The following is a 72,089-nucleotide window of genomic DNA, read 5'->3' on the forward strand; positions in this document are numbered from 1 at the left end:
CTGGTCTTCCAGGGAACGATCAAAGCGTAGACTGTTTGAGACATTAGTTCCATTGAGGAAAGTGCGGATGGTGACTGTTGCATTCAATCCCGATGCAATATCTGTGTTTCATCAACACTCTGATAGTCCACAGATTACAGAATGCCTCCTGATGTGTATCGGAAACTACTACTGATATTCCAGGGAGCGATCAAATCGTAGACTGTTTGAGACATTACTCCCATGGAGGAAAGTGCGCATGGTGACTGTTGTATTCAATCCCGATGCAAATCTGTGTTTCATCAACACTCTGATAGTCCACAGATTACAGAATGCCTCCAGATGTGAATTGGAAACTAACACTGGTCTTCCAGGGAACGATCAAAGCGTAGACTGTTTGAGACATTACTAACATGGAGGAAAGTGCGCATGGTGAATGTTGTATTCAATCCCGATGCAATTTCTGTGTTTCATCAACACTCTGATAGTGCACAGATTACAGAATGACACTAGATGTGCATCGGAAACTACTACTGGTCTTCCAGGGAACGATCAAAGCGTAAACTCTTTGAGACATTACTCCCATGGAGGAAGGTGCGCATGGTGACTGTTGTATTCAATCCCGATGCAATTTCTGTGTTTCATCAACACTCTGATACTCCACAGATTACAGAATGGCTCCAGATGTGCATCGGAAACTAGTACCGGTCTTCCTGGGAACGATCCAAGCGTAGACAGTTAGAGACATTACTGCCATGGAGGAATGGGCGTATAGTGACTGTTGTATTCAATCCCAATGCAATTTCTGTGTTTCATCAACAATCAGTTAGTCCACAGATTTCAGAATGCCTCCAGATGTGCATCGGAAACTACTACTGGTCTTCCAGGGAACGATCAAAGCGTAGACTGTTAGGGACATTACTCATATGGAGGAAAGTGCGCATGGTGACTGTTGTATTCAATCCCGATGCAATATCTGTGTTTCATCAACGCTTTGAAGGTCCACAGATTACAGAATGCCTCCAGATGTGCATCGGAAACTACTACTGTTTTTCCAGGTAACGATCAAAGCGTAGACTGTTTGAGACATTACTCGTGTGGAGGAAAGTGCGCATGGTGACTGTTGCATTCAATCCCGATGCAATATCTGTGTTTCATCAACACTCTGATAGTCCACAAATTACACAATGCCACCAGATGTACATCCGGAACTACTACTGGTCTTCCAGGGAACGATCAAAGCGTAGACTGTTTGAGACATTACTCCCGTGGAGGAAAGTGCGCATGGTGACTGTTGTATTCAATCCCGATGCAATTTCTCTGATTCATGAACACTCTGATAGTCCACAGATTACAGAATGCCACCAGATGTGCATCGGAAACTACTACTGGTCTTCCAGGGAACGATTAAAGCGTAGACTGTTTGAGACATTACTCCCATGGAGGAAAGTGAGGATGGTGACTGTTGTATTCACTCCCGATGCAATTTTTGTGTTTCATCAACACTCTGATAGTCCACAGATTACAGATGTGCATCGGAAACTACTACTGGTCTTTCAGGGAACGATCAAAGCGTAGACTGTTTGAGACATTACTCCCATGTAGGAAAGTGCGCATGGTGACTGTTGTATTCAATCCCGATGCAATTTCTGTAATTCATGAACACTCTGATAGTCCACAGATTACAGAATGCCTCCAGATGTGTATCGGAAGCTACTACTGATATTTCAGGGAGCGATCAAATCGTAGACTGTTTGAGACATTACTCCCATGGAGGAAAGTGCGCATGGTGACTGTTGTATTCAATCCCGATGCAAATCTGTGTTTCATCAACACTCTGATAGTCCACAGATTACAGAATGCCTCCAGATGTGAATTGGAAACTACCACTGGTCTTCCAGGGAACGATCAAAGCGTAGACTGTTTGAGACATTACTAACATGGAGAAAGTGCGCATGGTGACTGTTGTATTCAATCCCGATGCAATTTCTGTGTTTCATCAACACTCTGGGAGTGCACAGATTACAGAATCACACTAGATGTGCATCGGAAACTACTACTGGTCTTCCAGGGAACGATCAAAGCGTAAACTCTTTGACACATTACTCCCATGGAGGAAGGTGCGCATGGTAACTGTTGTATTCAATCCCGATGCAATTTCTGTGTTTCATCAACACTCTGATACTCCACAGATTACAGAATGGCTCCAGATGTGCATCGGAAACTAGTACTGGTCTTCCTGGGAACGATCCAAGCGTAGACATTTAGAGACATTACTCCCATGGAGGAATGGGCGAATAGTGACTGTTGTATTCAATCCCAATGCAATTTCTGTGTTTCATCAACAATCAGTTAGTCCACAGATTTCAGAATGCCTCCAGATGTGCATAGGAAACTACTACTGGTCTTCCAGGGAACGATCAAAGCGTAGACTGTTAGGGACATTACTCATATGGAGGAAAGTGCGCATGGTGACTGTTGTATTCAATCCCGATGCAATATCTGTGTTTCATCAACACTTTGAAGGTCCACAGATTACAGAATGCCTCCAGATGTGCATCTGAAACTACTACTGTTTTTCCAGGGAACGATCAAAGCGTAGACTGTTTGAGACATTACTCATGTGGAGGAAAGTGCGCATGGTGACTGTTGTATTCAATCCCGATGCAATTTCTGTGTTTCATCAACACTCTGATAGCCCACAGATTACAGAATGCCACCAGATGTGCATCGGAAACTGCTACTGGTCTTCCAGGAAACGATCAAAGCGTAGACTGTTTGAGACATTACTCCCATGGAGGAAAGTGTGCATGGTGACTGTTGTATTCAATCCTGATGCTATTTCTGTGTTTCATCAACTCTCTGATAGCCCACAGATTACAGAATGCCACCAGATGTGCATCGGAAACTACTACTGGTTTTCCAGGGAACGATAAAATTGTAGACTGTTTCAGACATTACTCCGATGTAGGAAAATGCGGATTGTGACTGTTGTATTCACTGCAAGTGCAATTTCTGTGTTTCATCAACACATTGAAGGTCCACAGATAACAGAATGCCACCAGATTTTCATCGGAAACTACTACTGGTCTTCCAGGGAACGATCAAAGCGTAGACTGTTTGAGACATTTCCTCCATGGAGGAAAGTGCGGATGGTGACTGTTGCATTCAATCCGTATGCAATATCTGTGTTTCATCAACACTCTGATAGTCCACAAATTACACAATGCCACCAGATGTACATCCGGAACTACTACTGGTCTTCCAGGGAACGATCAAAGCGTAGACTGTTTGAGACATTATTCCCATGGAGGAAAGTTAGGATGGTGACAGTTGTATTCACTCCCGATGCAATTTTTGTGTTCATCAACACTCTGATTGTCCACAGATTACAGATGTGCATCGGAAACTACTACTGGTCTTCCAGGGAACGATCAAATCGTAGACTGTTTGAGACATTACTCCCATGGAGGAAAGTGCGCATGGTGACTGTTGTATTCAATCCCGACGCAATTTCTGTGTTTCATCAACACTCTGATAGTCCACAGATTACAGAATGCCTCCAGATGTGCATCGGAAACTAGTACTGGTCTTCCAGGGTACGATCAGAGCGTAGACTGTTAGGGACATTACTCCCATGGATGAATGTGAGCATCGTGACTGTTGTATTCAATCCCGATGCAATTTCTGTGTTTCGTCAACACTCTGATAGTCCACAGACTACAGAATGCCTCCAGATGTGCATCGGAAACTACTACTGGTTTTCCAGGGAACGATCAAAGCGTATACTGTTTGAGACATTACTCATGTGGAGGAAAGTGCGCATGGTGACTGTTGTATTCAATCCCGATGCAATTTCTGTGTTTCATCAACACTCTGATAGCCCACAGATTACAGAATGCCACCAGATGTGCATCGGAAACTGCTACTGGTCTTCCAGGGAACGATCAAAGCGTAGACTGTTTGAGACATTACTCCCATGGAGGAAAGTGTGCATGGTGACTGTTGTATTCAATACCGATGCAATTTCTGTGATTCATGAACACTCTGATAGTCCACAGGTTACAGAATGGCACCAGATGTGCATCGGAAACTACTACTGGTATTCCAGGGAACGATCAAAGCGTAGACTGTTTGAGACATTACTCCCATGGAGGAAAGTGAGGATGGTGTCTGTTGTATTCACTCCCGATGCAATTTTTGTGTTTCATCAACACTCTGATAGTCCACAGATTACAGATGTGCATCGGAAACTACTACTCGCCTTCCAGGGAACGATCAAAGCGTAGACTGTTTGAGACATTACTAACATGGATTAAAGTGCGCATGGTGACTGTTGTATTCAATCCCGATGCAATTTCTGTGTTTCATCAACACTCTGATACTGCACAGATTACAGAATGACTCTAGATGTGCATACGAAACTACTACTGGTCTTCCAGGGAACGACCAAAGCGTAGACTGTTTGAGACATTACTCCCATGGAGGAAGGTGCGCATGGTGACTGTTGTATTCAATCCCGATGCAATTTCTGTGTTTCATAAACACTCTGATACTCCACAGATTACAGAATGGCTCCAGATGTTCATCGGAAACTACTACTGGTCTTCCTGGGAACGATCCAAGCGTAGACTGTTAGAGACATTACTCGCATGTAGGAAAGTGCGCATGGTGACTGTTGTAATCAATCCCAATGCATTTTCTGTGTTTCATCAACAATCAGTTAGTCCACAGATTTCAGAATGCCTCCAGATGTTCATCGGAAACTATACTGGTCTTCCAGGGAACAATCAAAGCGTAGACTGTTTGAAACATTACTCCCATGGAGGAAAGTGAGGATGGTGACTGTTGTATTCACTATCAATGCAATTTTTGTGTTCATCAACACTCTGATAGTCCACAGATTACAGATGTGCATCGGAAACTACTACTGGTCTTCCAGGGAACGATCAAATCGTAGACTGTTTGAGACATTACTCCCATGGAGGAAAGTGCGCATGGTGACTGTTGTATTCAATCCCGACGCAATTTCAGTGTTTCATCAACACTCTGATAGTCCACAGATTACAGAATGCCTCCAGATGTGCATCGGAAACTACTACTGGTCTTCCAGGGTACGATCAGAGCGTAGACTGTTAGGGACATTACTCCCATGGATGAAAGTGAGCATCGTGACTGTTGTATTCAATCCCGATGCAATTTCTGTGTTTCGTCAACACTCTGATAGTCCACAGACTACAGAATGCCTCCAGATGTGCATCGGAAACTACTACTGGTCTTCCAGGGAACTATCAAAGCGTAGACTGTTAGGGACATTACTCATATGGAGGAAAGTGCGCTTGGTGACTGTTGTAAACAATCCCGATGCAATATCTGTGTTTCATCAACACTTTGAAGGTCCACAGATTAGAGAATGCCTCCAGATGTGCATCGGAAACTACTACTGGTTTTCCAGGGAACGATCAAAGCGTATACTGTTTGAGACATTACTCATGTGGAGGAAAGTGCGCATGGTGACTGTTGTATTCAATCCCGATGCAATTTCTGTGTTTCATCAACACTCTGATAGCCCACAGATTACAGAATGCCACCAGATGTGCATCGGAAACTGCTACTGGTCTTCCAGGGAACGATCAAAGCGTAGACTGTTTGAGACATTACTCCCATGGAGGAAAGTGTGCATGGTGACTGTTGTATTCAATACCGATGCAATTTCTGTGATTCATGAACACTCTGATAGTCCACAGGTTACAGAATGGCACCAGATGTGCACCGGAAACTACTACTGGTATTCCAGGGAACGATCAAAGCGTAGACTGTTTGAGACATTTCTCCCATTGAGGAAAGTGAGGATGGTGACTGTTGTATTCACTCCCGATGCAATTTTTGTTTTTCATCAACACTCTGATAGTCCACAGATTACAGATGTGCATCGGAAACTACTACTGGTCTTCCAGGGAACGATCAAAGCGTAGACTGTTTGAGACGTTACTAACATGTATTAAAGTGCGCATGGTGACTGTTGTATTCAATCCCGATGCAATTTCTGTGTTTCATCAACACTCTGATACTGCACAGATTACAGAATGACTCTAGATGTGCATACGAAACTACTACTGGTCTTCCAGGGAACGACCAAAGCGTAGACTGTTTGAGACATTACTCCCATGGAGGAAGGTGCGCATGGTGACTGTTGTATTCAATCCCGATGCAATTTCTGTGTTTCATAAACACTCTGATACTCCACAGATTACAGAATGGCTCCAGATGTTCATCGGAAACTACTACTGGTCTTCCTGGGAACGATCCAAGCGTAGACTGTTAGAGACATTACTCCCATGTAGGAAAGTGCGCATGGTGACTGTTGTAATCAATCCCAATGCATTTTCTGTGTTTCATCAACAATCAGTTAGTCCACAGATTTCAGAATGCCTCCAGATGTTCATCGGAAACTATACTGGTCTTCCAGGGAACAATCAAAGCGTTGACTGTTTGAAACATTACTCCCATGGAGGAAAGTGAGGATGGTGACTGTTGTATTCACTATAAATGCAATTTTTGTGTTTCATCAACACTCTGATAGTCCACAGATTACAGATGTGCATCGGAAACTACTACTGGTCTTCATGGGAACGATCAAATCGTAGACTGTTTGAGACATTACTCCCATGGATGAAAGTGAGCATGGTGACTGTTGTATTCAATCCCGATGCAATTGCTGTGTTTCGTCAGCACTCTGATAGTCCACAGGTTACAGAATGCCACCAGTTGTGAATCGGAAACCACTACTGGTCTTCCAGGGAACGATCAAATTGTAGACTGTTTCAGACATTACTGCCAAGTAGGAAAGTGCGGATTGTGACTGTTGTGTTCACTCCCGAGGCAATTTCTGTGTTTCATCTACACTTTGAAGGTCCACAGATTACAGAATGCCTACAGATGTGTATCGGAAACTACTACTGATATTCCAGGGAACGATCAAAGCGTAGACTGTTTGAAACATTACTCCCATGGAGAAAAGTGCGCATGGTGACTGTTGCATTCAATCCCGATGCAATGTCTGTGTTTCATCAACTCTCTGATAGCCCACAGATTACAGAATGCCACCAGATGTACATCCGGAACTACTACTGGTCTTCCAGGGAACGACAAAAGCGTAGACTGTTTGAGACATTACTCCCGTGGAGGAAAGTGCGCATGGTGAATGTTGTATTCAATCCCGATGCAATTTCTGTGATTCATGAACACTCTGATAGTCCACAGATTACAGAATGGCACCAGATGTGCATCGGAAACTACTACTGGTATTCCAGGTAACAATCAAAGCGTAGACTGTTTGAGACATTACTCCCATGGAGGAAAGTGAGGATGGTGACTGTTGTATTCACTCCCGATGCAATTTTTGTGTTTCATCAACACTCTGATAGTCCACAGATTACAGTTGTGCATCGGAAACTACTACTGGTCTTCATGGGAACGATCAAAGCGTAGACTGTTTGAGACATTACTCCCATCGATGAAAGTGAGCATCGTGACTGTTGTATTCAATCCCGATGCAATTGCTGTGTTTCGTCAACACTCTGATAGTCCACAGATTACAGAATGCCACCAGTTGTGAATCGGAAACCACTACTGGTCTTACAGGGAACGATCAAATTGTAGGCTGTTTCAGACATTACTGCCAAGTAGGAAAGTGCGGATTGTGACTGTTGTGTTCACTCCCGAGGCAATTTCTGTGTTTCATCTACACTTTGAAGGTCCACAGATTACAGAATTTCTACAGATGTGTATCGGAAACTACTACTGATATTCCAGGGAACGATCAAATCGTAGACTGTTTGAGACATTCCTCCCATGGAGGAAAGTGCGCATTGTGACTGTTGTATTCAATCCTGATGCAATTTCTGTGTTTTTTCAACATTCTGATAGTCCACAGATTACAGAATGCAACAAGATGTGCATCGGAAACTACTACTGGTCTTCCAGGGAACGATCAAAGCGTGGACTGTTTCAGACATTACTCTCCTGGAGGAAAGTGCGCATGGTGACCGTTGTATACAATCACGATGTAATTTCTGTGTTTCATCAACACTCTGATAGTCCACAGATTACAGAATGCCACCAGATGTGCATCGTAAACTACTACTGGTCTTCCAGGGAACGATCAAAGCGTAGACAGTTTGAGACATACCTCCCGTGGAAGAAAGTGCGCATGGTGACTGTTGTGTTCAATCCCGATGCAATTTCTGTGTTTCATCAACTCTCTGATAGTCCACAGATTACAGAATGCCACCAGATGTGCATCGGAAACAACTACTTGTGTTCCAGGGAACGATCAAAGCGTAGACTGTTTGAGACATTACTTCTGTGGTGGAAAGTGTGCATGGTGACTGTTGTATTCAATCCCGATGCAATTTCTGTGTTTCATCAACACTCTGAGAGTCCACAGATTACAGAATGCCACCAGATGTGCATCGCAAACTACTACTGGTTTTCAGGGAACGATCAAAGCGTGGACTGTTTCAGACATTACTCCCATGGAGGAAAGTGCGTATTGTGACTGTTGTATTCAATCCCGACGCAATTTCTGTGTTTCATCAACACTCTGATAGTCCACAGATTACAGAATGCCACCAGATGTGCATCGGAAACTACTACTGGTCTTCCAGAGAACGGTCGAACCGTAAACTCTTTGAGACATTACCCCCATGGAGGTAGGTGAGCATGGTGACTGTTGTATTCAATCCCGATGCAATTTCTGTGTTTCATGACACTCTGATACTCCACAGATTACAGAATGGCTAAAGATGTGCATCGGAAACTACTACTGGTCTTCCTGGGAAAGATCCAAGCGTAGACTGTTAGAGACATTACTCCCATGGAGGAAAGTGCGCATGGTGACTGTTGTAATCAATCCCAATGCAATTTCTGTGTTTCATCAACAATCAGTTAGCCCACAGATTTCAGAATGCCTCCAGATTTGAATCGGTTACTACTACTGGTCTTCCAGGGAACAATCAAAGCGTAGACTGTTTGAGACACTAGTTCCGCGGAGAAAGTGCGCATGGTGACTGTTGTATTCAATCCCGATGCAATTTCTGTGTTTCATCAACACTCTGATAGTCCACAGATTACAGAATGCTTTCAGATGTGCTTCGGAAACTACTACTGGTCTTCCAGGAAACGATGAAAGCGTAGACTGTTAGGGACATTACTCAAATGGAGGAAAGTGCTCATGGTGACTGTTGTATTCAATCCCGATGCAATATCTGTGTTTCATTTACACTTTAAAGGTCCACAGATTACAGAATGCCTCCAGATGTGCATCGAAAACTGCTACTGGTCTTCCAGGGAACGATCAAAGCGTAGACAGTTTGAGACATACCTCCCGTGGAGGAAAGTGCGCATGGTGACTGTCGTATTCAATCCCGATGCAATTTCTGTGTTTCATCAACACTCTGATAGGTCACGGATTACAGAATGCCACCAGAATTGCATCAGAAACTACTACTGGTCTTCCAAAGAACGATCAAAGCGTGGACTGTTTGAGACATTACTTCCAAGGAGGAAAGTGCGGATGGTGACTGTGGTATTCAATCCCGATGCAATTTCTGTGTTTCATCAACACTCTGATAGTCCACAAATTACACAATGCCACCAGATGTACATCCGGAACCACTACTGGTCTTCCAGGAAACGATCAAAGCGTAGACTGTTTGAGACATTACTCCCATGGAGGAAAGTGCGCATGGTGACTGTTGTATTCAATCCCGATGCAATTTCTGTGATTCATGAACACTCTGATAGTCCACAGATTACAGAATGCCACCAGATGTGCATCGGAAACTTCTACTGGTCTTCCAGGGAACGATCGAACCGTAAACTCTTTGACACATTACCCCCATGGAGGTAGGTGAGCATGATGACTGTTGTATTCAATCCCGATGCAATTTCTGTGTTTCATCAACACTCTGATACTCCACAGATTACAGAATGCCTCCAGATGTGCAACGGAAACAACTACTGGTTTTCCTGGGAACGATCCAAGTGTAGACTGTTAGAGACCTTACTCCCATAGAGGAAAGTGCGCATGGTGACTGTTGTATTCAATCCCGATGTAATCTCTGTGTTTCATCAACACTCTGATAGCCCACAGATTACAGAATGCCACCAGATGTGCATCGGAAACTGCTACTGGTCTTCCAGGGAACGATCAAAGCGTAGACTGTTTGAGACATTACTCCCATGGAGGAAAGTGTGCATGGTGACTGTTGTATTCAATCCCGATGCAATTTCTGTTTTCATCAACTCTCTGATAGCCCACAGATTACAGAATGCCACCAGATGTGCATCGGAAACTACTACTGGTCCTCCAGGGAACGATCAAAGTGTGGACTGTTTCAGACATGACTCCCATGTAGGAAAATGCGGATTGTGACTGTTGTATTCACTGCCGGTGCAATTTCTGTGTTTCATCAACACATTGAAAGTCCACAGATTACAGAATGCCACCAGATTCTCATCGGAAACTACTACTGGTCTTCCAGGGAACGATCAAAGCGTAGACTGTTTGAGACGTTACTAACATGTATTAAAGTGCGCATGGTGACTGTTGTATTCAATCCCGATGCAATTTCTGTGTTTCATCAACACTCTGATACTGCACAGATTACAGAATGACTCTAGATGTGCATACGAAACTACTACTGGTCTTCCAGGGAACGACCAAAGCGTAGACTGTTTGAGACATTACTCCCATGGATTAAGGTGCGCATGGTGACTGTTGTATTCAATCCCGATGCAATTTCTGTGTTTCATAAACACTCTGATACTCCACAGATTACAGAATGGCTCCAGATGTTCATCGGAAACTACTACTGGTCTTCCTGGGAACGATCCAAGCGTAGACTGTTAGAGACATTACTCCCATGTAGGAAAGTGCGCATGGTGACTGTTGTAATCAATCCCAATGCATTTTCTGTGTTTCATCAACAATCAGTTAGTCCACAGATTTCAGAATGCCTCCAGATGTTCATCGGAAACTATACTGGTCTTCCAGGGAACAATCAAAGCGTTGACTGTTTGAAACATTACTCCCATGGAGGAAAGTGAGGATGGTGACTGTTGTATTCACTATAAATGCAATTTTTGTGTTTCATCAACACTCTGATAGTCCACAGATTACAGATGTGCATCGGAAACTACTACTGGTCTTCATGGGAACGATCAAATCGTAGACTGTTTGAGACATTACTCCCATGGATGAAAGTGAGCATGGTGACTGTTGTATTCAATCCCGATGCAATTGCTGTGTTTCGTCAGCACTCTGATAGTCCACAGGTTACAGAATGCCACCAGTTGTGAATCGGAAACCACTACTGGTCTTCCAGGGAACGATCAAATTGTAGACTGTTTCAGACATTACTGCCAAGTAGGAAAGTGCGGATTGTGACTGTTGTGTTCACTCCCGAGGCAATTTCTGTGTTTCATCTACACTTTGAAGGTCCACAGATTACAGAATGCCTACAGATGTGTATCGGAAACTACTACTGATATTCCAGGGAACGATCAAAGCGTAGACTGTTTGAAACATTACTCCCATGGAGAAAAGTGCGCATGGTGACTGTTGCATTCAATCCCGATGCAATGTCTGTGTTTCATCAACTCTCTGATAGCCCACAGATTACAGAATGCCACCAGATGTACATCCGGAACTACTACTGGTCTTCCAGGGAACGACAAAAGCGTAGACTGTTTGAGACATTACTCCCGTGGAGGAAAGTGCGCATGGTGAATGTTGTATTCAATCCCGATGCAATTTCTGTGATTCATGAACACTCTGATAGTCCACAGATTACAGAATGGCACCAGATGTGCATCGGAAACTACTACTGGTATTCCAGGTAACAATCAAAGCGTAGACTGTTTGAGACATTACTCCCATGGAGGAAAGTGAGGATGGTGACTGTTGTATTCACTCCCGATGCAATTTTTGTGTTTCATCAACACTCTGATAGTCCACAGATTACAGTTGTGCATCGGAAACTACTACTGGTCTTCATGGGAACGATCAAAGCGTAGACTGTTTGAGACATTACTCCCATCGATGAAAGTGAGCATCGTGACTGTTGTATTCAATCCCGATGCAATTGCTGTGTTTCGTCAACACTCTGATAGTCCACAGATTACAGAATGCCACCAGTTGTGAATCGGAAACCACTACTGGTCTTACAGGGAACGATCAAATTGTAGGCTGTTTCAGACATTACTGCCAAGTAGGAAAGTGCGGATTGTGACTGTTGTGTTCACTCCCGAGGCAATTTCTGTGTTTCATCTACACTTTGAAGGTCCACAGATTACAGAATTTCTACAGATGTGTATCGGAAACTACTACTGATATTCCAGGGAACGATCAAATCGTAGACTGTTTGAGACATTCCTCCCATGGAGGAAAGTGCGCATTGTGACTGTTGTATTCAATCCTGATGCAATTTCTGTGTTTTTTCAACATTCTGATAGTCCACAGATTACAGAATGCAACAAGATGTGCATCGGAAACTACTACTGGTCTTCCAGGGAACGATCAAAGCGTGGACTGTTTCAGACATTACTCTCCTGGAGGAAAGTGCGCATGGTGACCGTTGTATACAATCACGATGTAATTTCTGTGTTTCATCAACACTCTGATAGTCCACAGATTACAGAATGCCACCAGATGTGCATCGTAAACTACTACTGGTCTTCCAGGGAACGATCAAAGCGTAGACAGTTTGAGACATACCTCCCGTGGAAGAAAGTGCGCATGGTGACTGTTGTGTTCAATCCCGATGCAATTTCTGTGTTTCATCAACTCTCTGATAGTCCACAGATTACAGAATGCCACCAGATGTGCATCGGAAACAACTACTTGTGTTCCAGGGAACGATCAAAGCGTAGACTGTTTGAGACATTACTTCTGTGGTGGAAAGTGTGCATGGTGACTGTTGTATTCAATCCCGATGCAATTTCTGTGTTTCATCAACACTCTGAGAGTCCACAGATTACAGAATGCCACCAGATGTGCATCGCAAACTACTACTGGTTTTCAGGGAACGATCAAAGCGTGGACTGTTTCAGACATTACTCCCATGGAGGAAAGTGCGTATTGTGACTGTTGTATTCAATCCCGACGCAATTTCTGTGTTTCATCAACACTCTGATAGTCCACAGATTACAGAATGCCACCAGATGTGCATCGGAAACTACTACTGGTCTTCCAGAGAACGATCGAACCGTAAACTCTTTGAGACATTACCCCCATGGAGGTAGGTGAGCATGGTGACTGTTGTATTCAATCCCGATGCAATTTCTGTGTTTCATGACACTCTGATACTCCACAGATTACAGAATGGCTAAAGATGTGCATCGGAAACTACTACTGGTCTTCCTGGGAAAGATCCAAGCGTAGACTGTTAGAGACATTACTCCCATGGAGGAAAGTGCGCATGGTGACTGTTGTAATCAATCCCAATGCAATTTCTGTGTTTCATCAACAATCAGTTAGTCCACAGATTTCAGAATGCCTCCAGATTTGAATCGGTTACTACTACTGGTCTTCCAGGGAACAATCAAAGCGTAGACTGTTTGAGACACTAGTTCCGCGGAGAAAGTGCGCATGGTGACTGTTGTTTTCAATCCCGATGCAATTTCTGTGTTTCATCAACACTCTGATAGTCCACAGATTACAGAATGCTTTCAGATGTGCTTCGGAAACTACTACTGGTCTTCCAGGAAACGATGAAAGCGTAGACTGTTAGGGACATTACTCAAATGGAGGAAAGTGCTCATGGTGACTGTTGTATTCAATCCCGATGCAATATCTGTGTTTTATTTACACTTTGAAGGTCCACAGATTACAGAATGCCTCCAGATGTGCATCGAAAACTGCTACTGGTCTTCCAGGGAACGATCAAAGCGTAGACAGTTTGAGACATACCTCCCGTGGAGGAAAGTGCGCATGGTGACTGTCGTATTCAATCCCGATGCAATTTCTGTGTTTCATCAACACTCTGATAGGTCACGGATTACAGAATGCCACCAGAATTGCATCAGAAACTACTACTGGTCTTCCAAAGAACGATCAAAGCGTGGACTGTTTGAGACATTACTTCCAAGGAGGAAAGTGCGGATGGTGACTGTGGTATTCAATCCCGATGCAATTTCTGTGTTTCATCAACACTCTGATAGTCCACAAATTACACAATGAGACCAGATGTACATCCGGAACCACTACTGGTCTTCCAGGAAACGATCAAAGCGTAGACTGTTTGAGACATTACTCCCATGGAGGAAAGTGCGCATGGTGACTGTTGTATTCAATCCCGATGCAATTTCTGTGATTCATGAACACTCTGATAGTCCACAGATTACAGAATGCCACCAGATGTGCATCGGAAACTTCTACTGGTCTTCCAGGGAACGATCGAACCGTAAACTCTTTGACACATTACCCCCATGGAGGTAGGTGAGCATGATGACTGTTGTATTCAATCCCGATGCAATTTCTGTGTTTCATCAACACTCTGATACTCCACAGATTACAGAATGCCTCCAGATGTGCAACGGAAACAACTACTGGTTTTCCTGGGAACGATCCAAGTGTAGACTGTTAGAGACCTTACTCCCATAGAGGAAAGTGCGCATGGTGACTGTTGTATTCAATCCCGATGTAATCTCTGTGTTTCATCAACACTCTGATAGCCCACAGATTACAGAATGCCACCAGATGTGCATCGGAAACTGCTACTGGTCTTCCAGGGAACGATCAAAGCGTAGACTGTTTGAGACATTACTCCCATGGAGGAAAGTGTGCATGGTGACTGTTGTATTCAATCCCGATGCAATTTCTGTTTTCATCAACTCTCTGATAGCCCACTGATTACAGAATGCCACCAGATGTGCATCGGAAACTACTACTGGTCCTCCAGGGAACGATCGAAGTGTGGACTGTTTCAGACATGACTCCCATGTAGGAAAATGCGGATTGTGACTGTTGTATTCACTGCCGGTGCAATTTCTGTGTTTCATCAACACATTGAAAGTCCACAGATTACAGAATGCCACCAGATTCTCATCGGAAACTACTACTGGTCTTCCAGGGAACGATCAAATCGTAGACTGTTTGAGACATTACTTCCATGGAGGAAAGTGCGCATGGTGACTGTTGTAATCAATCCCAATGCAATTTCTGTGTTTCATCAACATTCAGTTAGTCCACAGATTTCAGAATGCCTCCAGATTTGCATCGGTTACTACTACTGGTCTTCCAGGGAACAATCAAAGCGTAGACTGTTTGAGACACTAGTTCCGTGGAGAAAGTGCGCATGGTGACTGTTGTATTCAATTCCGATGCAATTTCTGTGTTTCATCAACACTCTGATAGTCCACAGATTACAGAATGCCACCAGATGTGCTTCGGAAACAACTACTGGTCTTCCAGGGAACGATGAAAGCGTAGACTGTTAGGGACATTACTTCCATGGAGGAATGTGCGGATGGTGACTGTTGCATTCAATCCCGATGCAATATCTGTGTTTCATCAACACTCTGATAGTCCACAAATTACACAATGCCACCAGATGTACATCCGGGACTACTACTGGTCTTCCAGGGAACGACAAAAGCGTAGACTGTTTGAGACATTACTTCCGTGGAGGAAAGTGCGCATGGTGAATGTTGTATTCAATCCCGATGCAATTTCTGTGATTCATGAACACTCTGATAGTCCACAGATTACAGAATGGCACCAGATGTGCATCGGAAACTACTACTGGTATTCCAGGTAACGATCAAAGCGTAGACTGTTTGAGACATTACTCCCACGGAGGAAAGTGAGGATGGTGACTGTTGTATTCACTCCCGATGCAATTTTTGTGTTTCATCAACACTCTGATAGTCCACAGATTACAGTTGTGCATCGGAAACTACTACTGGTCTTCATGGGAACGATCAAAGCGTAGACTGTTTGAGACATTACTCCCATGGATGAAAGTGAGCATCGTGACTGTTGTATTCAATCCCGATGCAATTGCTGTGTTTCGTCAACACTCTGATAGTCCACAGATTACAGAATGCCACCAGTTGTGAATCGGAAACCACTACTGGTCTTACAGGGAACGATCAAATTCTAGACTGTTTCAGACATTACTGCCAAGTAGGAAAGTGCGGATTGTGACTGTTGTGTTCACTCCCGAGGCAATTTCTGTGTTTCATCTACACTTTGAAGGTCCACAGATTACAGAATGCCTACAGATGTGTATCGGAAACTACTACTGATATTCCAGGGAACGATCAAATCGTAGACTGTTTGAGACATTCCTCCCATGGAGGAAAGTGCGCATGGTGACTGTTGTATTCAATCCGGATGCAATTTCTGTGTTTTTTCAACACTCTGATAGTCCACAGATTACAGAATGCAACAAGATGTGCATCGGAAACTACTACTGGTCTTCCAGGGAACGATCAAAGCGTGGACTGTTTCAGACATTACTCTCCTCGAGGAAAGTGCGCATGGTGACTGTTGTATACAATCCCGATGTAATTTCTGTGTTTCATCAACACTCTGATAGTCCACAGATTACAGAATGCCACCAGATGTGCAACGGAAACTACTACTGGTCTTCCAGAGAACGATCGAACCGTAAACTCTTTGAGACATTACCCCCATGGAGGTAGGTGAGCATGGTGACTGTTGTATTCAATCCCGATGCAATTTCTGTGTTTCATGACACTCTGATACTCCACAGATTACAGAATGGCTAAAGATGTGCATCGAAAACTACTACTGGTCTTCCTGGGAAAGATCCAAGCGTAGACTGTTAGAGACATTACTCCCATGGAGGAAAGTACGCATGGTGACTGTTGTAATCAATCCCAATGCAATTTCTGTGTTTCATCAACAATCAGTTAGTCCACAGATTTCAGAATGCCTCCAGATTTGCATCGGTTACTACTACTGGTCTTCCAGGGAACAATCAAAGCGTAGACTGTTTGAGACACTAGTTCCGTGGAGAAAGTGCGCATGGTGACTGTTGTAATCACTCCCGATGCAATTTTTGTGTTTCATCAACACTCTGACAGTCCACAGATTACAGTTGTGCATCGGAAACTACTACTGGTCTTCATGGGAACGATCAAAGCGTAGACTGTTTGAGACATTACTCCCATGGATGAAAGTGAGCATCGTGACTGTTGTATTCAATCCCGATGCAATTGCTGTGTTTCGTCAACACTCTGATAGTCCACAGATTACAGAATGCCACCAGTTGTGAATCGGAAACCACTACTGGTCTTACAGGGAACGATCAAATTCTAGACTGTTTCAGACATTACTGCCAAGTAGGAAAGTGCGGATTGTGACTGTTGTGTTCACTCCCGAGGCAATTTCTGTGTTTCATCTACACTTTGAAGGTCCACAGATTACAGAATGCCTACAGATGTGTATCGGAAACTACTACTGATATTCCAGGGAACGATCAAATCGTAGACTGTTTGAGACATTCCTCCCATGGAGGAAAGTGCGCATGGTGACTGTTGTAATCAATCCGGATGCAATTTCTGTGTTTTTTCAACACTCTGATAGTCCACAGATTACAGAATGCAACAAGATGTGCATCGGAAACTACTACTGGTCTTCCAGGGAACGATCAAAGCGTGGACTGTTTCAGACATTACTCTCCTGGAGGAAAGTGCGCATGGTGACTGTTGTATACAATCCCGATGTAATTTCTGTATTTCATCAACACTCTGATAGTCCACAGATTACAGAATGCCACCAGATGTGCATCGTAAACTACTACTGGTCTTCCTGGGAACGATCCAAGTGTAGACTGTTAGAGACCTTACTCCCATAGAGGAAAGTGCGCATGGTGACTGTTGTATTCAATCCCGATGCAATCTCTGTGTTTCATCAACACTCTGATAGCCCACAGATTACAGAATGCCACCAGATGTGCATCGGAAACTGCTACTGGTCTTCCAGGGAACGATCAAAGCGTAGACTGTTTGAGACATTACTCCCATGGAGGAAAGTGTGCATGGTGACTGTTGTATTCAATCCCGATGCAATTTCTGTTTTCATCAACTCTCTGATAGTCCACAGATTACAGAATGCCACCAGATTCTCATCGGAAACTACTACTGGTCTTCCAGGGAACGATCAAATCGTAGACTGTTTGAGACATTACTTCCATGGAGGAAAGTGCGCATGGTGACTGTTGTAATCAATCCCAATGCAATTTCTGTGTTTCATCAACAATCAGTTAGTCCACAGATTTCAGAATGCCTCCAGATTTGCATCGGTTACTACTACTGGTCTTCCAGGGAACAATCAAAGCGTAGACTGTTTGAGACAGTAGTTCCGTGGAGAAAGTGCGCATGGTGACTGTTGTATTCAATTCCGATGCAATTTCTGTGTTTCATCAACACTCTGATATTCCACAGATTACAGAATGCCACCAGATGTGCATCGGAAACTACTACTGGTCTTCCAGAGAACGATCGAACCGTAAACTCTTTGAGACATTACCCCCATGGAGGTAGGTGAGCATGGTGACTGTTGTATTCAATCCCGATGCAATTTCTGTGTTTCATGACACTCTGATACTCCACAGATTACAGAATGGCTAAAGATGTGCATCGGAAACTACTACTGGTCTTCCTGGGAAAGATCCAAGCGTAGACTGTTAGAGACATTACTCCCATGGAGGAAAGTGCGCATGGTGACTGTTGTAATCAATCCCAATGCAATTTCTGTGTTTCATCAACAATCAGTTAGTCCACAGATTTCAGAATGCCTCCAGATTTGAATCGGTTACTACTACTGGTCTTCCAGGGAACAATCAAAGCGTAGACTGTTTGAGACACTAGTTCCGTGGAGTAAGTGCGCATGGTGACTGTTGTATTCAATCCCGATGCAATTTCTGTGTTTCATCAACACTCTGATAGTCCACAGATTACAGAATGCTTTCAGATGTGCTTCGGAAACTACTACTGGTCTTCCAGGAAACGATGAAAGCGTAGACTGTTAGGGACATTACTCATATGGAGGAAAGTGCTCATGGTGACTGTTGTATTCAATCCCGATGCAATATCTGTGTTTCATTTACACTTTGAAGGTCCACAGATTACAGAATGCCTCCAGATGTGCATCGAAAACTGCTACTGGTCTTCCAGGGAACGATCAAAGCGTAGACAGTTTGAGACATACCTCCCGTGGAGGAAAGTGCGCATGGTGACTGTCGTATTCAATCCCGATGCAATTTCTGTGTTTCATCAACACTCTGATAGGTCACGGATTACAGAATGCCACCAGAATTGCATCAGAAACTACTACTGGTCTTCCAAAGAACGATCAAAGCGTGGACTGTTTGAGACATTACTTCCAAGGAGGAAAGTGCGGATGGTGACTGTGGTATTCAATCCCGATGCAATTTCTGTGTTTCATCAACACTCTGATAGTCCACAAATTACACAATGCCACCAGATGTACATCCGGAACCACTACTGGTCTTCCAGGAAACGATCAAAGCGTAGACTGTTTGAGACATTACTCCCATGGAGGAAAGTGCGCATGGTGACTGTTGTATTCAATCCCGATGCAATTTCTGTGATTCATGAACACTCTGATAGTCCACAGATTACAGAATGCCACCAGATGTGCATCGGAAACTTCTACTGGTCTTCCAGGGAACGATCGAACCGTAAACTCTTTGACACATTACCCCCATGGAGGTATGTGAGCATGGTGACTGTTGTATTCAATCCCGATGCAATTTCTGTGTTTCATCAACACTCTGATACTCCACAGATTACAGAATGCCTCCAGATGTGCAACGGAAACAACTACTGGTTTTCCTGGGAACGATCCAAGTGTAGACTGTTAGAGACCTTACTCCCATAGAGGAAAGTGCGCATGGTGACTGTTGTATTCAATCCCGACGTAATCTCTGTGTTTCATCAACACTCTGATAGCCCACAGATTACAGAATGCCACCAGATGTGCATCGGAAACTGCTCCTGGTCTTCCAGGGAACGATCAAAGCGTAGACTGTTTGAGACATTACTCCCATGGAGGAAAGTGTGCATGGTGACTGTTGTATTCAATCCCGATGCAATTTCTGTTTTCATCAACTCTCTGATAGCCCACAGATTACAGAATGCCACCAGATGTGCATCGGAAACTACTACTGGTCCTCCAGGGAACGATCAAAGTGTGGACTGTTTCAGACATGACTCCCATGTAGGAAAATGCGGATTGTGACTGTTGTATTCACTGCCGGTGCAATTTCTGTGTTTCATCAACACATTGAAAGTCCACAGATTACAGAATGCCACCAGATTCTCATCGGAAACTACTACTGGTCTTCCACTGAACGATCAAATCGTAGACTGTTTGAGACATTACTTCCATGGAGGAAAGTGCGCATGGTGACTGTTGTAATCAATCCCAATGCAATTTCTGTGTTTCATCAACATTCAGTTAGTCCACAGATTTCAGAATGCCTCCAGATTTGCATCGGTTACTACTACTGGTCTTCCAGGGAACAATCGAAGCGTAGACTGTTTGAGACACTAGTTCCGTGGAGAAAGTGCGCATGGTGACTGTTGTATTCAATTCCGATGCAATTTCTGTGTTTCATCAACACTCTGATAGTCCACAGATTACAGAATGCCACCAGATGTGCTTCGGAAACAACTACTGGTCTTCCAGGGAACGATGAAAGCGTAGACTGTTAGGGACATTACTTCCATGGAGGAAAGTGCGGATGGTGACTGTTGCATTCAATCCCGATGCAATATCTGTGTTTCATCAACACTCTGATAGTCCACAAATTACACAATGCCACCAGATGTACATCCGGAACTACTACTGGTCTTCCAGGGAACGACAAAAGCGTAGACTGTTTGAGACATTACTCCCGTGGAGGAAAGTGCGCATGGTGATTGTTGTATTCAATCCCGATGCAATTTCTGTGATTCATGAACACTCTGATAGTCCACAGATTACAGAATGGCACCAGATGTGCATCGGAAACTACTACTGGTATTCCAGGTAACGATCAAAGCGTAGACTGTTTGAGACATTACTCCCACGGAGGAAAGTGAGGATGGTGACTGTTGTATTCACTCCCGATGCAATTTTTGTGTTTCATCAACACTCTGATAGTCCACAGATTACGGTTGTGCATCGGAAACTACTACTGGTCTTCATGGGAACGATCAAAGCGTAGACTGTTTGAGACATTACTCCCATGGATGAAAGTGAGCATCGTGACTGTTGTATTCAATCCCGATGCAATTGCTGTGTTTCGTCAACACTCTGATAGTCCACAGATTACAGAATGCCACCAGTTGTGAATCGGAAACCACTACTGGTCTTACAGGGAACGATCAAATTCTAGACTGTTTCAGACATTACTGCCAAGTAGGAAAGTGCGGATTGTGACTGTTGTGTTCACTCCCGATTCAATTTCTGTGTTTCATCTACACTTTGAAGGTCCACAGATTACAGAATGCCTACAGATGTGTATCGGAAACTACTACTGATATTCCAGGGAACGATCAAATCGTAGACTGTTTGAGACATTCCTCCCATGGAGGAAAGTGCGCATGGTGACTGTTGTATTCAATCCGGATGAATTTCTGTGTTTTTTCAACACTCTGATAGTCCACAGATTACAGAATGCAACAAGATGTGCATCGTAAACTACTACTGGTCTTCCAGGGAACGATCAAAGCGTAGACAGTTTGAGACATACCTCCCGTGGAGGAAAGTGCGCATGGTGACTGTTGTGTTCAATCCCGATGCAATTTCTGTGTTTCATCAACTCTCTGATAGTCCACAGATTACAGAATGCCAGCAGATGTGCATCGGAAACAACTACTTGTGTTCCAGGGAACGATCAAAGCGTAGACTGTTTGAGACATTACTTCTGTGGTGGAAAGTGTGCATGGTGACTGTTGTATTCAATCCCGATGCAATTTCTGTGTTTCATCAACACTCTGATAGTCCACAGATTACAGAATGCCACCAGATGTGCATCGGAAACTACTACTGGTTTTCAGGGAACGATCAAAGCGTGGACTGTTTCAGACATTACTCCCATGGAGGAAAGTGCGTATTGTGACTGTTGTATTCAATCCCGACGCAATTTCTGTGTTTCATCAACACTCTGATAGTCCACAGATTACAGAATGCCACCAGATGTGCATCGGAAACTACTACTGGTCTTCCAGAGAACGATCGAACCGTAAACTCTTTGAGACATTACCCCCATGGAGGTAGGTGAGCATGGTGACTGTTGTATTCAATCCCGATGCAATTTCTGTGTTTCATGACACTCTGATACTCCACAGATTACAGAATGGCTAAAGATGTGCATCGAAAACTACTACTGGTCTTCCTGGGAAAGATCCAAGCGTAGACTGTTAGAGACATTACTCCCATGGAGGAAAGTGCGCATGGTGACTGTTGTAATCAATCCCAATGCAATTTCTGTGTTTCATCAACAATCAGTTAGTCCACAGATTTCAGAATGCCTCCAGATTTGCATCGGTTACTACTACTGGTCTTCCAGGGAACAATCAAAGCGTAGACTGTTTGAGACACTAGTTCCGTGGAGAAAGTGCGCATGGTGACTGTTGTATTCACTCCCGATGCAATTTTTGTGTTTCATCAACACTCTGATAGTCCACAGATTACAGTTGTGCATCGGAAACTACTACTGGTCTTCATGGCAACGATCAAAGCGTAGACTGTTTGAGACATTACTCCCATGGATGAAAGTGAGCATCGTGACTGTTGTATTCAATCCCGATGCAATTGCTGTGTTTCGTCAACACTCTGATAGTCCACAGATTACAGAATGCCACCAGTTGTGAATCGGAAACCACTACTGGTCTTACAGGGAACGATCAAATTCTAGACTGTTTCAGACATTACTGCCAAGTAGGAAAGTGCGGATTGTGACTGTTGTGTTCACTCCCGAGGCAATTTCTGTGTTTCATCTACACTTTGAAGGTCCACAGATTACAGCTTGCCTACAGATGTGTATCGGAAACTACTACTGATATTCCAGGGAACTATCAAATCGTAGACTGTTTGAGACATTCCTCCCATGGAGGAAAGTGCGCATGGTGACTGTTGTATTCAATCCGGATGCAATTTCTGTGTTTTTTCAACACTCTGATAGTCCACAGATTACAGAATGCAACAAGATGTGCATCGGAAACTACTACTGGTCTTCCAGGGAACGATCAAAGCGTGGACTGTTTCAGACATTACTCTCCTGGAGGAAAGTGCGCATGGTGACTGTTGTATACAATCCCGATGTAATTTCTGTGTTTCATCAACACTCTGATAGTCCACAGATTACAGAATGCCTCCAGATGTGCATCGTAAACTACTACTGGTCTTCCTGGGAACGATCCAAGTGTAGACTGTTAGAGACCTTACTCCCATAGAGGAAAGTGCGCATGGTGACTGTTGTATTCAATCCCGATGCAATCTCTGTGTTTCATCAACACTCTGATAGCCCACAGATTACAGAATGCCACCAGATGTGCATCGGAAACTGCTACTGGTCTTCCAGGGAACGATCAAAGCGTAGACTGTTTGAGACATTACTCCCATGGAGGAAAGTGTGCATGGTGACTGTTGTATTCAATCCCGATGCAATTTCTGTTTTCATCAACTCTCTGATAGCCCACAGATTACAGAATGCCACCAGATGTGCATCGGAAACTACTACTGGTCCTCCAGGGAACGATCAAAGTGTGGACTGTTCCAGACATGACTCCCATGTAGGAAAATGCGGATTGTGACTGTTGTATTCACTGCCGGTGCAATTTCTGTGTTTCATCAACACATTGAAAGTCCACAGATTACAGAATGCCACCAGATTCTCATCGGAAACTACTACTGGTCTTCCAGGGAACGATCAAATCGTAGACTGTTTGAGACATTACTTCCATGGAGGAAAGTGCGCATGGTGACTGTTGTAATCAATCCCAATGCAATTTCTGTGTTTCATCAACAATCAGTTAATCCACAGATTTCAGAATGCCTCCAGATTTGCATCGGTTACTACTACTGGTCTTCCAGGGAACAATCAAAGCGTAGACTGTTTGAGACACTAGTTCCGTGGAGAAAGTGCGCATGGTGACTGTTGTATTCAATTCCGATGCAATTTCTGTGTTTCATCAACACTCTGATAGTCCACAGATTACAGAATGCCACCAGATGTGCTTCGGAAACAACTACTGGTCTTCCAGGGAACGATGAAAGCGTAGACTGTTAGGGACATTACTTCCATGGAGGAAAGTGCGGATGGTGACTGTTGTATTCACTCCCGATGCAATTTTTGTGTTTCATCAACACTCTGATAGTCCACAGATTACAGTTGTGCATCGGAAACTACTACTGGTCTTCATGGCAACGATCAAAGCGTAGACTGTTTGAGACATTACTCCCATGGATGAAAGTGAGCATCGTGACTGTTGTATTCAATCCCGATGCAATTGCTGTGTTTCGTCAACACTCTGATAGTCCACAGATTACAGAATGCCACCAGTTGTGAATCGGAAACCACTACTGGTCTTACAGGGAACGATCAAATTCTAGACTGTTTCAGACATTACTGCCAAGTAGGAAAGTGCGGATTGTGACTGTTGTGTTCACTCCCGAGGCAATTTCTGTGTTTCATCTACACTTTGAAGGTCCACAGATTACAGCTTGCCTACAGATGTGTATCGGAAACTACTACTGATATTCCAGGGAACTATCAAATCGTAGACTGTTTGAGACATTACTCCCATGGAGGAAAGTGCGCATGGTGACTGTTGTATTGAATCCCGATGCAATTTCTGTGGTTCATGAACACTCTGATAGTCCACAGATTACAGAATGCCAGCAGATGTTCATCGGATACTTCTACTGGTCTTCCAGGGAACGATAGAAGCGTAGACAGTTTGAGAATTACTCCCATGGAGGAAAGTGAGCATGGTGACTGCTGTATTCAATCCCGATGCAATTTCTGTATTTCATCAACACTCTGATAGTCCACAGATTACAGAATGCCTCCAGATGTGCATCGGAAACTACTGCTGGTCTTCCAGGGAACGATCAAAGCGTTTACTGTTAGAGACATTACTCAAATGGAGGAAAATGCACATGGTGACTGTTGTATTCGATCCCGATGCAATTTCTGTGTATCATCAACACTCTGATACTCCACAGATTACAGAATGCCTCCAGATGTGCATCGGAAACAACTACTGGTTTTCCTGGGAACGATCCAAGTGTAGAGTGTTAGAGACCTTACTCCCATGGAGGAAAGTGTGCATGGTGACTGTTGTATTCAATCCCGATGCAATTTCTGTTTTCATCAACTCTCTGATAGCCCACAGATTACAGAATGCCACCAGATGTGCGTCGGAAACTACTACTGGTCCTCCAGGGAACGATCAAAGTGTGGACTGTTTCAGACATGACTCCCATGTAGGAAAATGCGGATTGTGACTGTTGTATTCACTGCCGGTGCAATTTCTGTGTTTCATCAACACTTTGAAAGTCCACAGATTACAGAATGCCACCAGATTCTCATCGGAAACTACTACTGGTCTTCCAGGGAACGATCAAATCGTAGACTGTTTGAGACATTACTTCCATGGAGGAAAGTGCGGATGGTGACTGTGCCATTCAACCCCGATGCAATTTCCGTGTTTCATCAACACTCTGATAGTCCACAAATTACAGAATGCCACCAGATGTACATCCGGAACTACTACTGGTCTACCAGGGAACGATCAAAGCGTAGACTGTTTGAGACATTATTTCCATGGAGGAAAGTGCGGATGGTGACTGTTGCATTCAATCCCGATGCAATATCTGTGTTTCATCAACACTCTGATAGTCCACAAATTACACAATGCCACCAGATGTACATCCGTAACTACTACTGGTCTTCCAGGGAACGACAAAAGCGTAGACTGTTTGAGACATTACTCCCGTGGAGGAATGTGCGCATGGTGAATGTTGTTTTCAATCCCGATGCAATTTCTGTGATTCATGAACACTCTGATAGTCCACAGATTACAGAATGGCACCAGATGTGCATCGGAAACTACTACTGGTATTCCAGGTAACGATCAAAGCGTAGACTGTTTGAGACATTACTCCCATGGAGGAAAGTGCGGATGGTGACTGTGCCATTCAACCCCGATGCAATTTCCGTGTTTCATCAACACTCTGATAGTCCACAAATTACAGAATGCCACCAGATGTACATCCGGAACTACTACTGGTCTACCAGGGAACGATCAAAGCGTAGACTGTTTGAGACATTACTTCCATGGAGGAAAGTGCGGATGGTGACTGTTGCATTCAATCCCGATGCAATATCTGTGTTTCATCAACACTCTGATAGTCCACAAATTACACAATGCCACCAGATGTACATCCGTAACTACTACTGGTCTTCCAGGGAACGACAAAAGCGTAGACTGTTTGAGACATTACTCCCGTGGAGGAATGTGCGCATGGTGAATGTTGTTTTCAATCCCGATGCAATTTCTGTGATTCATGAACACTCTTATAGTCCACAGATTACAGAATGGCACCAGATGTGCATCGGAAACTACTACTGGTATTCCAGGTAACGATCAAAGCGTAGACTGTTTGAGACATTACTCCCATGGAGGAAAGTGAGGATGGTGACTGTTGTATTCACTCCCGATGCAATTTTTGTGTTTCATCAACACTCTGATAGTCCACAGATTACAGTTGTGCATCGGAAACTACTACTGGTCTTCATGGGAACGATCAAAGCGTAGACTGTTTGAGACATTACTCCCATGGATGAAAGTGAGCATCGTGACTGTTGTATTCAATCCCGATGCAATTGCTGTGTTTCGTCAACACACTGATAGTCCACAGATTACAGACTGCCACCAGTTGTGAATCGGAAACCACTACTGGTCTTACAGGGAACGATCAAATTGTAGACTGTTTCAGACATTACTGCCAAGTAAGAATGTGCGGATTGTGACTGTTGTGTTCACTCCCGAGGCAATTTCTGTGTTTCATCTACACTTTGAAGGTCCACAGATTACAGAATGCCTACAGATGTGTATCGGAAACTACTACTGATATTCCAGGGAACGATCAAATCGTAGACTGTTTGATACATTCCTCCCATGGAGGAAAGTGCGCATGGTGACTGTTGTATTCAATCCTGATGCAATTTCTGTGTCTTTTCAACACTCTGATAGTCCACAGATTACAGAATGCAACAAGATGTGCATCGGAAACTACTACTGGTCTTCCAGGGAACGATCAAAGCGTGGACTGTTTCAGACATTACTCTCCTGGAGGAAAGTGTGCATGGTGACTGTTGTATACAATCCCGATGTAATTTCTGTGTTTCATCAACACTCTGATAGTCCACAGATTACAGAATGCCACCAGATGTGCATCGTAAACTACTACTGGTCTTCCAGGGAACGATCAAAGCGTAGACAGTTTGAGACATACCTCCCGTGGAGGAAAGTGCGCATGGTGACTGTTGTGTTCAATCCCGATGCAATTTCTGTGTTTCATCAACTCTCTGATAGTCCACAGATTACAGAATGCCACCAGATGTGCATCGGAAACTACTACTGGTCTTCCAGAGAACGATCGAACCGTAAACTCTTTGATACATTACCCACATGGAGGTAGGTGAGCATGGTGACTGTTGTATTCAATCCCGATGCAATTTCTGTGTTTCATGACACTCTGATACTCCACAGATTACAGAATGGTTAAAGATGTGCATCGGAAACTACTACTGGTCTTCCTGGGAAAGATCCAAGCGTAGACTGTTAGAGACATTACTCCCATGGAAGAAAGTGCGCATGGTGACTGTTGTAATCAATCCCAATGCAATTTCTGTGTTTCATCAACAAACAGTTAGTCCACAGATTTCAGAATGCCTCCAGATTTGCATCGGTTACTACTACTGGTCTTCCAGGGAACAATCAAAGCGTAGACTGTTTGAGACACTAGTTCCGTGGAGAAAGTGCGCATGGTGACTGTTGTATTCAATCCCGATGCAATTTCTGTGTTTCATCAACACTCTGATAGTCCACAGATTACAGAATGCTTTCAGATGTGCTTCGGAAACTACTACTGGTCTTCCAGGGAACGATGAAAGCGTAGACTGTTAGGGACATTACTCATATGGAGGAAAGTGCTCATGGTGACTGTTGTATTCAATCCCGATGCAATATCTGTGTTTCATTTACACTTTGAAGGTCCACAGATTACAGAATGCCTCCAGATGTGCATCGGAAACTGCTACTGGTCTTCCAGGGAACGATCAAAGCGTAGACAGTTTGAGACATACCTCCCGTGGAGGAAAGTGCGCATGGTGACTGTCGTATTCAATCCCGATGCAATTTCTGTGTTTCATCAACACTCTGATAGGTCACGGATTACAGAATGCCACCAGAATTGCATCAGAAACTACTACTTGTCTTCCAAAGAACGATCAAAGCGTGGACTGTTTGAGACATTAGTTCCAAGGAGGAAAGTGCGGATGGTGACTGTTGTATTCAATCCCGATGCAATTTCTGTGTTTCATCAACACTCTGATAGTCCACAAATTACACAATGCCACCAGATGTACATCCGGAACCACTACTGGTCTTCCAGGAAACGATCAAAGCGTAGACTGTTTGAGACATTACTCCCATGGAGGAAAGTGCGCATGGTGACTGTTGTATTCAATCCCGATGCAATTTCTGTGATTCATGAACACTCTGATAGTCCACAGATTACAGAATGCCACCAGATGTGCATCGGAAACTTCTACTGGTCTTCCAGGGAACGATCGAACCGTAAACTCTTTGAGACATTACCCCCATGGAGGTAGGTGAGCATGGTGACTGTTGTATTCAATCCCGATGCAATTTCTGTGTTTCATCAACACTCTGATACTCCACAGATTACAGAATGCCTCCAGATGTGCATCGGAAACAACTACTGGTTTTCCTGGGAACGATCCAAGTGTAGACTGTTAGAGACCTTACTCCCATAGAGGAAAGTGCGCATGGTGACTGTTGTAAACAATACCAATGCAATTTCTGTGTTTCATCAACAATCAGTTAGTCCCCAGATTTCAGAAGGCCTCCAGATGTGCATCGGAAACTACTACTGGTCTTCCAGGGAACAATCAAAGCGTAGACTGTTGGAGACATTACTTCCGTGGAGAAAGTGCGCATGGTGACTGTTGTATTCAATCCCGATGCAATTTCTGTGTTTCATCAACACTCTGATAGTCCACAGATTACAGAATGCCACCAGATGTGCATCGGAAACTACTACTGGTTTTCAGGGAACGATCAAAGCGTGGACTGTTTCAGACATTACTCCCATGGAGGAAAGTGCGTATTGTGACTGTTGTATTCAATCCCGACGCAATTTCAGTGTTTCATCAACACTCTGATAGTCCACAGATTACAGAATGCCACCAGATGTGCATCGGAAACTACTACTGGTCTTCCAGAGAACGATCGAACCGTAAACTCTTTGATACATTACCCACATGGAGGTAGGTGAGCATGGTGACTGTTGTATTCAATCCCGATGCAATTTCTGTGTTTCATGACACTCTGATACTCCACAGATTACAGAATGGTTAAAGATGTGCATCGGAAACTACTACTGGTCTTCCTGGGAAAGATCCAAGCGTAGACTGTTAGAGACATTACTCCCATGGAAGAAAGTGCGCATGGTGACTGTTGTAATCAATCCCAATGCAATTTCTGTGTTTCATCAACAAACAGTTAGTCCACAGATTTCAGAATGCCTCCAGATTTGCATCGGTTACTACTACTGGTCTTCCAGGGAACAATCAAAGCGTAGACTGTTTGAGACACTAGTTCCGTGGAGAAAGTGCGCATGGTGACTGTTGTATTCAATCCCGATGCAATTTCTGTGTTTCATCAACACTCTGATAGTCCACAGATTACAGAATGCTTTCAGATGTGCTTCGGAAACTACTACTGGTCTTCCAGGGAACGATGAAAGCGTAGACTGTTAGGGACATTACTCATATGGAGGAAAGTGCTCATGGTGACTGTTGTATTCAATCCCGATGCAATATCTGTGTTTCATTTACACTTTGAAGGTCCACAGATTACAGAATGCCTCCAGATGTGCATCGGAAACTGCTACTGGTCTTCCAGGGAACGATCAAAGCGTAGACAGTTTGAGACATACCTCCCGTGGAGGAAAGTGCGCATGGTGACTGTCGTATTCAATCCCGATGCAATTTCTGTGTTTCATCAACACTCTGATAGGTCACGGATTACAGAATGCCACCAGAATTGCATCAGAAACTACTACTTGTCTTCCAAAGAACGATCAAAGCGTGGACTGTTTGAGACATTAGTTCCAAGGAGGAAAGTGCGGATGGTGACTGTTGTATTCAATCCCGATGCAATTTCTGTGTTTCATCAACACTCTGATAGTCCACAAATTACACAATGCCACCAGATGTACATCCGGAACCACTACTGGTCTTCCAGGAAACGATCAAAGCGTAGACTGTTTGAGACATTACTCCCATGGAGGAAAGTGCGCATGGTGACTGTTGTATTCAATCCCGATGCAATTTCTGTGATTCATGAACACTCTGATAGTCCACAGATTACAGAATGCCACCAGATGTGCATCGGAAACTTCTACTGGTCTTCCAGGGAACGATCGAACCGTAAACTCTTTGAGACATTACCCCCATGGAGGTAGGTGAGCATGGTGACTGTTGTATTCAATCCCGATGCAATTTCTGTGTTTCATCAACACTCTGATACTCCACAGATTACAGAATGCCTCCAGATGTGCATCGGAAACAACTACTGGTTTTCCTGGGAACGATCCAAGTGTAGACTGTTAGAGACCTTACTCCCATAGAGGAAAGTGCGCATGGTGACTGTTGTAAACAATACCAATGCAATTTCTGTGTTTCATCAACAATCAGTTAGTCCCCAGATTTCAGAAGGCCTCCAGATGTGCATCGGAAACTACTACTGGTCTTCCAGGGAACAATCAAAGCGTAGACTGTTGGAGACATTACTTCCGTGGAGAAAGTGCGCATGGTGACTGTTGTATTCAATCCCGATGCAATTTCTGTGTTTCATCAACACTCTGATAGCCCACAGATTACAGAATGCCACCAGATGTGCATCGGAAACTGCTACTGGTCTTCCAGGGAACGATCAAAGCGTATACTGTTTGAGACATTACTCCCATGGAGGAAAGTGTGCATGGTGACTGTTGTATTCAATCCCGATGCAATTTCTGTTTTCATCAACTCTCTGATAGCCCACAGATTACAGAATGCCACCAGATGTGCATCGGAAACTACTACTGGTCCTCCAGGGAACGATCAAAGTGTGGACTGTTTCAGACATGTCTCCCATGTAGGAAAATGCGGATTGTGACTGTTGTATTCACTGCCGGTGCAATTTCTGTGTTTCATCAACACATTGAAAGTCCACAGATTACAGAATGCCACCAGATTCTCATCGGAAACTACTACTGGTCTTCCAGGGAACGATCAAATCGTAGACTGTTTGAGACATTACTTCCATGGAGGAAAGTGCGGATGGTGACTGTGCCATTCAACCCCGATGCAATTTCCGTGTTTCATCAACACTCTGATAGTCCACAAATTACAGAATGCCACCAGATGTACATCCGGAACTACTACTGGTCTTCCAGGGAACGATCAAAGCGTACACTCTTTGAGACATTACTCCCGTGGAGGGAAGTGCGCATGGTGACTGTTGTATTCAATCCCGATACAATTTCTGTGTTTCATCAACACTCTGATTGCCCACAGATTCCAGAATGGCACCAGATGTGCATCGGAAACTACCACTGGTCTTCCAGGGAACGATCAAAGCGTACACTGTTTGAGACATTACTCCCATAAAGGAAAGTGAGGATGGTGACTGTTGTATTCACTCCCGATGCAATTTTTGTGTTTCATCAACACTCTGATAGTCCACAGATTACAGATATGCATGGAAACTACTTCTGGTCTTCCAGGGAACGATCAAAGCGTAGACTGTGTGAGACATTACTCCCATGGAGGAAAGTGCGCATGGTGACTGTTGTATTCAATCCCGATGCAATTTCTGTGTTTCATGAACACTCTGATAGTCCACAGATTACAGAATGCCACCAGATGTGCATCGGAAACAACTACGGGTGTTCCAGGGAACGATCAAAGCGTAGACTGTTTGAGACATTACTCCCATGGAGGAAGGTGCGCATGGTGACTGTTGTATTCAATCCCGATGCAATTTCTGTGTTTCATCAACACTCTGCCACTCCACAGATTACAGAATGCCTCCAGATGTGCATCGGAAACAACTACTGGTTTTCCTGGGAACGATCCAAGCGTAGACTGTTAGAGACATTACTCCCATGGAGGAAAGTGCGCATGGTGACTGTTGTAATCAATCCCAATGCAATTTCTGTGTTTCATCAACAATCAGTTAGTCCCCAGATTTCAGAATGCCTCCAGATGTGCATCGGAAACTACTACTGGTCTTCCAGGGAACAATCAAAGCGTAGACTGTTGGAGACATTACTTCCATGGAGAAAGTGCGCATGGTGACTGTTGTATTCAATCCCGATACAATTTCTGTGTTTCATCAACACTCTGATTGCCCACAGATTCCAGAATGCCTCCAGATGTGCATCGAAAACTACTACTGGTCTTCCAGGAGACGATCAAAGCGTAGACTGTTTGAGACATTACTCCCATGGAGGAAAGTGCGCATGGTGACTGTTGTATTCAATCCCGATGCAATTTCTGTGTTTCATGAACACTCTGATAGTCCACAGATTACAGAATGCCACCAGATGTGCATCGGAAACAACTACGGGTGTTCCAGGGAACGATCAAAGCGTAGACTGTTTGAGACATTACTCCCATGGGGAAGGTGCGCATGGTGACTGTTGTATTTAATCCCGATGCAATTTCTGTGTTTCATCAACACTCTGACACTCCACAGATTACAGAATGCCTCCAGATGTGCATCGGAAACAACTACTGGTTTTCCTGGGAACGATCCAAGCGTAGACTGTTAGAGACATTACTCCCATGGAGGAAAGTGCGCATGGTGACTGTTGTAATCAATCCAAATGCAATTTCTGTGTTTCATCAACAATCAGTTAGTCCCCAGATTTCAGAATGCCTCCAGATGTGCATCGGAAACTACTACTGGTCTTCCAGGGAACAATCAAAGCGTAGACTGTTGGAGACATTACTTCCATGGAGAAAGTGCGCATGGTGACTGTTGTATTCAATCCCGATGGAATTTCTGTGTTTCATCAACACTCTGATAGTCCACAGATTACAGAATGCCTCCAGATGTTCATCGGAAACTACTACTGGTCTTCCAGGGAACGATCAAAGCGTAGACTGTTAGGGACATTACTCATATGGAGGAAAGTGCTCATGGTGACTGTTGTATTCAATCCCGATGCAATATCTGTGTTTCATTTACACTTTGAAGGTCCACAGATTACAGAATGCCTCCAGATGTGCATCGGAAACTGCTACTGGTCTTCCAGGGAACGATCAAAGCGTAGACAGTTTGAGACATACCTCCCGTGGAGGAAAGTGCGCATGGTGACTGTCGTATTCAATCCCGATGCAATTTCTGTGTTTCATCAACACTCTGATAGGTCACGGATTACAGAATGCCACCAGAATTGCATCAGAAACTACTACTTGTCTTCCAAAGAACGATTAAAGCGTGGACTGTTTGAGACATTACTTCCAAGGAGGAAAGTGCGGATGGTGACTGTTGTATTCAATCCCGATGCAATTTCTGTGTTTCATCAACACTCTGATAGTCCACAAATTACACAATGCCACCAGATGTACATCCGGAACCACTACTGGTCTTCCAGGAAACGATCAAAGCGTAGACTGTTTGAGACATTACTCCCATGGAGGAAAGTGCGCATGGTGACTGTTGTATTCAATCCCGATGCAATTTCTGTGATTCATGAACACTCTGATAGTCCACAGATTACAGAATGCCACCAGATGTGCATCGGAAACTTCTACTGGTCTTCCAGGGAACGATCGAACCGTAAACTCTTTGAGACATTACCCCCATGGAGGTAGGTGAGCATGGTGACTGTTGTATTCAATCCCGATGCAATTTCTGTGTTTCATCAACACTCTGATACTCCACAGATTACAGAATGCCTCCAGATGTGCATCGGAAACAACTACTGGTTTTCCTGGGAACGATCCAAGTGTAGACTGTTAGAGACCTTACTCCCATAGAGGAAAGTGCGCATGGTGACTGTTGTAAACAATACCAATGCAATTTCTGTGTTTCATCAACAATCAGTTAGTCCCCAGATTTCAGAATGCCTCCAGATGTGCATCGGAAACTACTACTGGTCTTCCAGGGAACAATCAAGGCGTAGACTGTTGGAGACAATACTTCCGTGGAGAAAGTGCGCATGGTGACTGTTGTATTCAATCCCGATGCAATTTATGTGTTTCATCAACACTCTGATAGCCCACAGATTACAGAATGCCACCAGATGTGCATCGGAAACTGCTACTGGTCTTCCAGGGAACGATCAAAGCGTATACTGTTTGAGACATTACTCCCATGGAGGAAAGTGTGCATGGTGACTGTTGTATTCAATCCCGATGCAATTTCTGTTTTCATCAACTCTCTGATAGCCCACAGATTACAGAATGCCACCAGATGTGCATCGGAAACTACTACTGGTCCTCCAGGGAACGATCAAAGTGTGGACTGTTTCAGACATGACTCCCATGTAGGAAAATGCGGATTGTGACTCTTGTATTCACTGCCGGTGCAATTTCTGTGTTTCATCAACACATTGAAAGTCCACAGATTACAGAATGCCACCAGATTCTCATCGGAAACTACTACTGGTCTTCCAGGGAACGATCAAATCGTAGACTGTTTGAGACATTACTTCCATGGAGGAAAGTGCGGATGGTGACTGTGCCATTCAACCCCGATGCAAATTCCGTGTTTCATCAACACTCTGCCATCCCACAGATTACAGAATGCCTCCAGATGTGCATCGGAAACAACTACTCGTTTTCCTGGGAACGATCCAAGCGTAGACTGTTAGAGACATTACTCCCATGGAGGAAAGTGCGCATGGTGACTGTTGTAATCAATCCCAATGCAATTTCTGTGTTTCATCAACAATCAGTTAGTCCCCAGATTTCAGAATGCCTCCAGATGTGCATCGGAAACTACTACTGGTCTTCCAGGGAACAATCAAAGCGTAGACTGTTGGAGACATTACTTCCATGGAGAAAGTGCGCATGGTGACTGTTGTATTCAATCCCGATACAATTTCTGTGTTTCATCAACACTCTGATTGCCCACAGATTCCAGAATGCCTCCAGATGTGCATCGAAAACTACTACTGGTCTTCCAGGAGACGATCAAAGCGTAGACTGTTTGAGACATTACTCCCATAGAGGAAAGTGCGCATGGTGACTGTTGTATTTAATCCCGATGCAATTTCTGTGTTTCATGAACACTCTGATAGTCCACAGATTACAGAATGCCACCAGATGTGCATCGGAAACAACTACGGGTGTTCCAGGGAACGATCAAAGCGTAGACTGTTTGAGACATTACTCCCATGGAGGAAGGTGCGCATGGTGACTGTTGTATTCAATCCCGATGCAATTTCTGTGTTTCATCAACACTCTGACACTCCACAGATTACAGAATGCCTCCAGATGTGCATCGGAAACAACTACTGGTTTTCCTGGGAACGATCCAAGCGTAGACTGTTAGAGACATTACTCCCATGGAGGAAAGTGCGCATGGTGACTGTTGTAATCAATCCCAATGCAATTTCTGTGTTTCATCAACAATCAGTTAGTCCCCAGATTTCAGAATGCCTCCAGATGTGCATCGGAAACTACTACTGGTCTTCCAGGGAACAATCAAAGCGTAGACTGTTGGAGACATTACTTCCATGGAGAAAGTGCGCATGGTGACTGTTGTATTCAATCCCGATGCAATTTCTGTGTTTCATCAACACTCTGATAGTCCACAGATTACAGAATGCCTCCAGATGTTCATCGGAAACTACTACTGGTCTTCCAGGGAACGATCAAAGCGTAGACTGTTAGGGACATTACTCATATGGAGGAAAGTGCTCATGGTGACTGTTGTATTCAATCCCGATGCAATATCTGTGTTTCATCAACACTTTGAAGGTCCAAAGATTACAGAATGCCTCCAGATGTGCATCGGAAACTACTACTGGTTTTCGAGGGAACGATCAAAGCGTAGACTGTTTGAGACATTACTCATGTGGAGGAAAGTGCGCATGGTGACTGTTGTATTCAATCCCGATGCAATTTCTATGTTTCATCGACTCTCTGATAGCCCACAGATTACAGAATGCCACCAGATGTGCATCGGAAACTGCTACTGGTCTTTCAGGGAACGATCACAGCGTAGACTGTTTGAGACATTACTCCCATGGAGGAAAGTATGCATGGTGACTGTTGTATTCAATCCCGATGCAATTTCTGTGTTTCATCAACTCTCTGATAGCCCACAGATTACAGAATGCCACCAGATGTGCATCGGAAACTACTACTGGTCTTCCAGGGTATGATCAAATTGTAGACTGTTTCAGACATTACTCCAATGTAGGAAAATGCGGATTGTGACTGTTGTATTCACTGCCGGTGCAATCTCTGTGTTTCATCAACACATTGAAGGTCCACAGATTACAGAATGCCACCAGATTTTCATCGGAAACTACTACTGGTCTTCCAGGGAGCGATCAAAGCGTAGACTGTTTGAGACATTACTTCCATGGAGGAAAGTGCGGATGGTGACTGTTGCATTCAACCCCGATGCAATTTCCGTGTTTCATCAACACTCTGATAGTCCATAAATTACACAATGCCACCAGATGTACATCCGGAACTACTACTGGTCTTCCAGGGAACGATCAAAGCGTAGACACTTTGAGACATTACTCCCGTGGAGGAAAGTGCGCATGGTGACTGTTGTATTCAATCCCGATGCAATTTCAGTGATTCATTAACACTCTGATAGACCCCAGATTACAGAATACCACCCGATGTGCATCGAAAACTACTACTGGTCTTCCAGGGAACGATCAAAGCGTAGACTGTTTGAGACATTACTCCCATGGAGGAAAGTGAGGATGGTGACTGTTGTGTTCACTCCCAATGCAATTTTTGTGTTTCATCAACACTCTGATAGTCCACAGATTACAGATGTGCATCGGAAACTACTACTGGTCTTCCAGGAAACGATCAAAGCGTAGACTGTTTGAGACATTACTCCCATGGATGAAAGTGAGCATGGTGACTGTTGTATTCAATCCCGATGCAATTGCTGTGTTTCGTCAACACTCTGATAGTCCACAGATTACAGAATGTCACCAGTTGTGCATCGGAAACCACTACTGGTCTTCCAGTGAACGATCAAATTGTAGACTGTTTCAGACATTACTGCCAAGTGGGAAAGTGCAGATTGTGACTGTTGTATTCACTCCCGATGCAATTTTTGTGTTTCATCAACACTCTGATAGTCCACAGATTACAGATGTGCATCGGAAACTACTACTGGTCTTCCAGGGAATGATCAAAGCGTAGACTGTTTGAGACATTACTCCCATGGAGGAAAGTGCACATGGTGACTGTTGTCTTCAATCCCGATGCAATTGCTGTGTTTCGTCAACACTCTGATAGTCCACAGATTACAGAATGCCACCAGTTGTGCATCGGAAACCACTACTGGTCTTCCAGGGAATAATCAAAGCGTAGACTGTTTTAGACATTACTCCCATGGAGCAAAGTGCGCATGGTGACTGTTGTATTCAATCCCGATGCAGTTACTGTGATTCATAAACACTCTGATAGTCGACAGATTACAGAATGCCACCAGATGTGCATCGGAAACTACTACTGGTCTTCCAGGGAACGATCAAAGCGTAGACTGTTTGAGACATTACTCCCATGGAGGAAAGTGCGGATGGTGACTGTTGTATTCACTCCCGATGCAATTTTTGTGTTTCATCAACACTCTGATAGTCCACAGATTACAGATGTGCAACGGAAACTACTACTGGCCTTCCAGGGAATGATCAAAGCGTAGACTGTTTGAGACATTACTCCCATGGAGGAAAGTGCGCATGGTGACTGTTGTCTTCAATCCCGATGCATTTGCTGTGTTTCGTCAACACTCTGATAGTCCACAGATTACAGAATGCCACCAGTTGTGCATCGGAAACCACTACTGGTCTTCCAGGGAACGATCAAATTGTAGACTGTTTCATACATTACTGCCAAGTAGGAAAGGGCGGATTGTGACTGTTGTATTCACTCCCGTTGCAATTTCTGTGTTTCATCAACACTTTGAAGGTCCACAGATTACAGAATGCCTCCAGATGTGTATCGGAAACTACTACTGATATTCCAGGGAACGATCAAATCGTAGACTGTTTGAGACATTACTCCCATGGAGGAAAGTGCGGATGGTGACTGTTGTATTCACTCCCGATGCAATTTTTGTGTTTCATCAACACTCTGATAGTCCACAGGTTACAGATGTGCATCGGAAACTACTACTGGTCTTCCAGGGAATGATCAAAGCGTAGACTGTTTGAGACATTACTCCCGTGGAGGAAAGTGCGCATGGTGACTGTTGTCTTCAATCCCGATGCAATTGCTGTGTTTCGTCAACCCTCTGATAGCCCACAGATTACACAATACCACCAGATGTACATCCGGAACTACTACTGGTCTTCCAGGGAACGATCAAAGCGTAGACTGTTTGAGACATTACTCCCGTGGGGGAAAGTGCCCATGGTGACTGTTATATTCAATCCCGATGCAGTTTCTGTGATTCATGAACACTCTGATAGTCCACAGATTACAGAATGCCACCAGATGTGCATCGGAAACTACTACTGGTCTTCCAGGGAACGATCAAATCGTAGACTGTTTGAGACATTACTCCCATGGAGGAAAGTGCGGATGGTGACTGTTGTATTCACTCCCGATGCAATTTTTGTGTTTCATCAACACTCTGATAGTCCACAGGTTACAGATGTGCATCGGAAACTACTACTGGTCTTCCAGGGAATGATCAAAGCGTAGACTGTTTGAGACATTACTCCCGTGGAGGAAAGTGCGCATGGTGACTGTTGTCTTCAATCCCGATGCAATTGCTGTGTTTCGTCAACACTCTGATAGTCCACAGATTACAGACTGCCACCAGTTGTTTATCGGAAACCACTACTGGTCTTCCAGGGAACGATCAAATTGTGGCCTGTTTCATACATTACTGCCAAGTAGGAAAGGGCGGATTGTGACTGTTGTATTCACTCCCGAGGCAATTTCTGTGTTTCATCAACACTCTGATAGTCCACAGATTACAGAATGCCTCCAGATGTGTATCGGAAACTACTACTGATATTCCAGGGAACGATCAAATCGTAGACTGTTTGAGACATTACTAACATGGAGGAAAGTGCTCATGGTGAATGTTGTATTCAATTCCGATGCAATATCTATGTTTCATCAAGACTCTGATACTCCACAGATTACAGAATGCCTCCAGAAGTGAATTGGAAACTACCACTGGTCTTCCAGGGAACGATCAAAGCGTAGACTGTTTGAGACATTACTAACATGGAGGAAAGTGCTCATGGTGAATGTTGAATTCAATTCCGATGCAATTTCTGTGTTTCATCAAGACTCTGATAGTCCACAGATTACAGAATGCCTCCAGAAGTGAATTGGAAACTACCACTGGTCTTCCAGGGAACGATCAAAGCGTAGACTGTTTGAGACATTACTAACATGGAGGAAAGGGTATTCAATCCCGATGCAATTTCTGTGATTCATGAACACTCTGATAGTCCACAGATTACAGAATGCCAACAGATGTGCATCGGAAACTACTACTGCTCCTCCAGGGAACGATCAAAGCGTAGACCGTTTGAGACATTACTCCCATGGAGGAAAGTGCGGATGGTGACTGTTGTATTCACTCCCGATGCAATTTTTGTGTTTCATCAACTCTCTGATAGTCCACAAATTACACAATGCAACCAGATGTACATCAGGAACTACTACTGGTCTTCCAGGGAACGATCAAAGCGTAGACTGTTTCTGACATTACTCTCCTGGAGGAAAGTGCGCATGTTGACTGTTGTATTTAATCCCGATGCAATTTCTGTGTTTCATCAACACTCTGTTAGTCCACAGATTACAGAATGCCACCAGATGTGCATCGGAAACTACCACTGGTCTTCCAGGGAACGACCAAACCGTAGACAGTTTGAGAAATACCTCCCATGGAGGAAAGTGCGCATGGTGACTGTCGTATACAATCCCGATGCAATTTCTGTGTTTCATCAACTCTCTGATAGTCCACAGATTACAGAATGCCACCAGATGTGCATCGGAAACTACTACTGGTCATCGAGGGAACGATCAAATCGTAGACTGTTTAAGATATTACTCCTGTGGAGGAAAGTGCGCGCGGTGACTGTTGTATTCAATACCGATGCAATTTCTGTGTTTCGACAACACTCTGATAGTCCACAGGTTACAGAATGCCACCAGATGTGCATCGGAAACAGCTACCTGTGTTCCAGGGAACGATCAAAGCGAAGACTGTTTGAGACATTACTACTGTGGTGGAAAGTGTGCATGGTGACTGTTGTATTCAATCCCAATGCAATTTCTGTGTTTCATCAACACTCTGATAGTCCACAGATTACAGAATGCCACCAGATGTGCATCGGAAGCTACTACTGGTCTTCCAGGGAACGATCGAAGCGTAGAGTGTTTGAGACATTACTCCCGTGGAGGGAAGTGCGCATGGTGACTGTTGTATTCAATCCCGATGCAATTTCTGTGTTTCGTCAACACTCTGATAGTCCACAGATTACAGAATGCCACCAGATGTGCATCGGAAACTACTACTGGTCTTCCAGGGAACGATCAAAGTGTGGACAGTTTCAGACATTACTCCCATGGAGGAAAGTGCGTATTGTGACTGTTGTATTCAATCCCGATGCAATTTCTGTGTTTCATCAACACTCTGATAGTCCACAGATTACAGATTGCCTCCAGATGTGCATTGGAAACTACCACTGGTCTTCCAGAGAACGATCAAAGCGTAGACTGTATGTCACACTACTAACATGGAGGAAAGTGCGCATGGTGACTGTTGTATTCAATAAAGATGCAATTACTGTGTTTCATCAACACTCTGATAGTCCACAGATTACAGAATGCCTTCAGATGTGCATCGGAAACTTCTACTGGTCTTCCAGGGAACGATGAAAGCGTAGACTGTTAGGGACACTACTCATATGGAGGAAAGTGCGCATGGTGACTGTTGTATTCAATCCCGATGCAATATCAGTGTTTTATCAACACTTTGAAGGTCCACAGATTACAGAATGCTTCCAGATGTGCATCGGAACCTACTACTGGTTTTCCAGGGAACGATCAAAGCGTAGACTGTTTGAGACATTACTCCTGTGGAGGAAGGTGCGCATGGTGACTGTTGTATTCAATCCCGATGCAATTCCTGTGTTTCATGACACTCTGATACTCCACAGATTACAGAATGGCTCCAGATGTGCATTGGAAACTACCACTGGTCTTCCAGGGAACGGTCAAAGCGTAGACTGTTTGAGACATACCTCCCGTGGAGGAAAGTGCTCATGGTGACTGTCCTATTCAATCCCGATGCAATTTCTGTGTTTCATCAACACTCTGATAGTCCACGGATTACAGAATGCCACCAGAATTGCATCGGGAACTACTACTGGTCTGGCAGGGAACGATCAACGCGTGGACTGTTTCAGACATTACTCCCATTGAGGAAAGTGCGCATGGTGACTGTTGTATTCTATCCCGATGCAATTACTGTGTTTCATCAACACTCTGATAGTCCACAGATTACAGAATGCCTTCAGATGTGCATCGGAAACTACTACTGGTCTTCCAGGGAACGATCAAAGCGTAGACTGTTAGGGACATTACTCATATGGTGGAAAGTGCGCATGGTGACTGATGTATTCAATCCCGATGCAATTTCTGTATTTCATCATCACTCTGATACTCCACAGATTACAGAATGGCTCCAGATGTGCATCGGAAACTACTACTGGTCTTCCTGGGAACGATCCAATCGTAGACTGTTAGAAACATTACTCCCATGGAGGAAAGTGCGCATGGTGACTGTTGCATTCAATCCCGATGCAATTTCTGTGTTTCATCAACACTCTGATAGTCCACAAATTACACAATGCCACCAGATGTACATTCGGAACTACTACTGGTCTTCCAGGGAACGATCAAAGCGTAGACTGTTTGAGACATTACTCCCTTGGAGGAAAGTGAGGATGGTGACTGTTGTATTCACTCCCAATGCAATTTTCGTGTTTCATCAACACTCTGATAGTCCACAGATTACAGTTGTGCATCGGAAACTACTACTGGTCTTCCAGGGAATGATCAAAGTTTAGACTGTTTGAGACATTACTCCCATGGATGAAAGTGCGCATGGTGACTGTTGTATTCAATAACGATGCAATTGCCGTGTTTCGTCAACACTCTGATAGTCCACAGAATACAGATTGCAACCAGTTGTGCATCGGAAACAACTACTGGTCTTCCAGGGATCGATCAAATTGTAGACTGTTTCAGACATTACTACCAAGTAGGAAAGTGCGGATTGTGACTGTTGTATTCACTCCCGAGGCAATTTCTGTGTTTCATCAACACTTTGAAGGTCCACAGATTACAGAATGCCTCCAGATGTGTATCGGAAACAATTACTGATATTCCAGGGAACGATTGAAGCGTAGACTGTTTGAGACATTACTCCCGTGGAGGGAAGTGCGCATGGTTACTGTTGTATTCAATCCCGATGCAATTCCTGTGTTTCATGACACTGATACTCCACAGATTACAGAATGGCTCCAGATGTGCATTGGAAACTACCACTGGTCTTCCAGGGAACGATCAAAGCGTAGACTGTTTGAGACATACCTCCCGTGGAGGAAAGTGCGCATGGTGACTGTCGTATTCAATACCGATGCAATTTCTGTGTTTCGGCAACACTCTGATAGTCCACAGATTACAGAATGCCACCAGATGTGCATCGGAAACAACTACTTGTGTTCCAGGGAACGATGGAAGCGTAGACTGTTTGAGGCATTACTACTGTGGTGGAAAGTGTGCATGGAGACTGTTGTATACAATCCCAATGCAATTTCTGTGTTTCATCAACACTCTGATAGTCCACAGATTACAGAATGCCACCAGATGTGCATCGGAAACTACTACTGGTCTTCCAGGGAACGATGGAAGCGTAGACTGTTTGAGACATTACTCAAGTGGAGGGAAGTGCGCATGGTGACTGTTGTATTCAATACCGATGCAATTTCTGTGTTTCATCAACACTCTAATAGTCCACAGATTACAGAATGCCACCAGATGTGCATCTGAAACTACTACTGGTCTTCCAGGGAAGGATCAAAGTGTGGACTGTTTCAGACATTACTCCCATGGAGGAAAGTGCGTATTGTGACTGTTGAATTCAATCCCGATGCAATTTCTGTGTTTCATCAACACTCTGATAGTCCACAGATTACAGATTGCCTCCAGATGTGCATTGGAAACTACCACTGGTCTTCCAGAGAACGATCAAAGCGTAGACTGTGTGAGACATTACTAACATGGAGGAAAGTGCGCATGGTGACTGTTGTATTCAATACCGATGCAATTACTGTGTTTCATCAACACTCTGATAGTCCACAGATTACAGAATGCCTTCAGATGTGCATCGGAAACTTCTACTGGTCTTCCAGGGAACGATCAAAGCGTAGACTGTTAGGGACATTACTCATATGGAGGAAAGTGCGCATGGTGACTGTAGTATCTAATCCCGATGCAATAGCTGTGTTTTATCAACACTTTGAAGGTCCACAGATTACAGAATGCCTCCAGATGTGCATCGGAACCTACTACTGGTTTTCCAGGGAACGATCAAAGCGTAGACTGTTTGAGACATTACTGCTGTATAGGAAGGTGCGCATGGTGACTGTTGTATTCAATCCCGATGCAATTCCTGTGTTTCATGACACTCTGATACTCCACAGATTACAGAATGGCTCCAGATGTGCATTGGACACTACCACTGGTCTTCCAGGGAACGATCAAAGCGTAGACTGTTTGAGACATACCTCCCGTGGAGGAAAGTGCGCATGGTGACTGTCGTATTCAATCCCGATGCAATTTCTGTGTTTCATCAACACTCTGATAGTCCACTGATTACAGAATGCCACCAGAATTGCATCGGAAACTACTACTGGTCTGGCAGGGAACGATCAACGCGTGGACTGTTTCAGACATTACTCATATGGAGGAAAGTGCGCATGGTGACTGTTGTATTTAATCCCGATGCAATAGCTGTGTTTTATCAACACTTTGAAGGTCCACAGATTACAGAATGCCTCCAGATGTGCATCGGAACCTACTACTGGTCTTCCAGGGAAGGATCAAAGTGTGGACTGTTTCAGACATTACTGCCAAGTGGGAAAGTGCAGATTGTGACTGTTGTATTCACTCCCGATGCAATTTTTGTGTTTCATCAACACTCAGATAGTCCACAGATTACAGATGTGCATCGGAAACTACTACTGGTCTTCCAGGGAATGATCAAAGCGTAGACTGTTTGAGACATTACTCCCATGGAGGAAAGTGCACATGGTGACTGTTGTCTTCAATCCCGATGCAATTGCTGTGTTTCGTCAACACTCTGATAGTCCACAGATTACAGAATGCCACCAGTTGTGCATCGGAAACCACTACTGGTCTTCCAGGGAATAATCAAAGCGTAGACTGTTTTAGACATTACTCCCATGGAGCAAAGTGCGCATGGTGACTGTTGTATTCAATCCCGATGCAGTTACTGTGATTCATAAACACTCTGATAGTCGACAGATTACAGAATGCCACCAGATGTGCATCGGAAACTACTACTGGTCTTCCAGGGAACGATCAAAGCGTAGACTGTTTGAGACATTACTCCCATGGAGGAAAGTGCGGATGGTGACTGTTGTATTCACTCCCGATGCAATTTTTGTGTTTCATCAACACTCTGATAGTCCACAGATTACAGATGTGCAACGGAAACTACTACTGGCCTTCCAGGGAATGATCAAAGCGTAGACTGTTTGAGACATTACTCCCATGGAGGAAAGTGCGCATGGTGACTGTTGTCTTCAATCCCGATGCATTTGCTGTGTTTCGTCAACACTCTGATAGTCCACAGATTACAGAATGCCACCAGTTGTGCATCGGAAACCACTACTGGTCTTCCAGGGAACGATCAAATTGTAGACTGTTTCATACATTACTGCCAAGTAGGAAAGGGCGGATTGTGACTGTTGTATTCACTCCCGTTGCAATTTCTGTGTTTCATCAACACTTTGAAGGTCCACAGATTACAGAATGCCTCCAGATGTGTATCGGAAACTACTACTGATATTCCAGGGAACGATCAAATCGTAGACTGTTTGAGACATTACTCCCATGGAGGAAAGTGCGGATGGTGACTGTTGTATTCACTCCCGATGCAATTTTTGTGTTTCATCAACACTCTGATAGTCCACAGGTTACAGATGTGCATCGGAAACTACTACTGGTCTTCCAGGGAATGATCAAAGCGTAGACTGTTTGAGACATTACTCCCGTGGAGGAAAGTGCGCATGGTGACTGTTGTCTTCAATCCCGATGCAATTGCTGTGTTTCGTCAACACTCTGATAGCCCACAGATTACACAATACCACCAGATGTACATCCGGAACTACTACTGGTCTTCCAGGGAACGATCAAAGCGTAGACTGTTTGAGACATTACTCCCGTGGGGGAAAGTGCCCATGGTGACTGTTATATTCAATCCCGATGCAGTTTCTGTGATTCATGAACACTCTGATAGTCCACAGATTACAGAATGCCACCAGATGTGCATCGGAAACTACTACTGGTCTTCCAGGGAACGATCAAATCGTAGACTGTTTGAGACATTACTCCCATGGAGGAAAGTGCGGATGGTGACTGTTGTATTCACTCCCGATGCAATTTTTGTGTTTCATCAACACTCTGATAGTCCACAGGTTACAGATGTGCATCGGAAACTACTACTGGTCTTCCAGGGAATGATCAAAGCGTAGACTGTTTGAGACATTACTCCCGTGGAGGAAAGTGCGCATGGTGACTGTTGTCTTCAATCCCGATGCAATTGCTGTGTTTCGTCAACACTCTGATAGTCCACAGATTACAGACTGCCACCAGTTGTTTATCGGAAACCACTACTGGTCTTCCAGGGAACGATCAAATTGTGGCCTGTTTCATACATTACTGCCAAGTAGGAAAGGGCGGATTGTGACTGTTGTATTCACTCCCGAGGCAATTTCTGTGTTTCATCAACACTCTGATAGTCCACAGATTACAGAATGCCTCCAGATGTGTATCGGAAACTACTACTGATATTCCAGGGAACGATCAAATCGTAGACTGTTTGAGACATTACTAACATGGAGGAAAGTGCTCATGGTGAATGTTGTATTCAATTCCGATGCAATATCTATGTTTCATCAAGACTCTGATACTCCACAGATTACAGAATGCCTCCAGAAGTGAATTGGAAACTACCACTGGTCTTCCAGGGAACGATCAAAGCGTAGACTGTTTGAGACATTACTAACATGGAGGAAAGTGCTCATGGTGAATGTTGAATTCAATTCCGATGCAATTTCTGTGTTTCATCAAGACTCTGATAGTCCACAGATTACAGAATGCCTCCAGAAGTGAATTGGAAACTACCACTGGTCTTCCAGGGAACGATCAAAGCGTAGACTGTTTGAGACATTACTAACATGGAGGAAAGGGTATTCAATCCCGATGCAATTTCTGTGATTCATGAACACTCTGATAGTCCACAGATTACAGAATGCCAACAGATGTGCATCGGAAACTACTACTGCTCCTCCAGGGAACGATCAAAGCGTAGACCGTTTGAGACATTACTCCCATGGAGGAAAGTGCGGATGGTGACTGTTGTATTCACTCCCGATGCAATTTTTGTGTTTCATCAACTCTCTGATAGTCCACAAATTACACAATGCAACCAGATGTACATCAGGAACTACTACTGGTCTTCCAGGGAACGATCAAAGCGTAGACTGTTTCTGACATTACTCTCCTGGAGGAAAGTGCGCATGTTGACTGTTGTATTTAATCCCGATGCAATTTCTGTGTTTCATCAACACTCTGTTAGTCCACAGATTACAGAATGCCACCAGATGTGCATCGGAAACTACCACTGGTCTTCCAGGGAACGACCAAACCGTAGACAGTTTGAGAAATACCTCCCATGGAGGAAAGTGCGCATGGTGACTGTCGTATACAATCCCGATGCAATTTCTGTGTTTCATCAACTCTCTGATAGTCCACAGATTACAGAATGCCACCAGATGTGCATCGGAAACTACTACTGGTCATCGAGGGAACGATCAAATCGTAGACTGTTTAAGATATTACTCCTGTGGAGGAAAGTGCGCGCGGTGACTGTTGTATTCAATACCGATGCAATTTCTGTGTTTCGACAACACTCTGATAGTCCACAGGTTACAGAATGCCACCAGATGTGCATCGGAAACAGCTACCTGTGTTCCAGGGAACGATCAAAGCGAAGACTGTTTGAGACATTACTACTGTGGTGGAAAGTGTGCATGGTGACTGTTGTATTCAATCCCAATGCAATTTCTGTGTTTCATCAACACTCTGATAGTCCACAGATTACAGAATGCCACCAGATGTGCATCGGAAGCTACTACTGGTCTTCCAGGGAACGATCGAAGCGTAGAGTGTTTGAGACATTACTCCCGTGGAGGGAAGTGCGCATGGTGACTGTTGTATTCAATCCCGATGCAATTTCTGTGTTTCATCAACACTCTGATAGTCCACAGATTACAGAATGCCACCAGATGTGCATCGGAAACTACTACTGGTCTTCCAGGGAACGATCAAAGCGTAGACTGTTAGGGACATTACTCATATGGTGGAAAGTGCGCATGGTGACTGATGTATTCAATCCCGATGCAATTTCTGTATTTCATCATCACTCTGATACTCCACAGATTACAGAATGGCTCCAGATGTGCATCGGAAACTCCTACTGGTCTTCCTGGGAACGATCCAATCGTAGACTGTTAGAAACATTACTCCCATGGAGGAAAGTGCGCATGGTGACTGTTGCATTCAATCCCGATGCAATTTCTGTGTTTCATCAACACTCTGATAGTCCACAAATTACACAATGCCACCAGATGTACATTCGGAACTACTACTGGTCTTCCAGGGAACGATCAAAGCGTAGACTGTTTGAGACATTACTCCCTTGGAGGAAAGTGAGGATGGTGACTGTTGTATTCACTCCCAATGCAATTTTCGTGTTTCATCAACACTCTGATAGTCCACAGATTACAGTTGTGCATCGGAAACTACTACTGGTCTTCCAGGGAATGATCAAAGTTTAGACTGTTTGAGACATTACTCCCATGGATGAAAGTGCGCATGGTGACTGTTGTATTCAATAACGATGCAATTGCCGTGTTTCGTCAACACTCTGATAGTCCACAGAATACAGATTGCCACCAGTTGTGCATCGGAAACAACTACTGGTCTTCCAGGGATCGATCAAATTGTAGACTGTTTCAGACATTACTACCAAGTAGGAAAGTGCGGATTGTGACTGTTGTATTCACTCCCGAGGCAATTTCTGTGTTTCATCAACACTTTGAAGGTCCACAGATTACAGAATGCCTCCAGATGTGTATCGGAAACAACTACTGATATTCCAGGGAACGATTGAAGCGTAGACTGTTTGAGACATTACTCCCGTGGAGGGAAGTGCGCATGGTTACTGTTGTATTCAATCCCGATGCAATTCCTGTGTTTCATGACACTGATACTCCACAGATTACAGAATGGCTCCAGATGTGCATTGGAAACTACCACTGGTCTTCCAGGGAACGATCAAAGCGTAGACTGTTTGAGACATACCTCCCGTGGAGGAAAGTGCGCATGGTGACTGTCGTATTCAATACCGATGCAATTTCTGTGTTTCGGCAACACTCTGATAGTCCACAGATTACAGAATGCCACCAGATGTGCATCGGAAACAACTACTTGTGTTCCAGGGAACGATCAAAGCGAAGACTGTTTGAGACATTACTACTGTGGTGGAAAGTGTGCATGGAGACTGTTGTATACAATCCCAATGCAATTTCTGTGTTTCATCAACACTCTGATAGTCCACAGATTACAGAATGCCACCAGATGTGCATCGGAAACTACTACTGGTCTTCCAGGGAACGATGGAAGCGTAGACTGTTTGAGACATTACTCAAGTGGAGGGAAGTGCGCATGGTGACTGTTGTATTCAATACCGATGCAATTTCTGTGTTTCATCAACACTCTAATAGTCCACAGATTACAGAATGCCACCAGATGTGCATCTGAAACTACTACTGGTCTTCCAGGGAAGGATCAAAGTGTGGACTGTTTCAGACATTACTCCCATGGAGGAAAGTGCGTATTGTGACTGTTGAATTCAATCCCGATGCAATTTCTGTGTTTCATCAACACTCTGATAGTCCACAGATTACAGATTGCCTCCAGATGTGCATTGGAAACTACCACTGGTCTTCCAGAGAACGATCAAAGCGTAGACTGTGTGAGACATTACTAACATGGAGGAAAGTGCGCATGGTGACTGTTGTATTCAATACCGATGCAATTACTGTGTTTCATCAACACTCTGATAGTCCACAGATTACAGAATGCCTTCAGATGTGCATCGGAAACTTCTACTGGTCTTCCAGGGAACGATCAAAGCGTAGACTGTTAGGGACATTACTCATATGGAGGAAAGTGCACATGGTGACTGTAGTATCTAATCCCGATGCAATAGCTGTGTTTTATCAACACTTTGAAGGTCCACAGATTACAGAATGCCTCCAGATGTGCATCGGAACCTACTACTGGTTTTCCAGGGAACGATCAAAGCGTAGACTGTTTGAGACATTACTGCTGTATAGGAAGGTGCGCATGGTGACTGTTGTATTCAATCCCGATGCAATTCCTGTGTTTCATGACACTCTGATACTCCACAGATTACAGAATGGCTCCAGATGTGCATTGGACACTACCACTGGTCTTCCAGGGAACGATCAAAGCGTAGACTGTTTGAGACATACCTCCCGTGGAGGAAAGTGCGCATGGTGACTGTCGTATTCAATCCCGATGCAATTTCTGTGTTTCATCAACACTCTGATAGTCCACTGATTACAGAATGCCACCAGAATTGCATCGGAAACTACTACTGGTCTGGCAGGGAACGATCAACGCGTGGACTGTTTCAGACATTACTCATATGGAGGAAAGTGCGCATGGTGACTGTTGTATTTAATCCCGATGCAATAGCTGTGTTTTATCAACACTTTGAAGGTCCACAGATTACAGAATGCCTCCAGATGTGCATCGGAACCTACTACTGGTCTTCCAGGGAAGGATCAAAGTGTGGACTGTTTCAGACATTACTCCCATGGAGGAAAGTGCGTATTGTGACTGTTGAATTCAATCCCGATGCAATTTCTGTGTTTCATCAACACTCTGATAGTCCACAGATTACAGATTGCCTCCAGATGTGCATTGGAAACTACCACTGGTCTTCCAGAGAACGATCAAAGCGTAGACTGTGTGAGACATTACTAACATGGAGGAAAGTGCGCATGGTGACTGTTGTATTCAATACCGATGCAATTACTGTGTTTCATCAACACTCTGATAGTCCACAGATTACAGAATGCCTTCAGATGTGCATCGGAAACTTCTACTGGTCTTCCAGGGAACGATCAAAGCGTAGACTGTTAGGGACATTACTCATATGGAGGAAAGTGCGCATGGTGACTGTTGTATTTAATCCCGATGCTATAGCTGTGTTTTATCAACACTTTGAAGGTCCACAGATTACAGAATGCCTCCAGATGTGCATCGGAACCTACTACTGGTTTTCCAGGGAACGATCAAAGCGTAGACTGTTTGAGACATTACTGCTGTGGAGGAAGGTGCGCATGGTGACTGTTGTATTCAATCCCGATGCAATTCCTGTGTTTCATGACACTCTGATACTCCACAGATTACAGAATGGCTCCAGATGTGCATTGGAAACTACCACTGGTCTTCCAGGGAACGATCAAAGCGTAGACTGTTTGAGACATACCTCCCGTGGAGGAAAGTGCGCATGGTGACTGTCGTATTCAATCCCGATGCAATTTCTGTGTTTCATCAACACTCTGATAGTCCACTGATTACAGAATGCCACCAGAATTGCATCGGAAACTACTACTGGTCTGGCAGGGAACGATCAACGCGTGGACTGTTTCAGACATTACTCATATGGAGGAAAGTGCGCATGGTGACTGATGTATTCAATCCCGATGCAATTTCTGTGTTTCATCATCACTCTGATACTCCACAGATTACAGAATGGCTCCAGATGTGCATCGGAAACTACTACAGGTCTCCCTGGGAACGATCGAAGCGTAGACTGTTAGAAACATTACTCCCATTACTCCCATTACTCCCATTACTCGCATGGTGACTGTTGTAATCAATCCCAATGCAATTAGTGTGTTTCATCAACAATCACTCAGAAGAACAGATTTCAGAATGCCTCCAGATGTGCATCAGAAACTACTACTGGTTTTCCAGGGAACGATCAAAGCGTAGACTGTTTGAGACATTACTCCTGTGGAGGAAAGTGCGCATGGTGACTGTTGTGTTCAATCCCGATGCAATTTCTGTGTTTCATCAACACTCTGATAGTCCACAGATTACAGAATGCCACCAGATGTGCATCGGAAACTGCTACTGTTCTTCCAGGGAACGATCAAAGCGTAGACAGTTTGAGACATACCTCCCGTGGAGGAAAGTGCGCATGGTGACTGTTGTATTCAATCCCGATGCAATTTCTGTGTTTCATCAACTCTCTGATAGCCCACAGATTACATAATGCCACCAGATGTGCATCGGAAACTACTACTGGTCTTCCAGGGAACGATCAAATTGTAGACTGTTTCAGACATTACTCCCATGTAGGAAAGTGCGGATTGTGACTGTTGTATTCACTGCCGGTGCAATTTCTGTGTTTCATCAACACATTGAAGGGCCACAGATTACAGAATGCCACCAGATGTGCATCGGAAACAACTACTTGTGTTCCAGGGAACGATGAAAGCGAAGACTGTTTGAAACATTACTACTGTGGTGGAAAGTGAGCATGGTGACTGTTGTATTCAATCCCAATGCAATTTCTGTGTATCATCAACACTCTGACAGTCCACAGATTACAGAATGCCACCTGATGTGCATCGGAAACTACTACTGGTCTTCCAGGGAACGATCGAAGCGTGGACTGTTTGAGACATTACTCCCGTGGAGGGAAGTGCGCATGGTGACTGTTGTATTCAATACCGATGCAATTTCTGTGTTTCATCAACACTCTGATAGTCCACAGATTACAGAATGCCACCAGATGGGCATCGGAAACTACTACTGGTCTTCCAGGGAACGATAAAAGTGTGGACTGTTTCAACCATTACTCCCATGGAGGAAAGTGCGTATTGGGACTTTTGTATTCAATCCCGATGCAATTTCTGTGTTTCATCAACACTCTGATAGTACACAGATTACAGATTGCTTCCAGATGTGCATTGGAAACTACCACTGGTCTTCAGAGAACGATCAAAGCGTAGACTGTATGAGACATTACTAACATGGAGGAAAGTGCGCATGGTGACTGTTGTATTCAATCCCGATGCAATATCTGTGTTTTATCAACACTTTGAAGGTCCACAGATTACAGAATGCCTCCAGATGTGCATCGGAACCTACTACTGGTTTTCCAGGGAACGAACAAAGCGTAGACTGTTTGAGAAATTACTGCTGTGGAGGAAGGTGCGCATGGTGACTGTTGTATTCAATCCCGATGCAATTCCTGTGTTTCATCAACACTCTGATAGTCCACAGATTACAGAATGCCTTCAGATGTGCATCGGAAACTTCTACTGGTCTTCCAGGGAACGATCAAAGCGTAGACTGTTAGGGACATTACTCATATGGAGGAAAGTGCGCATGGTGACTGTTGTATTTAATCCCGATGCAATAGCTGTGTTTTATCAACACTTTGAAGGTCCACAGATTACAGAATGCCTCCAGATGTGCATCGAAACCTACTACTGGTTTTCCAGGGAACGATCAAAGCGTAGACTGTTTGAGACATTACTGCTGTGGAGGAAGGTGCGCATGGTGACTGTTGTATTCAATCCCGATGCAATTCCTGTGTTTCATGACACTCTGATACTCCACAGATTACAGAATGGCTCCAGATGTGCATTGGAAACTACCACTGGTCTTCCAGGGAACGATCAAAGCGTAGACTGTTTGAGACATACCTCCCGTGGAGGAAAGTGCGCATGGTGACTGTCGTATTCAATCCCGATGCAATTTCTGTGTTTCATCAACACTCTGATAGTCCACTGATTACAGAATGCCACCAGAATTGCATCGGAAACTACTACTGGTCTGGCAGGGAACGATCAACGCGTGGACTGTTTCAGACATTACTCATATGGAGGAAAGTGCGCATGGTGACTGATGTATTCAATCCCGATGCAATTTCTGTGTTTCATCATCACTCTGATACTCCACAGATTACAGAATGGCTCCAGATGTGCATCGGAAACTACTACAGGTCTCCCTGGGAACGATCCAAGCGTAGACTGTTAGATACATTACTCCCATGGAGGAAAGTGCGCATGGTGACTGTTGTAATCAATCCCAATGCAATTAGTGTGTTTCATCAACAATCACTCAGAAGAACAGATTTCAGAATGCCTCCAGATGTGCATCAGAAACTACTACTGGTTTTCCAGGGAACGATCAAAGCGTAGACTGTTTGAGACATTACTCCTGTGGAGGAAAGTGCGCATGGTGACTGTTGTGTTCAATCCCGATCTAATTTCTGTGTTTCATCAACACTCTGATAGTCCACAGATTACAGAATGCCACCAGATGTGCATCGGAAACTGCTACTGGTCTTCCAGGGAACGATCAAAGCGTAGACAGTTTGAGACATACCTCCGGTGGAGGAAAGTGCGCATGGTGACTGTTGTATTCAATCCCGATGCAATTTCTGTGTTTCATCAACTCTCTGATAGCCCACAGATTACATAATGCCACCAGATGTGCATCGGAAACTACTACTGGTCTTCCAGGGAACGATCAAATTGTAGACTGTTTCAGACATTACTCCCATGTAGGAAAGTGCGGATTGTGACTGTTGTATTCACTGCCGGTGCAATTTCTGTGTTTCATCAACACATTGAAGGTCCACAGATTACAGAATGCCACCAGATGTGCATCGGAAACAACTACTTGTGTTCCAGGGAACGATGAAAGCGAAGACTGTTTGAGACATTACTACTGTGGTGGAAAGTGAGCATGGTGACTGTTGTATTCAATCCCAATGCAATTTCTGTGTATCATCAACACTCTGATAGTCCACAGATTACAGAATGCCACCTGATGTGCATCGGAAACTACTACTGGTCTTCCAGGGAACGATCGAAGCGTGGACTGTTTGAGACATTACTCCCGTGGAGGGAAGTGCGCATGGTGACTGTTGTATTCAATCCCGATGCAATTTCTGTGTTTCATCAACACTCTGATAGTCCACAGATTACAGAATGCCACCAGATGTGCATCGGAAACTACTACTGGTCTTCCAGGGAACGATAAAAGTGTGGACTGTTTCAACCATTACTCCCATGGAGGAATGTGCGTATTGGGACTTTTGTATTCAATCCCGATGCAATTTCTGTGTTTCATCAACACTCTGATAGTCCACAGATTACAGATTGCTTCCAGATGTGCATTGGAAACTACCACTGGTCTTCCAGAGAACGATCAAAGCGTAGACTGTATGAGACATTACTAACATGGAGGAAAGTGCGCATGGTGACTGTTGTATTCAATCCCGATGCAATATCTGTGTTTTATCAACACTTTGAAGGTCCACAGATTACAGAATGCCTCCAGATGTGCATCGGAACCTACTACTGGTTTTCCAGGGAACGAACAAAGCGTAGACTGTTTGAGAAATTACTGCTGTGGAGGAAGGTGCGCATGGTGACTGTTGTATTCAATCCCGATGCAATTCCTGTGTTTCATGACACTCTGATACTCCACAGATTACAGAATGGCTCCAGATGTGCATTGGAAACTACCACTGGTCTTCCAGGGAACGATCAAAGGGTTGACTGTTTGAGACATACCTCCCGTGGAGGAAAGTGCGCAAGATGACTGTCGTATTCAATCCCGATGCAACTTCTGTGTTTCATCAACACTCTGATAGTCCACGGATTACAGAATGCCACCACAATTGCATCGGAAACTACTACTGGTCTGGCAGGGAACGATCAACGCGTGGACTGTTTCAGACATTACTCCCATGGAGGAAAGTGCGCATGGTGACTGTTGTATCAATTCCGATTCAATTACTGTGTTTCATCAACACTCTGATAGTCCACAGATTACAGAATGCCTTCAGATGTGCATCGGAAACTACTACTGGTCTTCCAGGGAACGATCGAAGCGTAGACTGTTAGGGACATTACTCATATGGAGGAAAGTGCGCATGGTGACTGATGTATTCAATCCCGATGCAATATCTGTGTTTCATCATCACTCTGATACTCCACAGATTACAGAATGGCTCCAGATGTGCATCGGAAACTACTACAGGTCTTCCTGGGAACGATCCAAGCGTAGACTGTTAGAAACATTACTGCCATGGAGGAAAGTGCGCATGGTGACTGTTGTAATCAACCCCAATGCAATTTCTGTGTTTCATCAACAATCACTTAGACCACAGATTTCAGAATGCCTCCAGATGTGCATCGGAAACTACTACTGGTTTTCCAGGGAACGATCAAAGCGTAGACTGTTTGAGAAATTACTCCTGTGGAGGAAAGTGCGCATGGTGACTGTTGTATTCAATTCCGATGCAATTTCTGTGTTTCATCAACACTCTGATAGTCCACAGATTACAGAATGCCACCAGATGTGCATCGGAAACTGCTACTGGTCTTCCAGGGAACGATCAAAGCGTAGACAGTTTGAGACATACCTCCGGTGGAGGAAAGTGCGCATGGTGACTGTTGTATTCAATCCCGATGCAATTTCTGTGTTTCATCAACTCTCTGATAGCCCACAGATTACATAATGCCACCAGATGTGCATCGGAAACTACTACTGGTCTTCCAGGGAACGATCAAATTGTAGACTGTTTCAGACATTACTCCCATGTAGGAAAGTGCGGATTGTGACTGTTGTATTCACTGCCGGTGCAATTTCTGTGTTTCATCAACACATTGAAGGTCCACAGATTACAGAATGCCACCAGATTTTCATCGGAAACTACTACTGGTCTTCCGGGGAACGATCAAAGCGTAGACTGTTTGAGACATTACTTCCATGGAGGAAAGTGCGGATGGTGACAGTTGCATTCAATCCCGATGCAATTTCCGTGTTTCATCAACACTCTGATAGTCCACAAATTACACAATGCCACCAGATGTACATTCGGAACTACTACTGGTCTTCCAGTGAACGATCAAAGCGTAGACTGTTTGAGACATTACTCCCGTGGATGAAAGTGCGCATGGTGACTGTTGTATTCAATTCCGATGCAATTTCTGTGATTCATGAACACTCTGATAGTCCACAACACGCGATCTAGTGTCAGATGTGCATCGGAAACTACTACTGGTCTTCCAGGGAACGATCAAAGAGTGGACTGTTTCAGACATTACTCCCATGGAGGAAAGTGCGCATGGTGACTGTTGTATTCAATCCCGATGCAATTTCTGTGTTTCTTCAACACTCTGATAGTCCACAGATTACAGAATGCCACCAGATGTGCATCGGAAACTACTAGTGGTCTTCCATGGAACGATCAAAGCGTGGACTGTTTCAGACATTACTCTCCTGGAGGAAAGTGCGCATGTTGACTGTTGTATTCAATCCCGATGCAATTTCTGTGTTTCATAAACACTCTGATAGTCCACAGATTACAGAATGCCACCAGATGTGCATCGGAAACTACTACTGGTCTTCCAGGGAACGATAAAAGCGTAGACAGTTTGAGACATGCCTCCCATGGAGGAAAGTGCGCATGGTGACTGTCGTATTCAATCCCGATGCAATTTCTGTGATTCATGAACACTCTGATAGTCCACAGATTACAGAATGCCACCAGATGTGCATCGGATACTACTACTGGTCTTCCAGGGAACGATCAATGCGTAGAGTGTTTGAGACATTACTCCCATGGAGGAAAGTGAGGATGGTGACTGTTGTATTCACTCCCGATACAATTTCTGTGTTTCATCAACACTCTGATAGTCCACAGATTACAGAATGCCACCTGTTGTGCATCGGAAACCACTACTGGTCTTCCAGGGATCGATCAAATTGTAGACTGTTTCAGACATAACTGTCAAGTAGGGAAGTGCGGATTGTGACTGTTGTATTCAGTCCCGAGGCAATTTCTGTGTTTCATCAACACTTCGAAGGTCCACAGATTACAGAATGCCTCCAGATGTGTATCGGAAACTACTACTGATATTCCAGGGAACGATCAAATCGTAGACTGATTGAGACATTACTCCCATGGAGGAAAGTGCGCATGGTGACTGTCGTATTCAATCCCGATGCAATTTCTGTGTTTCATCAACACTCTGATAGTCCACGGATTACAGAATGCCACCAGAATTGCATCGGAAACTACTACTGGTCTTCCAGGGAATGATCAAAGCGTGGACTGTTTCAGACATTACTCCCATGGAGGAAAGTGCGCATGGTGACTGTTGTATTCAATCCCGATGCAATTTCTGTGTTTCATCAACACTCTGATAGTCCACAGATTACAGAATGCCACCAGATGTGCATCGGAAACTACTACTGGTCTTCCAGGGAACGATCAAAGCGTAGACAGTTTGAGACATACATCCCATGGAGGAAAGTGCGCATGGTGACTGTCGTATTCAATCCCGATGCAATTTCTGTGTTTCATCAACACTCTGATAGTCCACGGATTACAGAATGCCACCAGAATTGCATCGGAAACTACTACTGGTCTTCCAGGGAACGATCAAAGCGTGGACTGTTTCAGACATTACTCCCATGGAGGAAAGTGCGCATGGTGACTGTTGTATTCAATCCCGATGCAATTTCTTTGTTTCATCAACTCTCTGATAGTCCACAGATTACTGAATGCCACCAGATGTGCATCGGAAACTACTACTGGTCATCGAGGGAACGATCAAAGCGTAGACTGTTTAAGATATTACTCCTGTGGAGGAAAGTGCGTGCGGTGACTGTTGTATTCAATACCGAGGCAATTTCTGTGTTTCATCAACACTCTGATAGTCCACAGATTACAGAATGCCACCAGATGTGCATCGGAAACTACTACTGGTCTTCCAGGGAACGATCAAAGTGTGGACTGTTTCAGACATTACTCCCATGGAGGAAAGTGCGTATTGTGACTGTTGTATTCAATCCCGATGCAATTTCTGTGTTTCATCAACACTCTGATAGTCCACAGATTACAGATTGCCTCCAGATGTGCATTGGAAACTACCACTGGTCTTCCAGAGAACGATCAAAGCGTAGAATGTTAGGGACATTACTCATACGGAGGAAAGTGCGCATGGTGACTGTTGTATTCAATCCCGATGCAATATCTGTGTTTTATCAACACTTCGAAGGTCCACAGATTACAGAATGCCTCCAGATGTGCATCGGAACCTACTACTGGTTTTCCAGGGAACGATCAAAGCGTAGACTGTTTGACACATTACTCCTGTGCAGGAAGGTGCGCATGGTGACCGTTGTATTCAATCCCGATGCAATTCCTGTGTTTCATGACAATCTGATACTCCACAGATTACAGAATGGCTCAAGATGTGCATTGGAAACTACCACTGGTCTTCCAGGGAACGATCAAACCGTAGACTGTTTGAGACATTACTCCTGTGGAGGAAAGTGCGCATGGTGACTGTTGTATTCAATCCCGATGCAATTTCTGTGTTTCATCAACACACTGATAGTCCACAGATTACAGAATGCCACCAGATATTCATCGGAAACTACTACTGGTCTTCCAGGGAACGATCAAAACGTAGACTGTTTGAGACATTACTTCCATGGAGGAAAGTGCGGATGGTGTATGTTCCATTCAATCCCGATGCAATTTCTGTGTTTCATCAACACTCTGATAGTCCACAAATTACACAATGCCACCAGATGTACATTCGGAGCTACTACTGGTCTTCCAGGGAACGATCAAAGCGTAGACTGTTTGAGACATTACTCCCGTGGATGAAAGTGCGCATGGTGACTGTTGTATTCAATTCCGATGCAATTTCTGTGATTCATGAACACTCTGATAGTCCACAGATTACAGAATGCCACCAGATGTGCATCGGAAACTACTACTGGTCTTCCAGGGAACGATCAAAGCGTGGACTGTTTCAGACATTACTCCCATGGAGGAAAGTGCGCATGGTGACTGTTGTATTCAATCCCGATGCAATTTCTGTGTTTCTTCAACACTCTGATAGTCCACAGATTACAGAATGCCACCAGATGTGCATCGGAAACTACTAGTGGTCTTCCATGGAACGATCAAAGCGTGGACTGTTTCAGACATTACTCTCCTGGAGGAAAGTGCGCATGTTGACTGTTGTATTCAATCCCGATGCAATTTCTGTGTTTCATAAACACTCTGATAGTCCACAGATTACAGAATGCCACCAGATGTGCATCGGAAACTACTACTGGTCTTCCAGGGAACGATCAAAGCGTAGACAGTTTGAGACATGCCTCCCATGGAGGAAAGTGCGCATGGTGACTGTCGTATTCAATCCCGATGCAATTTCTGTGATTCATGAACACTCTGATAGTCCACAGATTACAGAATGCCACCAGATGTGCATCGGATACTACTACTGGTCTTCCAGGGAACGATCAATGCGTAGAGTGTTTGAGACATTACTCCCATGGAGGAAAGTGAGGATGGTGACTGTTGTATTCACTCCCGATACAATTTCTGTGTTTCATCAACACTCTGATAGTCCACAGATTACAGAATGCCACCTGTTGTGCATCGGAAACCACTACTGGTCTTCCGGGGATCGATCAAATTGTAGACTGTTTCAGACATAACTGTCAAGTAGGGAAGTGCGGATTGTGACTGTTGTATTCAGTCCCGAGGCAATTTCTGTGTTTCATCAACACTTTGAAGGTCCACAGATTACAGAATGCCTCCAGATGTGTATCGGAAACTACTACTGATATTCCAGGGAACGATCAAATCGTAGACTGATTGAGATATTACTCCCATGGAGGAAAGTGCGCATGGTGACTGTCGTATTCAATCCCGATGCAATTTCTGTGTTTCATCAACACTCTGATAGTCCACGGATTACAGAATGCCACCAGAATTGCATCGGAAACTACTACTGGTCTTCCAGGGAATGATCAAAGCGTGGACTGTTTCAGACATTACTCCCATGGAGGAAAGTGCGCATGGTGACTGTTGTATTCAATCCCGATGCAATTTCTGTGTTTCATCAACACTCTGATAGTCCACAGATTACAGAATGCCACCAGATGTGCATCGGAAACTACTACTGGTCTTCCACGGAACGATCAAAGCGTAGACAGTTTGAGACATACATCCCATGGAGGAAAGTGCGCATGGTGACTGTCGTATTCAATCCCGATGCAATTTCTGTGTTTCATCAACACTCTGATAGTCCACGGATTACAGAATGCCACCAGAATTGCATCGGAAACTACTACTGGTCTTCCAGGGAACGATCAAAGCGTGGACTGTTTCAGACATTACTCCCATGGAGGAAAGTGCGCATGGTGACTGTTGTATTCAATCCCGATGCAATTTCTTTGTTTCATCAACTCTCTGATAGTCCACAGATTACTGAATGCCACCAGATGTGCATCGGAAACTACTACTGGTCATCGAGGGAACGATCAAAGCGTAGACTGTTTAAGATATTACTCCTGTGGAGGAAAGTGCGTGCGGTGACTGTTGTATTCAATACCGAGGCAATTTCTGTGTTTCATCAACACTCTGATAGTCCACAGATTACAGAATGCCACCAGATGTGCATCGGAAACTACTACTTGTCTTCCAGGGAACGATCAAAGTGTGGACTGTTTCAGACATTACTCCCATGGAGGAAAGTGCGTATTGTGACTGTTGTATTCAATCCCGATGCAATTTCTGTGTTTCATCAACACTCTGATAGTCCACAGATTACAGATTGCCTCCAGATGTGCATTGGAAACTACCACTGGTCTTCCAGAGAACGATCAAAGCGTAGAATGTTAGGGACATTACTCATACGGAGGAAAGTGCGCATGGTGACTGTTGTATTCAATCCCGATGCAATATCTGTGTTTTATCAACACTTTGAAGGTCCACAGATTACAGAATGCCTCCAGATGTGCATCGGAACCTACTACTGGTTTTCCAGGGAACGATCAAAGCGTAGACTGTTTGACACATTACTCCTGTGCAGGAAGGTGCGCATGGTGACCGTTGTATTCAATCCCGATGCAATTCCTGTGTTTCATGACACTCTGATACTCCACAGATTACAGAATGGCTCAAGATGTGCATTGGAAACTACCACTGGTCTTCCAGGGAACGATCAAACCGTAGACTGTTTGAGACATTACTCCTGTGGAGGAAAGTGCGCATGGTGACTGTTGTATTCAATCCCGATGCAATTTCTTTGTTTCATCAACTCTCTGATAGTCCACAGATTACTGAATGCCACCAGATGTGCATCGGAAACTACTACTGGTCATCGAGGGAACGATCAAAGCGTAGACTGTTTAAGATATTACTCCTGTGGAGGAAAGTGCGTGCGGTGACTGTTGTATTCAATACCGAGGCAATTTCTGTGTTTCATCAACACTCTGATAGTCCACAGATTACAGAATGCCACCAGATGTGCATCGGAAACTACTACTTGTCTTCCAGGGAACGATCAAAGTGTGGACTGTTTCAGACATTACTCCCATGGAGGAAAGTGCGCATGGTGACTGTTGTATTCAATCCCGATGCAATTTCTGTGTTTCATCAACACTCTGATAGTCCACAGATTACAGAATGCCACCAGATGTGCATCGGAAACTACTACTGGTCTTCCACGGAACGATCAAAGCGTAGACAGTTTGAGACATACATCCCATGGAGGAAAGTGCGCATGGTGACTGTCGTATTCAATCCCGATGCAATTTCTGTGTTTCATCAACACTCTGATAGTCCACGGATTACAGAATGCCACCAGAATTGCATCGGAAACTACTACTGGTCTTCCACGGAACGATCAAAGCGTGGACTGTTTCAGACATTACTCCCATGGAGGAAAGTGCGTATTGTGACTGTTGTATTCAATCCCGATGCAATTTCTGTGTTTCATCAACACACTGATAGTCCACAGATTACAGAATGCCACCAGATATTCATCGGAAACTACTACTGGTCTTCCAGGGAACGATCAAAACGTAGACTGTTTGAGACATTACTTCCATGGAGGAAAGTGCGGATGGTGTATGTTCCATTCAATCCCGATGCAATTTCTGTGTTTCATCAACACTCTGATAGTCCACAAATTACACAATGCCACCAGATGTACATTCGGAGCTACTACTGGTCTTCCAGGGAACGATCAAAGCGTAGACTGTTTGAGACATTACTCCCGTGGAGGAAAGTGCGCATGGTGACTGTTGTATTCAATTCCGATGCAATTTCTTCGATTCATGAACACTCTGATTGTCCACAGATTACAGAATGCCACCAGATGTGCATCGGAAACTACTACTGGTCTTCCAGGGAACGATCAATGCGTAGACTGTTTGAGACATTACTCCCATGTAGGAAAGTGCGGATTGTGACTGTTGTATTCACTCCCGAGGCAATTTCTGTGTTTCATCAACACTTTGAAGCTCCACAGATTACAGAATGCCACCAGATGTGTATCGGAAACTACTACTGATATTCCAGGGAACGATCAAATCGTAGACTGTTTGAGGCATTACTCCCATGGAGGAAAGTGCGCATGGTGACTGTTGTATTATATCCTGATGCAATTTCTGTGTTTCTTCAACACTCTGATAGTCCACAGATTACAGAATGTTACCAGATGTGCATCGGAAACTACTACTGGTCTTCCAGGGAACGATCAAAGCGTGGACTGTTTCAGACATTACTCTCCTGGAGGAAAGTGCGCATGTTGACAGTTGTATTCAATCCCAATGCAATTTCTGTGTTTCATCAACACTCTGATAGTCCACAGATTACAGAATGCCACCAGATGTGTATCGGAAACTACTACTGGTATCCAGGGAACGATCAAAGCGTAGACTGTTTGAGACATACATCCCATGGAGGAAAGTGCGCATGGTGACCGTCGTATTCAATCCCGATGCAATTTCTGTGTTTCATCAACACTCTGATAGTCCACGGATTACAGAATGCCATCAGAATGGCATCGGAAACTACTACTGTGCTTCCAGGGAACGAACAAACCGTGGACAGTTTCAGACATTACTCCCATGGAGGAAAGTGCGCATGGTGACTGTTGTATTCAATCCCGATGCAATTTCTGTGTTTCATCAACTCTCTGATAGTCCACAGATTACAGAATGCCACCAGATGTGCATCGGAAACTACTACCGGTGTTCCAGGGAACGATCAAAGTGTGGACTGTTTTAGACATTACTCTCCTGGAGGAAAGTGCGCATGTTGACTGTTGTATTCAATCCCGATGCAATTTCTGTGTTTCATCAACACTCTGATAGTCCACAGATTACAGAATGCCACCAGATGTGCATCGGAAACTACTACTGGTCTTCCAGGGAACGATCAAAGCGTAGACAGTTTGAGACATACCTCCCATGGAGGAAAGTGCTCATGTTGAATGTCGTATTCAATCCCGATGCAATTTCTGTGTTTCATCAACACTCTGATAGTCCACGGATTACAGAATGCCACCAGAATTGCATCGGAAACTACTACTGGTCTTCCAGGGAACGATCAAAGCGTGGACTGTTTCAGACATTACTCCCATGGAGGAAAGTGCGTGCGGTGACTGTTGTATTCAATACCGATGCAATTTCTGTGTTTCATCAACACTCTGATAGTCCACAGATTACAGAATGCCACCGGATGTGCATCGGAAACAACTACTTGTGTTCCAGGGAACGATCAAATCGAAGACTGTTTGAGACATTACTACTGTGGTGGAAAGTGTGCATGGTGACTGTTGTATTCAATCCCAATGCAATTTCTGTGTTTCATCAACACTCTTATAGTCCACAGATTACAGAATGCCACCAGATGTGCATCGGAAACTACTACTGGACTTCCAGGGAACGATCGAAGCGTAGACTGTTTGAGACATTACTCCCGTGGAGGGAAGTGCGCATGGTGACTGTTGTATTCAATCCCGATGCAATTTCTGTGTTTCATCAACACTCTGATAGTCCACAGATTACAGAATGCCACCAGATGTGCATCGGAAACTACCACTGGTCTTCCAGGGAACGATCAAAGTGTGGACTGTTTCAGTCATTACTCCCATGGAGGAAAGTGCGTATTGTGACTGTTGTATTCAATCCCGATGCAATTTCTGTGTTTCATCAACACTCTGATAGTCCACAGATTACAGATTGCCTCCAGATGTGCATTGGAAACTACCACTGGTCTTCCAGAGAACGATCAAAGCGTAGACTGTTAGGGACATTACTCATATGGAGGAAAGTGCGCATGGTGACTGTTGTATTCAATCCCGATGCAATATCTGTGTTTTATCAACACTTTGAAGGTCCACAGATTACAGAATGCATCCAGATGTGCATCGGAACCTACTACTGGTTTTCCAGGGAACGATCAAAAAGTAGACTGTTTGAGACATTACTCCTGTGGAGGAAGGTGCGCATGGTGACTGTTGTATTCAATCCCGATGCAATTCCTGTGTTTCATGACACTCTGATACTCCACCAATTACAGAATGGCTCCAGATGTGCATTGGAAACTACCACTGGTCTTCCAGGGAACGATCAACGCGAGGACTGTTTCAGACATTACTCCCATGGAGGAAAGTGCGCATGGTGACTGTTGTATTCAATCCCGATGCTATTACTGTGTTTCATCAACACTCTGATAGTCCACAGATTACAGAATGCCTTCAGATGTGCATCGGAAACTACTACTGGTCTTCCAATGAACGATCAAAGCGTAGATTTTTTAGGGACATTACTCATATGGAGGAAAGTGCGCATGGTGACTGATGTATTCAATCCCGATGCAATATCTGTGTTTCATCAACACTTTGAAGGTCCACAGATTACTGAGTGCCTCCAGATGTGCATCGGAACCTACTATTGGTTTTCCAGGGAACGATCAAAGCGTAGACTGTTTGAGACATTACTCCCATGGAGGAAAGTGTTCATGGTGACTGTTGTATTCAATCCCGATGCAATTTCTGTGTTTCATCAACACTCTGGTACTCCACAGAATACAGAATGCCTCCAGATGTGCATCGGAAACAACTATTAGTTTTCCTGGGAACGATCCAAGCGTAGACTGTTAGAGACATTACTCCCATGGAGGAAAGTGCGCATGGTGACTGTTGTATTCAATCCCGATGCAATTTCTGTGTTTCGTCAACACTCTGATAGTCCACAGTTTACAGAAAGCCACCAGATTTGCATCGGAAACAACTACTGGTGTTCCAGGGAACGATCAAAGCGTAGACTGTTTGAGACATTACTCCCATGGAGGAAAGTGTGCATGGTGACTGTTGTAATCAATCCCAATGCAATTTCTGTGTTTCATCAACAATCACTTAGACCACAGATTTCAGAATGCCTCCAGATGTGCATCGGAAACTACTACTGGTTTTCCAGGGAACGATCAAAGCGTAGACTGTTTGAGAAATTACTCCTGTGGAGGAAAGTGCGCATGGTGACTGTTGTATTCAATCCCGATGCAATTTCTGTGTTTCATCAACACTCTGATAGTCCACAGATTACAGAATGCCACCAGATGTGCATCGGAAACTGCTACTGGTCTTCCAGGGAACGATCAAAGCGTAGACAGTTTGAGACATACCTCCCGTGGAGGAAAGTGCGCATGGTGACTGTTGTATTCAATCCCGATGCAATTTCTGTATTTCATCAAATCTCTGATAGCCCACAGATTACATAATGCCACCAGATGTGCATCGGAAACTACTACTGGTCTTAAAGGGAACGATCAAATTGTAGACAGTTTCAGACATTACTCACATGTAGGAAAGTGCGGATTGTGACTGTTGTATTCACTGCCGGTGCAATTTCTGTGTTTCATCAACACATTGAAGGTCCACAGATTACAGAATGCCACCTGATTTTCATCGGAAACTACTACTGGTCTTCCAGGGAACGATCAATGCGTAGACTGTTTGAGACATTACTCCCTTGGAGGAAAGTGAGGATGGTGACTGTTGTATTCACTCCCGATGCAATTTCTGTGTTTCATCAACACTCTGATAGTCCACAGATTACTGTTGTGCATCGGAAACTACTACTGGTCTTCCAGGGAATGATCAAAGCGTAGACTGTTTGAGACATTACTCCCATGGATGAAAGTGCTCATGGTGACTGTTGTATTCAATCCCGATGCAATTGCTGTGTTTCGTCAACACTCTGATAGTCCACAGATTACAGATTTCCACCTGTTGTGCATCGGAAACCACTACTGGTATTCCAGGGATCGATCAAATTGTAGACTGTTTCAGACATAACTGTCAAGTAGGAAAGTGCGGATTGTGACTGTTGTATTCACTCCCGAGGCAATTTCTGTGTTTCATCAACACTTTGAAAGTCCACAGATTACAGAATGCCTCCAGATGTGTATCGGAAACTACTACTGATGTTCCAGGGAACGATCAAATCGTAGACTGATTGAGACATTACTCCCATGGGGGAAAGTGCGCATGGTGACTGTCGTATTCAATCCCGATGCAATTTCTGTGTTTCATCAACACTCTGATAGTCCACGGATTACTGAATGCCACCAGAATTGCATCGGAAACTACTACTGGTCTTCCAGGGAACGATCAAAGCGTGGACTGTTTCAGACATTACTCCCATGGAGGAAAGTGCGCATGGTGACTGTTGTATTCAATCCCGATGCAATTTCTGTGTTTCTTCAACACTCTGATAGTCCACAGATTACAGAATGCCACCAGATGTGCATCGGAAACTACTACCGGTCTTCCAGGGAACGATCAAAGCGTGGACTGTTTTAGACATTACTCTCCTGGAGGAAAGTGCGCATGTTGACTGTTGTATTTAATCCCGATGCAATTTCTGTGTTTCATCAACACTCTGATAGTCCACAGATTACAGAATGCCACCAGATGTGCATCGGAAACTACTACTGGTCTTCCAGGGAACGATCAAAGCGTAGACAGTTTGATACATACCTCCCATGGAGGAAAGTGCGCATGGTGACTGTTGTATTCAATCCCGATGCAATTTCTGTGTTTCATCAACACTCTGATAGTCCACGGATTACAGAATGCCACCAGAATTGCATCGAAAACTACTACTGGTCTTCCAGGGAACGATCAAAGCGTGGACTGTTACAGACATTACTCCCATGGAGGAAAGTGCGCATGGTGACTGTTGTATTCAATCCCGATGCAATTTCTGTGTTTCATCAACTCTCTGATAGTCCACAGATTACAGAATGCCACCAGATGTGCATCGGAAACTACTACTGGTCATCGAGGGAACGATCAAAGCGTAGACTGTTTAAGATATTACTCCTGTGGAGGAAAGTGCGTGCGGTGACTGTTGTATTCAATACCAATGCAATTTCTGTGTTTCATCAACACTCTGATAGTCCACAGATTACAGAATGCCACCAGATGTGCATCGGAAACAACTACTTGTGTTCCAGGGAACGATCAAAGCGAAGACTGTTTGAGACATTACTACTGTGGTGGAAAGTGTGCATGGTGACTGTTGTATTCAATCCCAATGCAATTTCTGTGTTTCATCAACAGTCTTATAGTCCACAGATTACAGAATGCCACCAGATGTGCATCGGAAACTACTACTGGTCTTCCAGGGAACGATCAATGCGTAGACTGTTTGAGACATTACTCCCTTGGAGGAAAGTGAGGATGGTGACTGTTGTATTCACTCCCGATGCAATTTCTGTGTTTCATCAACTCTCTGATAGTCCACAGATTACAGTTGTGCATCGGAAACTACTACTGGTCATCGAGGGAACGATCAAAGCGTAGACTGTTTAAGATATTACTCCTGTGGAGGAAAGTGCGTGCGGTGACTGTTGTATTCAATACCGATGCAATTTCTGTGTTTCATCAACACTCTGATAGTCCACAGATTACAGAATGCCACCAGATGTGCATCGGAAACAACTACTTGTGTTCCAGGGAACGATCAAATCGAAGACTGTTTGAGACTTTACTACTGTGGTGGAAAGTGTGCATGGTGACTGTTGTATTCAATCCCAATGCAATTTCTGTGTTTCATCAACACTCTGATAGTCCACAGATTACAGAATGCCACCAGATGTGCATCGGAAACTACTACTGGTCTTCCAGGGAACGATCGAAGCGTAGATTGTTTGAGACATTACTCCCGTTGAGGGAAGTGCGCATGGTGACTGTTGTATTCAATCCCGATGCAATTTCTGTGTTTCATCAACACTCTGATAGTCCACAGATTACAGATTGCCTCCAGATGTGCATTGGAAACTACCACTGGTCTTCCAGAGAACGATCAAAGCGTAGACTGTTAGGGACATTACTCATATGGAGGAAAGTGCGCATGGTGACTGTTGTATTCAATCCCGATGCAATTTCTGTGTTTCATCAACACTCTGATAGTCCACGGATTACTGAATGCCACCAGAATTGCATCGGAAACGACTACTGGTCTTCCAGGGAACGATCAAAGAGTAGACAGTTTGAGTCATACCTCCCGTGGAGGAAAGTGCGCATGGTGACTGTTGTATTCAATCCCGATGCAATTTCTGTATTTCATCAAATCTCTGATAGCCCACAGATTACATAATGCCACCAGATGTGCATCGGAAACTACTACTGGTCTTAAAGGGAACGATCAAATTGTAGACTGTTTCATACATTACTCACATGTAGGAAAGTGAGGATTGTAACTGTTGTATTCACTGCCGGTGCAATTTCTGTGTTTCATCAACACATTGAAGGTCCACAGATTACAGAATGCCTCCAGATGTGTATCGGAAACTACTACTGATATTCCAGGGAACGATCAAATCGTAGACTGATTGAGACATTACTCCCATGGAGGAAAGTGCGCATGGTGACTGTCGTATTCAATCCCGATGCAATTTCTGTGTTTCATCAACACTCTGATAGTCCACGGATTACTGAATGCCACCAGAATTGCATCGGAAACTGCTACTGGTCTTCCAGGGAACGATCAAAGCGTGGACTGTTTCAGACATTACTCCCATGGAGGAAAGTGCGCATGGTGACTGTTGTATTCAATCCCGATGCAATTTCTGTGTTTCTTCAACACTCTGATAGTCCACAGATAACAGAATGCCACCAGATGTGCATCGGAAACTACTACCGGTCTTCCAGGGAACGATCAAAGCGTGGACTGTTTTAGACATTACTCTCCTGGAGGAAAGTGCGCATGTTGACAGTTGTATTCAATCCCGATGCAATTTCTGTGTTTCATCAACACTCTGATAGTCCACAGATTACAGAATGCCACCAGATGTGCATCAGAAACTACTACTGGTCTTCCAGCGAACGATCAAAGCGTAGACAGTTTGAGACATACCTCCCATGGAGGAAAGTGCGCATGGTGACTGTTGTATTCAATCCCGATGCAATTTCTGTGTTTCATCAACACTCTGATAGTCCACGGATTACAGAATGCCACCAGAATTGCATCGGAAACTACTACTGGTCTTCCAGGGAACGATCAAAGCGTGGACTGTTTCAGACATTACTCCCATGGAGGAAAGTGCGCATGGTGACTGTTGTATTCAATCCCGATGCAATTTCTGTGTTTCATCAACTCTCTGATTATCCACAGATTACAGAATGCCACCAGATGTGCATCGGAAGCTACTACTGGTCATCGAGGGAACGATCAAAGCGTAGACTGTTTAAGATATTACTCCTGTGGAGGAAAGTGCGTGCGGTGACTGTTGTATTCAATACCGATGCAATTTCTGTGTTTCATCAACACTCTGATAGTCCACAGATTACAGAATGCCAACAGATGTGCATCGGAAACAACTACTTGTGTTCCAGGGAACGATCAAATCGAAGACTGTTTGAGACATTACTACTGTGGTGGAAAGTGTGCATGGTGACTGTTGTATTCAATCCCAATGCAATTTCTGTGTTTCATCAACACTCTTATAGTCCACAGATTACAGAATGCCACCAGATGTGCATCGGAAACTACTACTGGTCTTCCAGGGAACGATCGAAGCGTAGACTGTTTGAGACATTACTCCCGTGGAGGGAAGTGCGCATGGTGACTGTTGTATTCAATCCCGATGCAATTTCTGTGTTTCATCAACACTCTAATAGTCCACGGATTACTGAATGCCACCAGAATTGCATCGGAAACTACTACTGGTCTTCCAGGGAACGATCAAAGTGTGGACTGTTTGAGACATTACTCCCATGCAGGAAAGTGAGGATGGTGACTGTTGTATTCACTCCCGATGCAATTTCTGTGTTTCATCAACACTCTGATAGTCCACAGATTACAGTTGTGCATCGGAAACTACTACTGGTCTTCCAGGGAATGATCAAAGCGTAGACTGTTTGAGACATTACTCCCATGGATGAAAGTGCTCATGGTGACTGTTGTATTCAATCCCGATGCTATTACTGTGTTTCATCAACACTCTGATAGTCCACAGATTACAGAATGCCTTCAGATGTGCATCGGAAACTACTACTGGTCTTCCAATGAACGATCAAAGCGTAGACTGTTAGGGACATTACTCATATGGAGGAAAGTGCGCATGGTGACTGATGTATTCAATCCCGATGCAATATCTGTGTTTCATCAACACTTTGAAGGTCCACAGATTACAGAGTGCCTCCAGATGTGCATCGGAACCTACTATTGGTTTTCCAGGGAACGATCAAAGCGTAGACTGTTTGAGACATTACTCCCATGGAGGAAGGTGCTCATGGTGACTGTTGTATTCAATCCCGATGCAATTTCTGTGTTTCATCAACACTCTGATAATCCACAGATTACAGATTGCCTCCAGATGTGCATTGGAAACTACCACTGGTCTTCCAGAGAACGATCAAAGCGTAGACTGTTAGGGACATTACTCATATGGAGGAAAGTGCGCATGGTGACTGTTGTATTCAATCCCGATGCATCTTCTGTGTTTCATCAACACCCTGATAGTCCACGGATTACTGAATGCCACCAGAATTGCATCGGAAACGACTACTGGTCTTCCAGGGAACGATCAAAGCGTAGACAGTTTGAGACATACCTCCCGTGGAGGAAAGTGCGCATGGTGACTGTTGTATTCAATCCCGATGCAATTTCTGTATTTCATCAAATCTCTGATAGCCCACAGATTACATAATGCCACCAGATGTGCATCGGAAACTACTA

The sequence above is a fragment of the Schistocerca gregaria genome, chromosome 10 (genome assembly GCF_023897955.1).
Source record: "Schistocerca gregaria isolate iqSchGreg1 chromosome 10, iqSchGreg1.2, whole genome shotgun sequence".
NCBI classification, from domain to species: Eukaryota; Metazoa; Arthropoda; class Insecta; order Orthoptera; family Acrididae; genus Schistocerca; species Schistocerca gregaria.